General features: G+C 48.4%; 3 protein-coding genes and 1 long non-coding RNA gene across 6 annotated transcripts; 2 read left to right on the forward strand and 2 right to left on the reverse strand.

Annotated features, from left to right (window-relative positions):
- Window positions 1–20,756: 20,756 nt before the first annotated feature.
- Window positions 20,757–26,472, forward strand: LOC127345649 (calcium-transporting ATPase 1, plasma membrane-type). Its single transcript, XM_051372135.2, has 7 exons — window positions 20,757–20,995; window positions 22,846–22,900; window positions 23,003–24,951; window positions 25,037–25,195; window positions 25,273–25,444; window positions 25,533–25,825; window positions 25,914–26,472. The coding sequence occupies exons 1-7, from the start codon at window positions 20,801–20,803 to the stop codon at window positions 26,220–26,222; spliced, it is 3,132 nt and encodes a 1,043-aa protein (XP_051228095.1). The 5' UTR covers window positions 20,757–20,800; the 3' UTR covers window positions 26,223–26,472.
- A 7,061-nt stretch (window positions 26,473–33,533) lies between these two features.
- LOC127340359 (uncharacterized) lies at window positions 33,534–37,547 on the reverse strand. The gene is made up of 5 exons (XM_051366119.2): window positions 37,177–37,547; window positions 36,978–37,050; window positions 36,504–36,899; window positions 36,094–36,212; window positions 33,534–33,602 (listed from the first exon to the last, which is right to left on the reverse strand). The coding sequence occupies exons 1-5, from the start codon at window positions 37,513–37,515 to the stop codon at window positions 33,534–33,536; spliced, it is 996 nt and encodes a 331-aa protein (XP_051222079.2). The 5' UTR covers window positions 37,516–37,547.
- A 249-nt stretch (window positions 37,548–37,796) lies between these two features.
- On the reverse strand, window positions 37,797–39,821 carry LOC139838267 (uncharacterized). The gene is made up of 2 exons (XM_071827661.1): window positions 38,253–39,821; window positions 37,797–38,174 (listed from the first exon to the last, which is right to left on the reverse strand). The coding sequence occupies exons 1-2, from the start codon at window positions 39,129–39,131 to the stop codon at window positions 37,797–37,799; spliced, it is 1,257 nt and encodes a 418-aa protein (XP_071683762.1). The 5' UTR covers window positions 39,132–39,821.
- A 360-nt stretch (window positions 39,822–40,181) lies between these two features.
- Window positions 40,182–44,115, forward strand: LOC127345650 (uncharacterized). 3 transcript variants are annotated; one of them, XR_007878791.1, is made up of 5 exons: window positions 40,182–40,618; window positions 40,703–40,841; window positions 41,551–41,660; window positions 41,825–42,019; window positions 43,520–44,115. It is a non-coding gene; the product is annotated as an uncharacterized lncRNA (long non-coding RNA). The 3 variants fall into 3 exon arrangements; XR_007878790.1 differs by lacking the exon at window positions 43,520–44,115 and adding an exon at window positions 43,261–43,513 and having other exon boundaries at window positions 41,825–43,156; XR_007878792.1 differs by lacking the exon at window positions 43,520–44,115 and adding an exon at window positions 43,275–43,513.
- Window positions 44,116–71,519: the final 27,404 nt, after the last annotated feature.

Genomic DNA, 71,519 nt, shown 5'->3' on the forward strand with positions numbered 1-71,519 from the left:
TCCGGTAAGAATATTAAACCGGTATCTCGATGGCTCAAACCATCCGGTTTGGCATGCCTTTGGCATACCGGGGGTTATCCCCCCAACATTAGTCCCCGAAGCTGGTATAGTCTGGCGGATTCTATCCTACAGACCATGCCAGGTTTTCATCTTTTTAGGATACCGGTTTAAGTTCTCCGGCCTAAACTTGGATCCGGCACCTTTGCCCCTTTTTTGTCTCTCTCTCTCTGCAAGGCATCTCCCGGCATCTCCTTTCTCCGGTTTCATTCGCATTTACTCTTTCCTCGGCGAAGTCGAGAATATTTTGGGTCCCGCGCCTGTCAGTGACATGTGCACTGTTAACTGTCGCGCCAGTGTCAGTTGTCACTTCGCTTCGACTCCCGCGCAGTCATTAAATGCCCCACTGCGGATCCCACTAGCCGTTTTGGATCCCGTGTGCGCTCCCGTGTGGCCTCCTATTTTCTCGCGTGTACCTCCTCGCCACGTGGTGGCCCATGGTGCGAACCGCTGCGGGCCGCGAGGCGAACCGCCGTGGCCCAGCGGTTCTTGGCCCACGTCCTAACTCCTTTATAAGCACAACTGCCTCTTCTTCTTCCTCTTCTTCGCATTCCCCAACCTTCGCGCACAGTGCTCCTCGCCTCTGCGCCTTCACCGCTCTCCGTCCGCCGTCGCTCGCTCGAGCTCCGTCGCCCGGCGAACTTACGCCGTGCTTCCGCCGGACCTCGTCGTGCGGGAATCTTTCGCAGCATCCTCTTCGAGCGCGCCACATTCTTGCTTCTTCGTGAGCTTCTCCGCCTCGCCGTCGACGGTGCTCGTTGGCGACCGCAGGTCCGCTCCACCACCGGCGAACACCTTCCTCAGCGACTGCGCCGCTCCAGGTTGGTACCAATTTACTTTGCTTGCCATCTGCTTGCTTTTCAGATCTTGGGTCTACGGTGTTCTTATTTCCTCTTTTTCTTTGGTTTTCTTCTTACTCGTAGATCTTCACGCGGGGTTCAAGTGTGGGATTTCTGTTTTTCTGCCTGCCGATCCAATGTCTGGCAAGGAATCTTCCTCCGCATCTTCTTCTTCTTTTTCCGTTAAGCGCCGTAGACAATCTCCCGACGAATCCACGGCCTCAGATCCAATGGACACCGATTCCGGCAACCAGCAGGAATCCGGTAGCCGCCAAGAGTCCGGTGGCCATCTAGAATCCGGTAGCTTTAGCCAAACTTCCGGTAGCCAAGAGGCGAGTAGCTCCGGCCAAGCCTCTAGTAGCTCTAGCCAATCATCCGGCGTGGAGCCTTCCCCAATCACCCGTGGGGCCTGGATGGGCTCCAATGTTACTGAATATGAGATCGACTGGTTGTACCGGTCCTGCAGGATTCCAGAAGGAGTAGTCTGCCGGATTCCCGGTGACGAAATCGAACCGGATCCCAAGCCCGGTGAACATGTTGTTTTTCTTGCTCACTTTGAGCGTGGCTTCGGCCTTCCTGCCTCCCCTTTTTTCCGGGAGTTTTTAGATTTCTATAAACTCCAACCTCACCACCTTCCTGGCAACGCCATCTTCTACCTTTCTTGCTATGCCACCTTCATGGAGGCCTACATCGGCATTCGTCCCACTCGTGAGACGTTTGCCCGTTTCTTTTGTCTACGGATCAACTCTGTCCAGGGCAAGGAAATCCCTAAGCCCAAGCCGCCTGTGGAGTGCGGATCTTGCATCGTTGGCTCCCGTCAAGGGAGCGCTTTTCTTAAGTTTGCCGGCCTCGAGTCTTGCCGCGCCTGGCAAGGAACCTTTTTCTATGTGAAGAACGACGGCCGCGCCGATCTTATCGATCTTCCTCCGTTCCAAGCGGGGCCTCCTAGCAGAACCAACTGGAGCTACAACCCGAAGACAGATCATGCCGAAACCAACCGGGTGGTACGCTTCTTGGCATCTTTGAAGAAAGAGACCAACATCTGCTCGGACGACATCATCCGCACCTTTATTTCACGCCGGGTGCTTCCTCTGAAGCGCCGTGCGCATAGGATGAGCGAGATGTATGGCCCTGGCGATCCTACCAAGATCACAGGCTGTCCCCTTAGCAAGAAGGATGTTGTTCGCAAGGCTAAGCAGATTTGCCAAACTGCTATGCCGTTTGATTGGGGATGGGGCCTCCTTCCTCTCAGCACTACTAACCCTCCTACCCAAGAAGTAAGAGGTTATGCAATTGGGATTGTTTTTGCCGGTAACCCTCTGCTTTTGCTAACTTTCCTTTTTTCGTGTTTCAGGCCAAGGACCGCTTCCCCCTCATCCAAGCAGAGCGACGTGGGATTCCGGTGAAGCGCGCCCTTGACTCCTTCGACCCAGATCCCTACATTTTCTGGAAAGATCTAAAGATGGGCAAGACTCCGGCTGCGCGCCTTGGCCGGTCTCCACCGAAGCCAACCGGGTCCTCCGATGACCTGGCCATGCTCGAGGTATTTTCTTTTCTGGTTTCTTATACCTTTCCGTTATTGCCTTCTTACGAATTTCTTCTTAGCTATTTTTGACCCATAGATCCATGAGCGCGTGCCGCCCTTGAACGCCGAGGCCGGCATCGAGTTTGTGGACAACCTCTTGGCCCAGGGCCAAAAGAACAAACAACCGGCATCTGATGCCAGTTCCAGCCAGGCCCCTCCCTCCAAGCGCTTCCGGACCGAGCCCTTGGGGGAGAAGGAAGTGGGCATGCGTCGCTACAAGCGAAAGCAGATGCCGACTGCTTCCGGGTAAGTTTTTCATTTTCTTGCTTGCCTCTTTTTGCCAAGTTCGTTTTCCGGTTGCTTTTCTCCAACTATCTTTCTTTCTTTTTCTCAGCCCCGCGCTCAAGCTTGGCTCAAGGCCATCGGGCTCTGAAGGTTCCGCAAGGACTTCAACCCCTCCTCCTCACTCAAGCCCGGCACCATCTAGTGCCGGCAACACCTCTGCCTCCCTCTCGGGGGGCACAACAAATTCGGGGCGTGCGGCCCCTTCACCATCAGATCACCGCACGGAGGAGGATCTTTCCTTTCTCCAAGAGAACCAAGACACCGGCGCCAGTAACATCGGCGCCGAAGAAGAAGAAGCTGCCGGGCGGGCGGAGCCTCCGGCTCCTCCCGTCCTTGAAAAGACGATGACTTCCGCGCCGGAATCTTCCGCGCCGGAAGGCTCTGAATCGGGTGACGCGCCTAGCGCTCCCCCTTCTCCATGAACCCTTCTCATGCCACCTCCAGATGCTCCTCGCACCAAGCCATCCAAGGCTGCTCCAACTGTGCCGCCGCCCAAGACCTCCAGGCTGATCAAGGGGAAGGCGACAGCCTCCAGCGCCCCTTCCGGCGGCCAGCAGCCCCTGGTGCTGCACGTCGCCAAGGCCGCCAAGGATACCGCCACGAAGGCCACCGGCCTCCTTGGCCGTGTTACTGAATTCCAGCGCCAAGGTCGGGACTTGGGGCATCTTCTGCCCTACGCCCAAAAGTGGAACGCCGCGGACATGACTCCGGCGACCCGCGGCCTGGGCAAGGACAGGCTGCCGGCACCTGACCCTGTCGGGGACCGGTCTTCCGAGGAGCACTTCATGCGGCTTCGCAGCGCCGTGAAGGAGCTCGACAGCGCGTGGTACGATTCCACGAACAACTTGATGGTACGTTCTACTAACTTTCTTCAATCTTTACCGGTTTCCTTGCTTCCGGCTTGCTCTATCTTTTCTTTAGTTTATGCCGGTTTCTCTCTTGTCCATCTTCCCAGTCCCCGAGTTTTGTGGTGAGAGCGCAGCTCTTAGCGCAAAACTTAACTTAAAAACTTAGCGTGAAACCGGCACTGCCAGTCCCCGAGTTTCGGGTCAAACACCTTCTTCTTAGCGTACAACTTATCTCAGAAACGCGCAAAACCGGCACTGCCAGTCCCCGAGTTTCGGGTTAAGAACTTTGTTCTTAGCGCAAAACTTAACTCATTTCTTTTTCTTGAACAGCTCATGGCTGACGCTCGGAAGGCTCTCTTTGAGGAGATTCTATGGGAGCATCGGGAGCTCGCTGAGGCACACGATAAGTGCCAAGGTAAGTTTTTGTTCTACCGGCATCTTTCTTACCGGAAAGCTTTTTCCCTTCTGACATTTATAATTTCTGTTTAACAGTGATCCCGGAAGCTTCCATCGATGCTCTCAAGGAGCAGCTCGCCGCCGCCCAACGTACAATTCTTTCCCTTCTCTTGTTAACTTGATTTTCTTTTCACCTTGACCAGCACAATTTTGTTAACATCTTCTTTTCCGGGTTGCAGAGGAGAAGGATCAGCTCATTCAGCGGCATCGGGAAGAGCTGAGCGCCCAGAAAACCAGCTACCAGGAGCTCAAGTCCCAGCTCCTCCAGCTGGGGTTTGATCATGCCAAGGCCCTCAAAACCGCTGAAGCTGACGCAGCGGCCAAGATGGACGAGGCTCTGGAGGACGCCAGCAATGCCACCGTGGTACTGCGGGCTGAGCTGGAGGAGCTGGCCAAGGCCCGGAAGGGTGCTGAGGAGAAAGCTGCGCGGCTGGAGGAGGAGCACAGGGAGTGCAACCAGTTGATCCTGCAAACTGACACCCTTGCCTACCGTAAGTCTTTTTCTTTTACATACTTGATTACTGCATACTAGCCTTTTTTCTTCCGACCCCATTTTCTTTTCATTATCTTTCCTTCCGGTCTCTTTTTCTTCCGGTCTCTTTTTCTTTCCTGTCTCTTTTTCTTCCAGTCTCTTTTTCTTCCGGATTCTTTTTCTTAGCCTTTTTCTTCCTTCGCGCAAGCCTCTTTCCGGACTCATAGAAGTACGCTGTCAAGAAGGTTGACGCGCGCCGCACCACCCAAGGCCAAGCGAATCTTACCGTGCCATGGACGCCCAACGACCATCTGGTCGCGCTTAACGCGCGGGTGTCTCATATGCGCGCCATAGATCGCAATCTATCTGACATTCCTGATGTAGCTACCCAGCTCTTCAGGACCCTGTGGCCTGGCGAGGAGGTGCCGGATACCTTCTCCCTCATCAGCGATCGTCTCAAGGGCGCCGGCAGGAGGATCCGCGAGTGGCAGTGCTCCGCTGCCCGCGCTGGAGCAGATTCTGCCCTCCGCGTCGCTTGCTCTTGGTACCCGGAGCTTAACCTGGATGCCCTCACCGGAGTGCGCGAAGGCGCGGAAACCGATGCGGACCCGATTCTCACCGCTAAGCGGCAGGATCGCGCGTACCGTATCGCGGAGTACGCCGATATGCGCACCTTCATCGCTGCTCCCTCAGGTGTCAAGGACTATCTTGATGAGGAGGAGGATGAAGCCGAGGAGGAGCCTCTGGACGATGCTGGTGCTGGCGATGCCCCTCCTGAAGCTCCTGCTGCCTGATTGCCTGCCTTGAGATTTACCTCTGCTATGTTACTCAGTCCTGCGTGTCTTTTAAAACAATGTTCTGTTAAATTCTGCCCCGGTATGCCGGGGCTTATGATGTAAAACTTTAAGTCTGCTTTTGGTTGCCACACAACATTTTATGCCAGTAAGTTATACCGGTAGCTAATTATCTTAAGTTTGCCTTAGCACTTTTGCTTCTGGTTTTGCTTTTATCTTGCACCGCAAAGATTTCTAAATTGTTTCCGCATCCAATTCGATGCACACTTGGTTCTTTTGCCTTGGCTCTGCCTGCCTTCTCTGGGCATTCTTTGGCGTATGAGCACAAGGTTCTTTCACCAAACAAGCATTTTCTTGAACTTAGAAACAACTTCGAAATTTTGCAAAAAACCGGTTTAACCGGGGTTAGTTAGATTTTCCGGATTGTTCTTTCCTGCTCTCCCTCTCCGCAGTTCATGTGCTTATCTCCTACCGGTTTATCTTGCTTGCCATGAAGCCGGGTTGCGGACAGCAGCAGAGTCGAAGACTCCGGTAGGATTTAGCACACTACTAAACCGGAAAGAAAAAACGTTCAATAAGCAACCGGTAAACTGAAAAAATAAACAAGTTACATGCAACCTTACTGGGGTAGTCCCCGAGATTCATTCAAGGTTCCGGCATCTTTTATTCATAGCATGTAAGGTACGAAAAGGAACTTCTTACATCACAACTTCAAGAGTAGAAAGGACGCAACAGAGCTATGTTCCATGGACGTTTGCTCTCCTCTCCAGATCTGTCCGCCTTTCCTTTTTTCCATTCCTGTGCATCGATCAAGTAATATGCGTCATTGTGAAGCACCTTGCTTACAATGAAGGGACCTTCCCATGGTGGCAAAAGCTTATGCCGGCCTTCAGTGCGCTGCACTAGGCGAAGTACGAGATCTCCTTCCCGGAAAACTCTCGGGTTAACCTTCCGGCTATGATAGCGTATGAGGTTTTGCTGGTAAATGGCTGTTCTTGCCAAAGCTAGCTCTCTTGCTTCTTCTAGCAAGTCCACATCATTTTCTCTGGCCTCTTTAACCTCTTGCTCAGTATAGAGCTGTACCCTTGGTGAATCATGAATGATGTCAGTCGGTATGACCGCTTCTGCTCCATAAACCACGAAGAAAGGAGTGTATCCGGTAGACCGGTTTGGAGTTGTTCTTATACTCCACAGTACTGACGGTAGCTCATCGAGCCAACATCCCGGTGACTTTTCCACTGCATCAATGAGTCTAGGTTTGATACCGGAAAGTACCAAAGCATTCATCCTTTCCACTTGGCCGTTGCCTTGTGGGTGTGCCACTGAGCACAAATCCAACCGGATGTTTTTGTCTTCACAAAATCTTTTGAACTCACCTTGAGCAAAATTGGTTCCATTGTCAGTAATGATGCTGTGCGGGTATCCATACCGTAAAATGACATCTTTTAAGAATTTCACCGCTGTGTGCCCATCACATTTTGCGATAGGTTTCACTTCTAGCCACTTGGTGAATTTATCCACCATAACCAAGATGTGAGTCATGCTGCTTCTTGCAGTTTTGAATGGGCCCACCATATCGAGGCACCAAACGGCAAACGGCCATGTTAATGGTATTGTCTTCAAACCGGATGCTGGGGTATGATTTTGCTTGGCGTACCTCTGGCACCCGTTGCATTTTCTTACCAAATCCTCAGCGTTTTCCAAAGCAGTGGGCCAATAAAACCCATGCCGGAATACTTTTGCTACTAGCGCCCTTGATGAGGCATGATGCCCACATTCTCCTTGGTGAATTTCCTCAAGCATTTCTTTCCCTTCTCCCGGTTCCACACATCTTTGAAGGACACCGGTAACGCTTCTCTTGTACACCTCACCATTGATGAACGTGTATGCTTTGGACCTTCTTTGTATTCTCCTTGACTCATTTTCGTCATCCGGCAATGTGCCGTTGATCAGGAATTCCTTAATAGGTTTAACCCACGACGGTATCTCTCGAACCAGAAACACCGGTGCATCTATCTCCATGCTATCTACCAGCATCATTTCTTCCGGTATGGGTACAGCAGTCCCCGAGCTTACCGGAGCAGTCCCCGAGTTTATCGGTGCAGTCCCCGGGTTTCCTTCATCAATTTCCATGGGTACTACATGTGACTCTGGTACAAAAATCGATTCCGATTCCGGGCTTGGTTTGATCGATGGTGCTCTTAGGTGAGCTAGAGCTATTCCGGGAGGAATCTCTTGCCTGGATGAGCCCAGCTTAGACAAAGCATCCGCGGCTTCATTTTCTGCGCGCGGCACATGGTGAAACTCACACCCTTCGAAGAACCCGGCAATCTTTTGCACGTGAAACCGGTACGAGGCCATGTTGGCATCTTTTGCATCCCAATCCCCGGAACACTGCTGTACCACAAGATCTGAGTCTCCATAGCAAATGATCCGGTGTGCACCGATTTCTTTTGCGACCTTAAGCCCGTGGATCAAAGCTTCGTATTCAGCAACATTATTTGATGCCCTGAAGTGTACTTGTAAAACGTACTGGAGGTGATCTCCTTTTGGCGAGGTAAGCACCACACCGGCACCTAGACCCTCTTTGAGTTTGGACCCATCAAAATGCATTTTCCAGTATTCTATCCTCTGATCTGGCGGTTTGTATTGCATTTCCGCCCAGTCAACGAGGAAATCAGCCAAAGCTTGTGACTTTATGGCATCTCTTCTTTCATATACCGGCACGTATGGCGATATCTGGATTGCCCACTTTGCAATCCGGCCGCTTGCGTCTTTTTTGCACATGATATCGGAGATTGGTGCTTCACTCACCACTTTCATAGGATGTTCTTCAAAATAATGCTTGAGCTTTGTGGCGGCCATGTACACGCCATAAGTCATTTTTTGGAAATGAGGGTAGTTTTGTTTTGAGAAGGAGAGCACCTCGCTCAGGTAGTATACCGGCCTCTGGACGGTTTTTCCTTCCTCTTCTCTTTCAACTACAACTACTACGCTCACAACCCGGTTTGTTGCCGCTATGTATAATAGCATAGGCTCTCTTTCTAGAGGTGAAGCCAGTATAGGTGCTGTGGCTAGCATTGTTTTTAGCTCTTTAAACGCTGCGTCTGCCTGAGGGGTCCAGACGAACGTGTCAGATTTCTTCATGAGAGCATATAGCGGTAGGGCTTTTTCTCCCAATCTGCTTATGAACCGGCTTAGCGATGCCAAGCTACCGGTAAATTTTTGCACATCTTTTAGCTCTCGTGGGACAGTCATTCTTTCTATTGCCCGGATCTTTACCGGATTGACTTCAATGCCCCGGCTTGATACCAGGAAACCGAGCAACTTGCCGGCAGGGACACCAAAGGTGCATTTTGCCGGATTGAGTTTCATCCGGAACCGTCTTAGGTTGTCGAATGTTTGCCGGATGTCATCGATTAAGGTGTTCTTTACCTTAGTTTTTATCACAATGTCATCTACATAGACTTGCACATTCTTTCCGATTTGATCAAACAAGCACTTTTGCATACAGCGCTGGTACGTTGCACCAGCGTTGCGCAAACCAAAAGGCATAGTAACATAGCAATAAGCCCCGTGCGGGGTAATGAACGCAGTTTTTATTTGATCTTCCTTTTTCAAAGGAATTTGATGGAAACCGGAATACGCATCCAGAAAGGACAACAACTCACACCCAGCAGTTGAATCAATCACTTGATCGATCCGTGGCAGAGGAAAAGGGTCTCTTGGGCAAGCCTTGTTTAGGTTGGTGTAGTCGATGCACATGCGCCACACCTTTGGAGCTTTTGCCTCCAAGTTCTCATCTTTTTTCTTTTCAACCATTACCGGATTGGCCAGCCACTCTGTGTGCGTGACCTCCACAATGAACCCGGCAACGAGCAGTTTTGTCACCTCCGCAAGGGTTGTCGCACCGGCTTGGCGTCCTTGCGGACATTTAAAGAGTGCTCAGCCAGCTCCCTCGGAACACCTACCAAGTCATCAGTTGACCAGGCAAAGATATTCCGATTCTCACGGAGGAAGCTGACGAGCGCGCTTTCCTATGCTTGATCGAGTCCGGCACCGATGCGAACAGTGCGCTCCGGGTAAGCTGGATCCAGCACAATGTCCTTTGTTTCGTTTGTCGGCTTGAATGCCGGCGAGCCCAAGTTTCCACTCATTGCCGCTAAGCTCAACTGTGAGGACTGAGCCAGCGCAACCGCTGTTTGCATCCTCTTCTTTTCCTCCGCGATCACCAGCGATTCCGCTAAGTTTGATCCGGCAGATGCAGTTTCCAGTGAGACTTTGTAATTCCCTACCACAGTCAAGGGTCCACGAGGTGCCGGCATCTTCATCTTGAGGTAAGCCGTGTGAGTGGTAGCCATGAAAGCTGCCAATGCTGGTCTTCCCAACAGCGCATGGTAAGGACTGTCTAGATCCACCACCTCAAACTCAACATTTTCAACCCGGCAATTGTCACGTCCCCCAAATGCTACGTCCACCCGAACTTTTCCTATCGGGGCACAGGACAAACCCGGAACGATTCCGTGGAACGTCGTACGCGTGGGCTGAAGCATGTTTTCTGTTATCCCCAACGTATGCATGGTGTGCTTGTACATGATGTTGATGCTGCTGCCGTTATCTATCAGCACCTTGCTGAACTTTACTCGAGTCTGTGGCCCTTTCATGATTGGGTCCACAACAAGAGCGTACCCACCCGGATTCGGCATGATCTTGGGGTGATCTTTAAATGACCAGGTAATTTCCTGATCCGACCACAGCATGTACTTCGGTACTGCCGGCATTACGGCATTGACCTCCATGGAGCGGCGGTGTACACTTTGCCTGTCTGTTGGCTCAGTGACAAAGACAACACAGCACATATCTGGACCCTCGTAAACATTCCGGCCTAAAGGTGCCGGTGGAGGTGGTTGATCATTATTTTGTTCCACCCGGTTAACTTGCTGGTACTGCTGCCGGTTTGGCTGCACCGGTAAGGCGTTTGCCCCGGTAAGCGGTGGTGGTGGCGGTAGCTGTTGTTGCCGCGGCATGTCTTGTGGTGGTTGTGCATCTTTCACCGTTCCTTTTTGCATCAAGTACTTGGTCCAGGTACAATCTTTCGTTAGGTGGTTTGACGGGTGTGCCGGATTCGGTGTGTGCCACCGGCATGGTTGGTTCATGGCAGCTTCCATGGTGTATTTCGCGGGTTCTTGCCAGTTCCTTTTCTGGACCCAGGGTTTCTTTTCTACCCATTGTTTCTTAGGACCCGCCCACGGCTGCGATCCGGTTCTTTGCCTCTGACTACCGCTGGCCTCAGAGTTTTCCTGCACAGCAGCAACTTGCTGCGGACCGTACCTTCGATCCGGAAAATCTTCTCTTCTTTTGTTGTTCCGGTTATCCCGGTGTTGCTCTTGGCGCAGCTGTTCCGGCTCAGGTTGCACTGCCGGCTGCATTGGGTCTCCCAACGCATAGCTGTCCGCCACACGTATCATCTCCGCCAACGTTGTCGGCATGTTCCGCTGCAACTTTTGCCACAACGGTGAACCTCTTCTGCACCCACTGCTAAACCAAGCAATGGCCTGCGCCTCGATTACCCCTTCACAAGAGTTCCTTGTAGTGTTCCACCGGGCCAGATAATCCCGGTCTATTTCGTTCGCGCGCTGTATGCACAGAGCGAGTTGCTGTAGCCTGTTTGGCCTTTGATAGGTGCTGCTAAAATTGCTCACAAAAGCCTCCTCAAAATCCAGCCAGCCATTTATGCTTCCTGCCGGCAAGTTGTTTAGCCAGATTCTTGCCAGTCCAACCAAAAACGATGGTATGATCCTCACGGCCCAACGCCGATTTCCTCCTCCCGCTACGGTTCCTCCACCGCCTGCGACGTATACCGCGGTCACGTAATCAGCGAGCCAGTCTTCCGGCTTTGTAGTGCCATCGTATGTTTTTGTGTCACGGGGCAACATAAAGTTGCGCACTGGTGGTTTTTCCTTCATGATCCTTGGGCCAAAGCACTTTGGGCCTGGGGGACCTTCCTCCTCGATCATTTCTGACAAGTATACTCTATCCAGACGGTGCCTCGCATCCCGTTCCGGTAAGTATCTCTCTCCCAGGCGTTCTCCCAATGGGTTCCGGTATGCTGCCGGTCTTGCAGAATCAGCTTCATCATAGCATTCCGGTACCGCGGCCCTTGCCTGCCGGTATTGATGGCGTGTATTTCACACGTTCGTTGGGCAACCCCAAGAGGAAGGTATGATGCGCACAGCAGCAAGTTTTCCCTCAGAAAGAAACCAAGGTTTATCGAACCAGGAGGAGCCAAGAAGCACGTTGAAGGTTGATGGCGGCGGGATGTAGTGCGGCGCAACACCAGAGATTCCGGCGCCAACGTGGAACCTGCACAACACAACCAAAGTACTTTGCCCCAACGAAACAGTGAGGTTGTCAATCTCACCGGCTTGCTGTAACAAAGGATTAACCGTATTGTGTGGAAGATGATTGTTTGCAGAAAACAGTAGAACAAAGATTGCAAGAGATTGTATTTCAGTAAAGAGAATTGGACCGGGGTCCACAGTTCACTAGAGGTGTCTCTCCCATAAGACGAACAGCATGTTGGGTGAACAAATTACAGTTGGGCAATTGACAAATAAAGAGAGCATGACCATGCACATACATATCATGATGAGTATAGTGAGATTTAATTGGGCATTACGACAAAGTACATAGACCATCATCCAACTGCATCTATGCCTAAAAAGTCCACCTTCAGGTTATCATCCGAACCCCCTCCAGTATTAAGTTGCTAACAACAGACAATTGCATTAAGTATTGCGCGTAATGTAACTAGTGACTACATCCTTGAACATAGCACTAATGTTTTATCCCTAGTGGCAACAGCACATCCATAACCTTAGTGGTTCTTGTCACTCCTCCAGATTCACAGAGGCATGAACCCACTATCGAGCATAAATACTCCCTCTTGGAGTTACTAGCATCAACTTGGCCAGAGCATCTACTAATAACGGAGAGCATGCAAGATCATAAACAACACATAAGCATAGCTTTGATAATCAACATAACAAGTATTCTCTATTCATCGGATCCCAACAAACGCAACATATAGAATTACAGATAGATGATCTTGATCATGTTAGGCAGCTCACAAGATCCGACAATGATAGCACAATGGGGAGAAGACAACCATCTAGCTACTGCTATGGACCCATAGTCCAGGGGTAGACTACTCACACATCACACGGAGGCGACCATGGCGGCGTAGAGTCCTCCGGGGATGATTCCCCTCTCCGGCAGGGTGCCGGAGGCGATCTCCTGGATCCCGAGATGGGATCGGCGGCGGCGGCGTCTCTGGAAGGTTTTCCGTATCGTGGTTCTCGTGCGGGGGTTTTCGTCACGGAGACTTTTATAGGCGAAAGGGCAGGTCAAGAGGCGGCACGGGGGCCCCACACCACAGGGGCCGCGCGGCCAAGGGGGGGCCGCGCCGCCCTAGGGTGTGGCCCCTCCGTGGCCTCTCTTCGTCTCTCCTTCGGACTTCTGGAAGCTTCGTGAGAAAATAGGCCCCTGGGCTTTGATTTCGTCCAATTCCGAGAATATTTCCTTACTAGGATTTCTGCCACCGAAAACAGCAGAAAACAAAGCGGCACTTCGGCATCTTGTTAATAGGTTAGTTCCAGAAAATGCACGAATATGACATAAAGTGTGCATAAAACATGTAGATAACATCAATAATGTGGCATGGAACATAAGAAATTATCGATACGTCGGAGACGTATCAGCATCCCCAAGCTTAGTTCTGCTCGTCCCGAGCAGGTAAAACGATAACACAGATAATTTCTGGAGTGACATGCCATCATAATCTTGATCATACTATTTGTAAAGCATATGTAGTGAATGCAGCGATCAAAACAATGTATATGACATGAGTAAACAAGTGAATCATAAAGCAAAGACTTTTCATGAATAGCACTTCAAGACAAGCATCAATAAGTCTTGCATAAGAGTTAACTCATAAAGCAATAATTCAAAGTAAAGGTATTGAAGCAACACAAAAGAAGATTAAGTTTCAGCGGTTGCTTTCAACTTGTAACATGTATATCTCATGGATATTGTCAACATAGAGTAATATAATAAGTGCAATAAGCAAGTATGTAGGAATCAATGCATAGTTCACACAAGTGTTTGCTTCTTGAGATGGAAAGAAATAGGTGAACTGACTCAACATTGAAAGTAAAAGAATGGTCCTCCATAGAGGAAAAAGCATCGATTGCTATATTTGTGCTAGAGCTTTGATTTTGAAAACATGAAACAATTTTGTCAACGGTAGTAATAAAGCATATGTATCATGTAAATTATATCTTATAAGTTGCAAGCCTCATGCATAGTGTACTAATAGTGCCCGCACCTTGTCCTAATTAGCTTGGACTACCGGATCATCACAATGCATTGTTTTTACCAAGTGTCACAAAGGGGTACCTCTATGCCACCTGTACAAAGGTCTAAGGAGAAAGCTCGCATTGGATTTCTCGCTATTGATTATTCTTCAACTTAGACATCCATACCGGGACAACATAGACAACAGATAATGGACTCCTCTTTTATGCATAAGCATATAACAACAATTAATAATTTTCTCATTTGAGATTTGAGGATTGTTGTCCAAAACTGAAACTTCCACCATGGAGCATGGCTTTAGTTAGCGGCCCAATGTTCTTCTCTAACATATGCATGCTTAACCATATGGTGGTAGATCTCTCTTACTTCAGACAAGACGAACATGCATAGCAACTCACATAATATTCAACAAAGAGTAGTTGATGGCGTCCCCAGTAAACATGGTTATCGCACAACAAGCAACTTAATAAGAGATAAAGTGCATAATTACATATTCAATACCACAATAGTTTAAAGCTATTTGTCCCATGAGCTATATATTGCAAAGGTGAATGATGGAATTTTAAAGGTAGCACTCAAGCAATTTACTTTGGAATGGCGGAAAATACCATGTAGTAGGTAGGTATGGTGGACACAAATGGCATAGTGGTTGGCTCAAGTATTTTGGATGCATGAGAAGTATTCCCTCTCGATACAAGGTTTAGGCTAGCAAGGCTTATTTGAAACAAACACAAGGATGAACCGGTGCAGCAAAACTCACATAAAAGACATATTGAAAACATTATAAGACTCTACACCGTCTTCCTTGTTGTTCAAACTCAATACTAGAAATTATCTAGACCTTAGAGAAACCAAATATGCAAACCAAATTTTAGCATGCTCTATGTATTTCTTCATTAATGGGTGCAAAGCATATGATGCAAGAGCTTAATCATGAGCACAACAATTGCCAAGTATCACATTACCCAAGACATTTATAGCCATTACTACATGTATCATTTTCCAATTCCAACCATATAACAATTTAACGAAGGAGAAACTTCGCCATGAATACTATGAGTAGAAACCAAGGACATACTTGTCCATATGCTACAGCGGAGCGTGTCTCTCTCCCATAAAGTGAATGCTAGGATCCATTTTATTCAAACAAAACAAAAAAAACAAAAACAAACCGACGCTCCAAGAAAAAGCACATAAGATGTGATGGAATAAAAATATAGTTTCAGGGGAGGAACCTGATAATGTTGTCGATGAAGAAGGGGATGCCTTGGGCATCCCCAAGCTTAGACGCTTGAGTCTTCTTGATATATGCAGGGGTGAACCACCGGGTGCATCCCCAAGCTTAGAGCTTTCACTCTCCTTGATCATGTTGCATCATACTCCTCTCTTGATCCTTGAAAACTTCCTCCACACCAAACTCGAAACAACTCATTAGAGGGTTAGTGCACATTATAAATTGACATATTCAGAGGTGACACAATCATTCTTAACACTTCTGGACATTGCATAATGCTACTGGACATTAGTGGATCAAAGAAATTCATCCAACATAGCGAAAGAGGCAATGCGAAATAAAAGGCAGAATCTGTCAAAACAGAACAGTTCGTATTGACGAATTTTAAAATGGCACCAGACTTGCTCAAATGAAAATGCTCAAATTGAATGAAAGTTGCGTACATATCTGAGGATCATGCACGTAAATTGGCTTAATTTTCTGAGTTACCTACAGGGAGGTGGACCCAGATTCGTGACAGCAAAGAAATCTGGAACTGTGCAGTAATCCAAATCTAGTACTTACTTTTCTATCAACGGCTTAACTTGGCACAACAAAACACAAAACTAAGATAAGGAGAGGTTGCTACAGTAGTAAACAACTTCCAAGACACAAAATAAAAACAAAGTACTGTAGTAAAATAACACATGGGTTATCTCCCAAGAAGTTCTTTCTTTATAGCCATTAAGATGGGCACAGCAGTTTTAATGATGCACTCGCAAGAAATAGTATTTGGAGCAAAAGAGAGCATCAAGAGGCAAATTCAAAACACATTTAAGTCTAAAATGCTTCCTATGCATAGGAATCTTGTAAATAAACAAGTTCATGAAGAGCAAAGTAACAAGCATAGGAAGATAAAACAAGTGTAGCTTCAAAAATTTCAGCACATAGAGAGGTGTTTGAGTAACATGAAAATTTCTACAACCATATTTTCCTCTCTCATAATAATTTTCAGTAGCATCATGAGCAAACTCAACAATGTAACTATCACATAAAGCATTCTTATCATGAGTCTCATGCATAAAATTATTACTCTCCACGTAAGCATAATCAATTTTATTAGTTGTAGTGGGAGCAAATTCAACAAAGTGGCTATCATCATATATAGGAGGCATATTGTAATCATAAAAGAAAATTTTCTCCTCAATGCTTGGGGGACTAAAAAGATCATGCTCATCAGAGCCAGCTTCCCCAAGCTTAGAATTTTCCATAGCATTTGCAACAATGGTGTTCAAAGCATCCATAGTAATAACATTCCCATTAGCATGCATATAAAGTTCCATGGGTTTTTTAATTCTCTCTTCAAACACATCATGTCCTAATTCAAGATAAAGTTCATAAAGATCTCTCATATTTTTGTTGTTTTCCATTATGCTTAACTAGTGAAATAAAAACATGCATGATATTAAGTAAAGTAAAACAAGTAACTAATTTTTTTTTTTTGTGTTTTTGATATAGATAACAAGATAGCAAATAAAGTAAAACTAGCAACTAATTTTTTTTGTATTTTGATTTAGTGCAGCAAACAAAGTAGTAAATAAAACTAAGCAAGACAAAAACAAAGTAAAAAGATTGAGAAGTGGAGACTCCCCTTGCAGCGTGTCTTGATCTCCCCGGCAACGGCGCCAGAAAATATGCTTGATGGCATGTATTTCACACGTTCGTTGGGCAACCCCAAGAGGAAGGTATGATGCGCACAGCAGCAAGTTTTCCCTCAGAAAGAAACCAAGGTTTATCGAACCAGGAGGAGCCAAGAAGCACGTTGAAGGTTGATGGCGGCGGGATGTAGTGCGGCGCAACACCAGAGATTCCGGCGCCAACGTGGAACCTGCACAACACAACCAAAGTACTTTGCCCCAACAAAACAGTGAGGTTGTCAATCTCACCGGCTTGCTGTAACAAAGGATTAACCGTATTGTGTGGAAGATGATTATTTGCAGAAAACAGTAGAACAGTATTGCAGTAGATTGTATTTCAGTAAAGAGAATTGGACCGGGGTCCACAGTTCACTAGAGGTGTCTCTCCCATAAGACGAACAACATGTTGGGTGAACAAATTACAGTTGGGCAATTGACAAATAAAGAGAGCATGACCATGCACATACATATCATGATGAGTATAGTGAGATTTAATTGGGCATTACGACAAAGTACATAGACCGTCATCCAACTGCATCTATGCCTAAAAAGTCCACCTTCAGGTTATCATCCGAACCCCCTCCAGTATTAAGTTGCTAACAACAGACAATTGCATTAAGTATTGCGCGTAATGTAACTAGTGACTACATCCTTGAACATAGCACTAATGTTTTATCCCTAGTGGCAACAGCACATCCATAACCTTAGTGGTTCTTGTCACTCCTCCAGATTCACAGAGGCATGAACCCACTATCGAGCATAAATACTCCCTCTTGGAGTTACTAGCATCAACTTGGCCAGAGCATCTACTAATAACGGAGAGCATGCAAGATCATAAACAACACATAAGCATAGCTTTGATAATCAACATAACAAGTATTCTCTATTCATCGGATCCCAACAAACGCAACATATAGAATTACAGATAGATGATCTTGATCATGTTAGGCAGCTCACAAGATCCGACAATGATAGCACAATGGGGAGAAGACAACCATCTAGCTACTGCTATGGACCCATAGTCCAGGGGTAGACTACTCACACATCACATCGGAGGCGACCATGGCAGCGTAGAGTCCTCCGGGGGATGATTCCCCTCTCCGGCAGGGTGCCGGAGGCGATCTCCTGGATCCCCCGAGATGGGATCGGCGGCGGCGGCGTCTCTGGAAGGTTTTCCGTATTGTGGTTCTCGGTACTGGGGTTTTCGTCACGGAGACTTTTTATAGGCGAAAGGGCAGGTCAAGAGGCGGCACGGGGGCCCCACACCACAGGGCCGCGCGGCCAAGGGGGGGGCCGCGCCGCCCTAGGGTGTGGCCCCTCCGTGGCCTCTCTTCGTCTCTCCTTCGGACTTCTGGAAGCTTCGTGAGAAAATAGGCCCCTGGGCTTTGATTTCGTCCAATTCCGAGAATATTTCCTTACTAGGATTTCTGAAACCAAAAACAGCAGAAAACAAAGAATCGGCACTTCGGCATCTTGTTAATAGGTTAGTTCCAGAAAATGCACGAATATGACATAAAGTGTGCATAAAACATGTAGATAACATCAATAATGTGGCATGGAACATAAGAAATTATCGATACGTCGGAGACGTATCAGGTATCTCGGGGGATCTATTTCCTCCTCATCGTACGCTGCCCTTGCAGCTCGATAATTTTGCCCGGTTTCTTGTCTACCGGCATGATTGTTTCCGGCATAGCCCTCCTTAGCGTAGCCTCCGTTTGCCGCTTGGCCTTTTCTGCCGGCACCATATTGCCCGGCTTGTTGCTTTCCGGCAAGAACCGGATCATACACAGTCATCTGCTGTGCGTTCACTTCTTTTTCTCTTCTTCTGTCCGGATGTGGGGACGATGCCTGCCCATGGGACTTGCTTCCGGCATTCTTTGTTGAACGCACGGATTTCGAGGCCGCGGTCTTGTTCAGCTTAGCCAGCTGCTCAGCATTTTGCTGCTCAATAGTTTCTAGCAGCTCTCTAACACGCTCTTGCTGTTTCGCCAAAGCATCTCCGGAAAGCGACTCGCACAATTCTACTGCAGCTTTAGCAGCTTTTATGGTTTTATCCGGGCTACTGTATTTGGGTTTTTCCACAACGCTAATAGATGCAGAGGTACTTTTGCCGGCAAGAACTTCTTTGCGCAAATCTTGATCTAGGTTTCGAGCTTTTAGCCGGTTTTCCGGCATCCTAGCGGCATGCGCGCTAACAGAAGCAAAGCCATGGGCAGCGTTGTACTCACGTAGGGTTAGGTTCAGCTCGCGCTGCGCCCGAATGATGTCCTTGCCGCTCTCGAGCACCTTTTGGCGCTGCGCCTCCAGCTCTGCCTGAGCCACCGCCGGATCGATGTTCTGCGCGATGGGGGTGGCGAGGACGTTCATCGCCGCTTGGAGCGGTGTTTCTGGTGGCGCGGATGATGCTCCCGCTGCGCCTGCGTCGCGCTCCAGCGGTGGCTTGGCCGCACGGGTCGAAGCCGCACGACCAGCACCTTCACCCACAGCTTCTTTTCCTGCACCAATCACACCGGTCATCATTACCTCGACGCTGCCTGCGGCGCGGCCAGCGCAGAGCCATCTTGGCGGGTCCGGTGCCACCAGCACCGGCGAGAGGCGCTGGCGCACAGGGACGGTGCCGAAGTAGACGCGGTGGCTGCCAAACTCGATGACGCGGCCGTTCTTGGGGAAGACGCCGCCGTTGGCGAAGCAGCCTGCGTTGTTGTTGATGAAATCCATGGCGTAGATGCGCTGCACGAGCGCGGACACCGTACGCTCGCCGGCGACCTCGAGGATGCCCGCCCGAATGTGAACTCCTTCAAGCGCCGCTTCATGCCCCACGGTGGGCGCCAACTGTCGTCGTGGTGAACAGACAGATGCCATAGGATGGCTTAGATTGGGGCCGAATGGACGCTAGAGGATTCGGGGGAGGGTTTGCGATTAGATGGGAAGAACTTCCGGATGGTTTCCTCAAGAACTTGGCCAGGGCCAGAGGTTGAAGAAGAAAGACACAAGGAAGAACCCTTTACTAGATCGCTGGCTTCATTGATTTCAACATGATTACAAGTGCATGAACACAAGTTCTATCGTCTAATCTCCTCTGTATACGCGCTATCTCTTCGTACCTCTCCCGTAAGGATGGCTGCCCCCTCTCCTTATATAGGGGAGAGGGTGGCTTACAGAACAAGAAACCCTAATGGCATCTTTGACTGGACAAACTACTTTATAAAGCTACTTTACAAAGCTACTTTAATCATAGATGACACCGGGGTCCTCTTTAATCAGGGAGGCTGACGTCCTCCGGCTTCTTTCTTCGTCATCTTCTTCTTTATCGTCAGCCCTTGTCTTCTTGCTCCGAAGGGAATCTTTGACCAGCCCTGCCGACAGGCCCTTCTCTCCGGTAGCTTCTTTACCGGGTTCCGGCATACCCCTTTGGGGATACCGGCCTAGCTTCACTTAGCCCAAACTCCTACCTTTGTTTCCGGTAAGAATATTAAACCGGTATCTCGATGGCTCAAACCATCCGGTTTGGCATGCCTTTGGCATACCGGGGGTTATCCCCCCAACAGGAGCCAACACGATGAGGTGCACGCGAATGGAGGGGTGACGCCAGGATGCAGGGCACGGGGTGCCCACATTCCAGTCGACGATCTAGCTGGAGCATCGGTGCTTGCGAAGAGGACGAGAGGAAGGCGAACAAAAGAGTTCCTCTAAAGAGTGCTAGGTCTCTTAGAGAGTTGGGCTTCTTTCGGAGGCCACTATTATAAATTTTACTCTTCTAAAGATTTTGAGGGATCGGCTAGGTTCAGGTTAACCCCTAAAACAAAAAATCTAATGCTCTATAACAGTGTTTAAGGGATCGGCTAGAGATGTTTTAGGACGAAACAATATAGTAGCACATTGTTTCATTATTTTTGGTTGCTACAAAAAAGACGGTAAAAGAGTATCTCGGCTCCTGTCGATCAGCCATCCAACAGGATACCGGAAATAGCACGTGCATGAGGCTGACTATATTTAGCAGGTCCGTACGAGACCTCCACTCATTGTGGAAAGCACGGATCGCGGCCGAGCACCAGAACATGACTAAAATTCCATGAGACTTGCATTCAAACGACTACCTCCTCTCCGCGAGGGATAGACCGAGTTAGAGATAGAGAGTCAGGAGGAGGGTTCGATCGATCGAAGGATCGATCACCATGGCTTACCTAAAGAAGAAATCCATGGAGTTTCTGAAAACTTTCGATGTACCGTCGAAGAACCCGTCGGAGGATGCACAGCGGCGATGGCGGGAGGCCGTCGGCACCCTCGTCAAGAACCGCCGCCGCCGCTTCCGCATGGTCCCCGACCTCGACAAGCGCTCCCAGGCAGAGACCCAGCGCCGCAACATCCAGGTGATTTATCCGATCTTTTTGGTTCATCGATCGATCTCTCTGCGCGACATGTATTCTCATCTCGCCACGCGCCCTAATTAAGGGGTATTAGTCAATCTACTGCGCCTGCGTGCATGGCCATGGCTCGATTAATTTGATACAAGTACAATTGCGGGGGATTAATTCGTCTTTAATCTGCAATGCGTTAGGATTGCTAGTCAATTTTGCACAGTATTTACATTCAAAAGTCGGCCATGAAATTCTCTGGTCTGGTCAACTGAATTTGTTGGAAAACAGTAAACTGCAACGCAGATACTAGGACAGTTACATGTGCTGAAGTACACCGGCAAATCACATAAACATGCTTTAATAACGGTCCTTAATAAGAGATAAAAAAAAAGTTGAGAGATGACTCTCACTGAGAGGAGAAAGAGGAGAGCTTCGCTGTCTTCATGTAGTATAACGTATATGGAAGAATTGACCTCCCTTAATTAAATGTCAGGTTTCATGAAGTCGTGAACACCAACGAATGACTTCTTTTTGGGATCTAGTACTAGCACGAATAGATGCGCAACTTTTTTTTTGAAATCTGCTCCGGCACGTCAACACAAACAAAAAAAAAACTTAAGTGGGTAAGAATATATATGGAAGAAATCAATGGGTTTATCTGGTTTAAATACTTTACTAAAATCAATTGTAACAATACAAGTATTAGCGTTTTTTTAAAGAGGCAAAAGCTTTGCCTGAATGCCTGCTATGTTGATAGTGAAGGTAGCACCAGATTTACAAGTACTATTAGTCATCTGAGAATTAAGATAATTGTCTTTTCATGGAGAATTAGTCACTCCTTATTACTTACTCCCTCCCTTTTATAAAACATGGCATATGTTTTTAGTCAAAAGTCAATGTACTGTAACTTTAACCGATATAATATAGAAAATAATATGAACATATATACTACCAAATCAACTTTAGCACCACAAAATACATTTTCATAGTGTATTCGTTGAATAGTTTAGATGTTTATATTTATAACATACAATAGTGGTCAAACTTGTAACATGTTGACTTTTAACTAAAAATATACACCTTATTTTTATGAAAGTACTATCTATGTTTGTAAATATAAGACATTTTCCTAAATATAAGATATTTTGGGGTTCAAATTAAACAGAGGGAGTAATACACTATTTTGCCATGCCACTAACATGATAAACAACATGACATGGTTTTAAAAGACGACTTTTCATGAATCTATTAACCTTTTATGCTCTCTTTGGATTGTAGGAATTTCACGGGACTTTTGTATGATTCCAATACTTAGGATTTTCCTATGAATTGCCTTTGTATCAAATGAATGATGCTACTTAGATTTATGTGGATTGAATTCTTATGTTCCGATCCCATAGGATTTTTGAACATCTATTCCAATTTCATTTTTAAGACACAATCTTGTTTTGTGTGTTTTTCATGTATTTCATCTAAACGACTATTCCTACATTTTTCTGTGTTTTACAATCCTTTAGATTTCTCTGTTTTCTTATTCATTTGTTTTCCAATACTGTGAACCAAAGAGGCATTTGTACGTTACACGAGATGCACATATACACCATCCAAGTCCAAAGGAATTCAGATGACAAGTAAATTATCTTTTATTGTCACCTTATTTAAACATAAATTATGAACCAAATGGTACAAGCTGTTCCACTGAGTTTTAAAAATTATTTACTCCCTCCGGTTCATATTAATTGACTCTAATATGGATGTATCTAGACATATTTTAGTTCTAGATACATACATATTGAAGTCAATTAATATGAATCGGAGGGAGTAGAAAAACGTACCGACAATCTTTTGTTGCATTTCCACAGGAAAAGCTTCGGGTTGCACTGTACGTGCAGAAGGCCGCACTGCAGTTCATCGATGGTATGTACACTGTCTGAAAAAACATTCCATATTCCATAAGATTTATGACCAAACAATCGATGATAAGAAAATTTGCAATGCTCCTCCGTCCCCTCGCCGCAGCCGCCCGCCGGACGGAGCATCCGCTGCCGGAGCTGGCGCGACAGTGTGGCTTCTCCATCAGCGCCGAGGAGCTGGCCTCATTGGTGCGCGGCAAGGACTCCAAGAGCCTTCGCCTCCACAAGGGCGTGGACGGCCTCGCGCGCAAGGTTAACGTCTCCCTCGCCGACGGCATCAAGTCCGACGACGTGGGCCTCCGCACCGAGGTCTACGGCGCCAACCAATACGCCGAGAAGCCGCCGCGCACGTTCTGGATGTTCCTGTGGGACGCCTGCCAGGACATGACGCTCATGCTGCTGGCCTTCTGCGCCGTCGTCTCTGTCGCCATCGGCGTCGCCACCGAGGGGTTTCCCGGCGGCATGTACGATGGCGTCGGCATCATGCTCACCATCTTCCTCGTCGTCGCCATCACCGCCGCCAGCGACTACAAGCAGTCGCTCCAGTTCCGTGACCTTGACAGGGAGAAGAAGAAGATCGAGATTCAGGTGACGCGTGACAAGTTCCGGCAGAAAGTGTCCATCTACGACATCGTCGTGGGCGACATCGTGCATCTGTCCATCGGCGACCAGGTACCGGCGGATGGGTTGTTCGTTGACGGTTATTCCTTCGTGGTGGACGAGTCGAGCCTGTCCGGCGAGAGCGAGCCAGTGCACGTGTCGACGACGAACAGGTTCTTGCTGGGCGGGACCAAGGTGCAGGATGGGTCGGCCAGGATGCTGGTAACGGCTGTGGGGATGCGGACGGAGTGGGGGAACCTCATGGAGACGCTGAGCCAGGGCGGAGAGGACGAGACGCCGCTGCAGGTTAAGCTCAACGGTGTCGCCACCATCATCGGCAAGATCGGGCTCGCGTTCGCTGTGCTGACTTTCACCGTGCTCATGGCGCGGTTCTTGTACGGCAAGGCGGGTTCCCCCGGCGGTCTGCTGGAGTGGGGCATGGAGGACGCGCTGTCCGTGCTCAACTTCTTTGCGGTGGCAGTCACCATCATCGTCGTTGCCGTCCCGGAGGGCCTGCCGCTCGCCGTGACGCTCAGCCTTGCGTTCGCCATGAAGAAGCTCATGCAGGAGCGCGCGCTCGTGCGGCACCTCTCGGCGTGCGAGACCATGGGGTCGGCCAGCTGCATCTGCACCGACAAGACGGGCACGCTCACCACCAACCACATGGTCGTCGAGAAGGTCTGGGCTGCCGGCGGCGCCACCACGGTGAGCACCGCTAAGGGCTTCGAGGAGCTCACTTCGTCCGCACTGTCGGAGGGGTTCGCGAAGCTGCTGCTGGAGGGCGTCTTTCAGTGCTCCGGCTCGGAGGTTGTCCGCGGCAAGGACGGCACGACCACCGTCATGGGCACGCCCACCGAGACGGCCATCCTCGAGTTCGGGCTCGGGGTGGAGAAGCGCACCTGCATCGAGCACGCCGCCGCCGCGAAGCTCAGGGTGGAGCCGTTCAACTCGGTGAAGAAGACGATGGGCGTGGTCGTGACGTCCCCCAGCGCCGGCGGCCGCCCACGCGCGTACCTCAAGGGTGCGTCCGAGGTCGTCCTTCGCAAGTGCAGCAACGTCGTCGTCGACCGCCACGGCAGCATCGTGTCCCTGACGGAGAAGAACTACGGCAAGCAAGTGGCCGGCGCAATCGACACGTTTGCTTGCGAGGCGCTGCGCACGCTCTGCCTGGCGTACCAGGACGTGGGCGGCGAGGGCGAGCTCCCCGCCGACGGGTACACACTGATCGCGGTGTTCGGCATCAAGGACCCGCTGCGGCCGGGGGTGAGGGAGGCCGTGGCGACCTGCCACGCTGCTGGGATCAACGTTCGCATGGTCACCGGCGATAACATCAGCACGGCCAAAGCCATCGCGAGGGAGTGCGGTATCCTGACAGAGGAGGGCGTTGCCATCGAGGGGCCTGACTTCCGGCAGATGAGCCCCGACCAGATGAGGGCGATCATACCGAAAATCCAGGCACGTACTCATCAGTCTCCGCTTCTTCGGAATTTTGTAGCAGAGCGTTGGTGCCGATGGTGACATTCCATGGTGTGTCTTGCAGGTGATGGCACGGTCGCTGCCGCTGGACAAGCACACGCTGGTGACCAACCTGAGGGGTATGTTCAACGAGGTGGTGGCCGTCACCGGCGACGGCACCAACGACGCGCCGGCGCTGCACGAGGCGGACATTGGTCTTGCTATGGGCATTGCCGGAACAGAGGTTTGTGTTGTACCGTACCTCCATGCCATTTTCTGAAGAATTCGTTGTTGAGTTACAAACTGTTTGTGAGTTGTCAGGTTGCCAAGGAGAACGCCGATGTGATCATCATGGACGACAACTTCTCGACCATCATCAACGTCGCCAAATGGGGCCGCTCCGTCTACATCAACATCCAGAAGTTTGTGCAGTTCCAGCTCACCGTCAACGTGGTCGCCCTCATGGTCAACTTCGTCTCGGCAGCATTCACAGGTACACGAAGCTAGACTCCATTGATTTTACACAGACACAAATCCCTGCCATCTGTGCACTCTCTTGATTAAACCTTGCAATGTTTCAGGGAGCGCGCCATTGACGATCGTCCAGCTGCTGTGGGTGAACCTGATCATGGACACTCTCGGCGCTCTCGCACTGGCCACCGAGCCGCCGAGTGATGCAATGATGCGGAGGCCACCCGTGGGCAGGGGCGACAACTTCATCACAAAGGTCATGTGGAGGAACATTACCGGCCAGAGCATCTACCAGCTCCTTGTGCTCGGCATCCTCCTCTTCAGAGGGGACAGCCTTCTGCAGATGAACAACAACGACGACCTGCTCAACACCTTTGTGTTCAACACATTCGTCTTTTGCCAGGTACCCGATTTTCCTCATGCAGATCCTCTACGAACTATCAAAACACACATGTATAAAAAATATTCTGCTTCCATGATTTGTGTAACAGGTTTTCAATGAGGTGAACAGCCGGGAGATGGAGAAGATCAACGTCTTCAGCGGCATGTTCAGCAGCTGGGTCTTCTCGGCGGTGGTTACCGCCACCGTCGTGTTCCAGGTGATCCTCGTGGAGCTGCTGGGGACGTTCGCCGGCACCGTGCACCTCAGTGGCTGGCTGTGGCTCATGAGCGTACTGATCGGGTCCTTCAGTCTCGTCGTTGGCGCTCTCATCAAGTGCATCCCCATCAGTTCCGGCGACGCCTCGTCTGATCGACACGACGGATACCAGCCAATCCCCACCGGACCTGGTGCCGTGTGATTTTGAAAACATTTTGACCCCTTTTTTTTGTTAGGAAGAAGAAGAAGAAATTGTGATTTACAAACAAACCTTGCAGCTTGTTTTTTTTTTTTGAGTAGGTGGGTACCGGAACGGACTTATTATGATGAAGACCGTTCTGCGTGATTCGAGCATTTTTTGTCTTTGTTTCTGACTTTCTGTTACATTCTTTCTAGCAAAACAATGCTTCTGAAATTTCATAGTCAGATCAGTGTGAAATTTTAGGATTTCATCTGCACAAGGTTTTAAGCAAGTGGGGAGTTTCTCCTCTGAGAGCTAGACTAGACTGTTCTAGCGCGTGCCCCATTTATGTCCTACATATACATAAGTAGGACATGTTACAAGTTGGTCTCTATAAAGATTAATATTTACATTTCGCAACACACGCCCTCAAAATGGGGATAACATTGTAGAGCCCCATCTTGGCACAAAAAAAGATAATACAAACGCCTAGGCTACCCTTTGGCAAGAACATCAGCCAATTAATTTGATGAGCTCACGTAGGGCATGCATATTACTCCTTGATGTAGATTCTCCTGTATAAAATGGTGATCAATTTCAACATGTTTTGTTCGACAAGTTCGGAGTAGTCCAAGTTCACCAAAGAGAATGTGCAACAATAACACTTCAGATACACCATGTACCATTGCCCTAAACTATGCTTCAGCCGTGGAACCTACGACCACATGTTGTTTCTTACTAGGCCATGTGACCAAATTATCTCCAAAAAATGTAAAATAACCACATGATGTTACCTTTTGGATGTATAAAGTAGGCCGCGACCAGGACAACTCTTTAGGTATCAAATAATCCGAGTGACAACATCCATATAACGAGAACGAGGATCAAGAATAAATTGACTTACCACACTCACGACAAAAGCAATATATGGTCGGTTATCAGACATAACTACTATATTAAACGGGAACAAACTTCTTTTTTATGGGAATTTTGAAGAGGATTGAGAATTAACAAGGTTGTAACACGTGTTGTTCTTTTTCACTCTCGTGCTTCCGTGTGTGCAGTTCAGGGGATGTGTAGTTTTTTTGGGCAACTTCAGATTTATTTGCTACTGACACGTGCAGACTGCAGAGTTTCTTATGTTTTTGGTCCAGGTTCCTTCATGGTGGGCTGTTTTGGTGGTGTCTCTTGGCGTGAACATAGCTGGGACATGGCTTGAGCTGTGGTGGGGACATCTTGCGCTAGAAGTGTCAGAATTTGCACGTTCTGTCGGCCTCTTCTTTCCCCAACTCAATTTCTGCTCTCTGAAGAAAAAATCAATTCATCCATGGACCCGAATTATCTCCACCGCCTCCTCTGCCCGACCTCCTCCATATGGTTTTTTCTCTCCCACCTCGACCGCTTCTCCCTGCCTGAGCCACCATGCCCCGGCCTGTTCCTCGCCCTGATCTCCCCTGTCGAGTTTCCATGTGGCCGCCTCTCTCTCAGGAGTGGCTGACTGTCGGAGGGACCAACGGCCGTGGCCCGTGATGGGGATATGCCCATAGGGGGTGGGTCGCCAGTCCCAGTCGCCATGAAGATAGAGGCTTGGGTGGATCGCCAGTCGCCTAAGCGACTGGGCCCTAAGGCGACTGGGCCGTGATCCCAAGGAGGAGGTCCACACGGCTGGACAAGAAGATTACTTGCGAGAGGGATAGCGGATCCCGGATTAGTAGCAACTGATATGATTCGGAGTTATCTCCATGTAACCCTAGGCCGGGGGTGCTTATATAAACCCCCGAGCTTAAACCCTAGAGGACACCTTACTCGAGATCCAATCTCCCCCTGTAAGCTCTCGGCGTAGCCGCCGACTGAGCCCCCCCATTGTAATTCTCCACTGAGCAATAAAGATCTAGCAGGACGTAGGCCTTTTACTCTCCGGAGGGGCTGAACCTGGGTAAAACCCTTGCGTCTCTTGCACCTCGACCCGTAGATGGCAATGTTCCCTTCCCCTCGCATCAATGAAGTGCTACCCCCTGTAGCATCTGCCGTGGTTACATCCACGACAGTGGCGCCCACCGTGGGGCATGGGACATCAAGCCTTCGAGCTACGGCGAGGCCCTACTCGCCAGTTCGGCGGCCGGTTGCTTCCGGCAGGATGATCGCCACCGGCAATTTCTTCCACATCCAGCCAAGCACCTACCGGCCCGCCTCGTCACCTCTCACACACGCCTGGATGGTGCCGATCGGCTCCATCAACCTCTTCGTTGGGCTCGCCGGCGTCAGCGATCCCTCTCGAGCCTCGCCCCGCCGCTCACACGACCCCTTCGCGCCCGGGCAGCTCCTCACCGCTACTCGCCCGGTCACCGGCGAGGTATACGCGGAGGCTGAGGCGGCCCTGGGAGACGATGCCGAGTCGGCGGTCGTGGCACCGACCGCTAACTCCACCGTTGCCTCGGCAGCCACCGACTCCGCCGACACCATCCCGGCCATCAAATCCATCATCGCTGCGATCGACGCCGACTTCACCGACATCATCGCTACAACGTCGGTTGCGGGATCCACCGCTGCGTCCCCGATCGCCCGCTCCATCGCCACAGCATCGACCAAGGACTCTATCTCCCTGGTCTCCCACCCGAGCGACTTCGAAGGTGGCTTCGAGGACGACTCCATCCTCTCCCTCTTCGGCAGCGATTACGACTCGGACTGCGCCGAGGCCCCGCGTTACCGCTACCCGACCGCAGTCTTCATGGCAGGGGGTGAAGGAGAGATCCCAGTCCGACGCCTTCACCACTCCTCCCCGCAACCGCCACCGCGACCGAGATCGAGGCACACCGGGCGGCCCTCGAGGAGCAGAGGAAAAAGGAGCTCGCCGAAAGGCAGAAATTCCGCCTCGAGCAAGATGAAGTAAGGGCCGTGTCCCACTATCGTCAGCAGCGAAACCGCCGGCGCATGGAGCGCGCCCGCGCGAGCGACTTTCCCAGCGCACGCCTTAACTTCGACGACCCAGACGGAGAAATCCGGGTCGCCCGAGTCCAAAACCCTGACATCCCGGAAGGAAGTCGGGCTGCTGCAGATAGAGCAGCGCGCGGAGCACCACCGCCACCCCCACCACCACCACCCGAAGTTCCTCGGGCAGAGGTCGACGCCAACGGCCTACCACTGCACTCGTCTCCAGCCGACAACGTGGCAGCTGCGCAGGCCGTCCTCGCAAGAATCCCCGAAACGGGAGACGGCGCGATCCTCGTCCAGCACGCCAAGGCTTTGGTAGCCAAGGCATTGGAGCAGCAGCACGCCGCAGCCGACTCGCAGGGGCGACTCTATTCGCGCACATCCGCCAGTCGCGCGGCGTCGTCAGACGCGGCAAACCGCGCAATCGTCAACGCCAACAACGGCCCGCCGCCAGCACCGCGCGCGGCCCACTCGTCTAACAACCGAGTCGAGCCGCGCCCCGCTCCGGGGATGGTCGGCGCTAACGGGCAGCCAGTCGACGCCCGAACCCACATCGTCAACGACCAAGAATGGCGGGCGCGCAATCGATTGAACGACCGCCACGCCGATGAAGCCCCGCGCCGTAGCGCGTTCACCCGAATCGGCCCCGCTTGCTTCGGGCCGATGATTAGAGGCGAGCCGTACCCTGTGGGGTTCAAAGGACCCCGCGACATCGAGAAGTACGATACAAGCATTGACCCCACTGTCTGGATCGACTCGTACGCCATGGCAATGGGGATCCAGGGCCACTCCGAGTTACTCGCAGCGCGATACCTGCCCCTCATGATGGACGGCGTCAATCGCCATTGGTTCAACACCCTCACCGTCAACAGCATCGACTCCTGGGAAGAAGCCCGCGCCGCGTTCATCCAGCACTTCGCCAGCGCATACACCCGTGCCACAACCATAGAAGACCTAGATCGCTGCGTCCAAGGCCCGCGCGAGTCGACCCGCCGGTGGGTGCAGCGCTGGCAGGACATGTGGACGACCTCCAGCGGCATCGCACGGACACGGCACCCATCGCTTCCGACGCTGCTGCCGGTACGAACCACTAAGCGCCAAGCTCCGTCGCGTCAGCAGGGACAATATCTCAATCTCCGAGCTCTTCGACATCGCCACCCGCTACGCCGATGAAGACCCTACAGTCGACTCGGACGACGAGTACGGTCAACGACGCAATCGCCGCCCTGCGCACACGGAGCCTCGGCGTGGCGACTACCGTTTCGCCGGCCGGTCCAACAACGGCAAGCGCCGCGGAGAGGGAGGACACAACGAGCTAGTTGCTACCACCGATTACGAGCAGCGCGAGCCAAAATCGTTTCGGCGCGACACTCGTCCACCTCGGGAGGATCGGCCTCAGCCCAAGCGCTTCGACGCCCGCAGCCTCCTAGACGCACCATGCATCTATCACAGCAAGGAGGGCAAGCCCGCCAACCACACGACGGGAAATTGCTACTCCCAGAAGCAGATAGAAAGAGCTCGCCGCGCCAAGGAAAACGACGGCGGCAACCAGCACAAGGAGCGCGCCAAGGACCAAGACCAGCACAAGGGAGAGGGCTTCGGTCGCAGCGCCGGCTCGCTCCACACCTTCACCGGGGTCGGCGACAGGCGGGACAGGAAGGTCCTCGCAAGGGCAGTGGCGGTACACGCAGTCATACTTTCCGACGTACCCCGGTGGCTCAACTGGTCCGAGCAAAGCATCACCTGGAGCCGCGAAGATCACGCCCCCCGCATCGAGTACCCCGGGCGAGTGGCGCTAGTCGTCAGGCCCAAGGTCGCCGACTACTGGCTACCAAAAACCCTGATGGACGGGGGAAGCTCCATCAACATCATGTACTACGACACCTTCCAGCGGCTTGGCCTGCCGGACTCACGCCTTGAGAACACCAAGGTCACGTTCCACGGCATCGTCCCCGGGCGGAAGGCCTTCCCGATCGGCAAGGTGACGCTGCCAGTCACCTTCGGCACGCCCGTGAACTACCGTACCGAGCGGATAACGTTCGAGGTGGTGAACTTCAAAAGCTCTTACCATTGCGTACTCGGCCGACAAGCGTTCGCCCGCTTCATGGCGACCCCACACTACGCGTACAACATGATGAAGATGCCAGGGCCTCGAGGCGTCATCACCGTCCATGGCGACCCGGAGATGGCATTGGAATGTGAGGACGACAGCGCCAAGCTCGCCGACGCCGTCATCGCCGACGAACAAGACAACTCCGCCGAGCTCGCCAAGTACCCAGTCGACCGCAACGACCCCGCCATCCTGGAGAAGCCAACCGAGCTCGACTCGTCCGCAGCAACCTTCAAGGCCGCAGCAGGCACCCGCCAAGTAGATCTTGTAGAAAACGATCCAAGTAGGCAAGTTACCATTGGGACGGGCCTGTCCGCCCAATAGGAAAGCGCGCTCATCAAGTTCCTCCGTGAGAATCGAGATATCTTTGCATGGAAACCATCTGACATGCCAGGTGTCCCGAGAGAACTTGCTGAGCACAAATTACATGTCGATCCCACCGCGCGACCCGTTAGGCAGGCAATGCGCCCTGTGGGAGAAGAACGGCGACGCGCAATCGCCGAAGAAGTAAACCGGCTGCTCGCTGCCGGCTTCATCATAGAAATCAAGCACCCGAAATGGCTGGCAAACCCAGTCCTAGTGCTAAAGAAGAACAAGACGTGGCGAATGTGTATCGATTACACAAGCCTCAACAGCGCGTGCCCCAAGGACCCATTCGTCCTACCACGAATCGACCAGATTATCGACGCGGTCGCCGGGTCCGAGTCGCTATGCTTCCTTGATGCATACTCCGGGTACAATCAAATAAAGATGGCCAAGGAAGACCAAGAGAAGACTGCATTCATCACACCCCTAGGCGCCTACTGCTACACGTCCATGACCTTCGGCCTCAAGAACGCCGGAGCAACGTACCAGCGGTGCATGAACAGCTGCTTAGAAAGCCAGATCGGCCGCAACGTGCATGTCTACATCGACGATGTGGTGGTCAAATCGACTCGACAGACAGACCTCGTCAGCGACCTCGCCGAAACATTCGCCAACTTACGGCGGTACAAGATCAAGCTCAACCCTTTGAAGTGCACCTTCGGGGTTCCATCAGGACAGCTGCTAGGCTACGTCGTCTCCAAGCGAGGCATCGAACCTAACCCGGAGAAGACACTGGCGGTCATGCGCACCAAGCAGCCAGCATGCCTAGTCGACGCGCAGAACTCGCCGGTCGAGTCGCCGCCTCGCCGCTTCATACCCCGGCTCGGAGACAAGGCCATGCCACTATACCGCTTGCTCAAGAAGTCGGAATCATTCCGGTGGACAGACGAGGCGCAGCGGGCCCTAGAGGAACTCCAGCACGCCCTCTCGAATGCCCCTATCCTCGCGGCCCCGCTGCCAAAAGAAACCATGCTCCTATACGTCGCCGCGTCGAACCGCGCTATAAGTGCAGTCATGGTCGTCGAACGGAAGGAGGAAGGAAGGGAGCAACTGGTACAACGCCCGGTCTACTACATCAGCGAAGCCTTAATCGAATCCAAGCAACGGTATCCACACTCCCGGAAGCGGGGGTCCGCCGGCCTCTGGGCCCAGCGGCGACTGGCCCCTTACTTCCACGAGCACCCCATCAAGGTAGTCGCCTCAACACCACTCGCCGACATCATCCGCAACCGCGACGCAACTGGCCGGATCGCCAAGTGGGCAGTCGAGCTCGGCGTCCACAACATCACCTACGAGTCACGCCACGCCATCAAATCTCAAGCACTCGCCGACTTCCTCGCCGACTGGGAAGAGGCCCAGCAGCCAAGCTCCCCCGCGGACCTCAAACATTGGACGTTGCACTTCGACGGTTCTAAAAACCTCGAAGGAGCAGGCGCGGGAGTCGTCCTCACATCACCAAAGGGCGACACAGTGAAGTACGTCCTGCAACTCAGATTCGAGCCATGCACCAACAACATGGCCGAGTACGAGGCGCTCCTGCACGGCATGCGAGTCGCAAAAGAGATGGGCGCAACACGGCTGCGCTGCCTCGGCGATTCCGACCTAGTCGCCAGCCAAACTTCCGGCACCTGCGACGCCACAGACGCCAACATGATCGCATACAAACGCGCCGTCGACCAAGCCGGCGCTAGCTTCGCCGGTCACGTCGTCGAGTGGGTTGACAGGCGCAAGAACGAAGAAGCCGACGCGCTAGCCAGAATCGGGTCCAAGCGACTTCAACCTCCTCCGGGCGTCGTCCTGGACATCCTCAGCCACCCCTCGGTGCGCGCACCGCGCGAGCTGGACATTGCCGAGCCACCTGCTCCCGACTCCGCCTTAGTCGCACTCGCCGTCGACAGCACCGATTGGACCGAGCCATACATAAGCTACCTCGAGAGCTGTGCACCGCCGATGGATGAAACCAAAGCACGCGCCATCGTGCGCAGATGCAAGTCCTTCACCATCATCAACAATGAGCTATACAAGCGCAGTGTCTCGGGAGTGTTCCAACGATGCGTCACCACGGCGGAAGGGCGCAACATTCTGCGCGACATCCACGCAGGGGACTGCGGCCACCACGCAGGCGCGCGGTCAATCGTCGCCAAGGCCTTTCGTCACGGCTTCTACTGGCCAACAGCCCACGAAGACGCAATCGCCCTTGTCCGTTCATGCGCCGGGTGCCAAAAGCATGCAAGCTACCGCACATGCCAGGATCGGCATTGAAGACCATCCCCCTCACCTGGCCCTTCGCCGTATGGGGCATGGACATGGTGGGAAAATTCAAAACGGCCCCCGGCGGATATACTCACCTCCTGGTAGCGGTGGACAAGTTCACCAAATGGGTAGAAGCAAAGCCCATAAAGAAGTGCGACGGGAAGACGGCCACAAAGTTCCTACGCGAGCTCATCTATCGGTACGGCTACCCTCACAGTATCATAACCGACAACGGCACCAACTTCGCCAAAGGGGAGATGGCTGACTTTTGCGAAGAAAAGGGCATCCGACTCGATCTCGCCTCAGTCGCCCACCCCGAGTCGAACGGCCAAGCAGAAAGGGCAAACCAGAGCATCCTGCACGGACTCAAACCACGCCTGGTCGTGCCCCTAGAGCGCGCAGCCGGCTGCTGGGCAGAGGAGCTCTCTTCAGTACTATGGGGCATCCGCACAACGCCTAACAGGTCAACCGGCTTCACGCCTTTCTTCCTGGTATATGGCGCCGAAGCCGTCATGCCCACGGACATCGCCTACGACTCACCTCGGGTCGCCAATTACGCCGAAGAAGACAACGAGCGAGCTCGCCAAGATGACATCGATCTCCTCGACGAGGCCAGAGACCTCGCACTCTCCAGAACCGCCATTTACCAGCAGGACCTCCGTCGCTACCACAGTCGCCGCGTTCGGAGTCGCTCCTTCCAAGTCGGCGATCTGGTACTCCGGCTAATCCAGGACAAGAAAGGGATGCACAAGCTGTCCCCGCCCTGGGAAGGACCATTCGCCGTCAGCCGCGTACTCGGCAACGACTCCTACTACCTCATCGACGTCCGCAAGGACGACAAAGGCGAGCCGCTCACTAAAGAGGTGGAGCGCCCCTGGAACATCAACCTCCTCCGGCGGTTCTATACCTAAGGGAAAAATGTAATCCGAAAATTCAGAGGGTAATAAAAATCGCCGACCATTTTTTGATCTCAAGCTCCGACTACCTCTCCTTCACCCGCCAAATATCGTCATCTCTCATCCCGGGACATACCGGCTTAGTCGCCGCGACAAGCGACTAGGAACTGAGAGACCTCCGGTCGCCGCTGCTGGAAGAGAGAAGTCCACGATCGGCCAAGTAGCCGGGCTAACACGGGATGGCGGCGTGACCGAGGCGCAACACCAGGCCCGGTCACCCACCATCTCTCACGCCATCGGGTGAAAACGGCGACTGGAACCCACAGCAGGGCCGCACGCTCGGCCAGCCCCACGGGCCTCGGCGACCGCCTTGTGCTACGTTATAAAGCACACCAATGCCCTCCTCTACCTTAGGTTGGCGAATTGCGTGGCTAAGTACTTCGACTAGGGACCCCGCAAAACGGACCCGCGGCTCGCCAAGGAAAATACGCCCGCAATGATCCCCTTTGGAGTCGCCTAGCGACTGGCTCACCGAGCCACGACGAGTGGCGCGCTACATCCGAACAGCGCAAACTACACCACACCACTACTCCACCCATGAGGCTGCTATTCGTACTATAATGACTACGTACTGCGACTGGGGACGCCCAGCTCGAAAAGGAAAACAGTCAAGTCGATAGCCTTCATTGGGGTCGCAAGGCGACTGACCTGAAGGCCATGGATAGTCGGAACCAACTCCAATGCATCGCCGTCTCAAATAATGCAAAAGCAACCACCGAATCACATTTAAGCAAAAGTCATCATTCTATTTACAACTAACACCCGCTCGCGGGAAATCTAGCTACTTCTTACACAGGTACTCAGGAAACTACGAGGACGACCCCGGAGCCCCCTCTACGACAGGCTCGACGCCGTCATCGCCGTGACGAAATTTCGGCGTGTACACCACGACCGGATATGTAGACAGCGAGCCGGCGGCAGCAGCATGGAAGAGGCGCTCCGCGGGGTAGTCCACCGGGCCCGGCTCCTTCTCCGCGTCACCAGGAGCCGCTTGGCTGGGGATATGAGTCTCCAAGTCCGCGGTCGCCAGTACTCGGTCGGCGAAGGGGCGCACCGCATCCATCAGCCGCAGCACTTCGGCAACATCGAACTCCCCAGTCTCCGAGGGGAAGCCAGCGGTGACCTCCTCCACGTCGAACCCTTCAGAGTAATGCGCCAGCACCATGCTCAGAGCCATGGTAATGCCAACGCGGCAGGAAGAGCGACGAAGCCAGTCAACAACAGCCGGAATGTTGGACACGGCCTTGAAGACGGATGGCGTGTCCCGCGGAATCACCTCCCGCGGGCTCGTGCACCGGAGCGCGGCTAGTATCTCCACCGCGCAGGCGATGATACGCGCGGTCGCGGTCGACAGGCATTCCCGTGGAGTCGCCGTCTCCACGAAGTCGCACGTACCTGCAGTCAACAACACAAGGAAAAGGGAAAAATGAGAACTTCCCCTTCAACGCCGACTCGCCACGCTCGGGGACTGGCCCCCGAGGCCGACTCGCCACGCTCGGGGACTGGCCCCCGAGGCCGACTCGCCACGCTCGGGGACTGGCCCCCGAGACCGACTCGCCACGCTCAGGGACTGGCCCCCGAGGCCAACTCGCCACGCTCGGGGACTGACCCCCGAGGCCGACTCGCCGTGTTCAGATACTCAAACCCCCGGCAAATAAAACAAGAAGTGCGACAACAAGAACTTACCAAGAATCTGCCGCGACATCTCCCTGACGAAAGCCTCGAAGTTGGTCTTCTCGGCCTGCACCGCCAGGACGATGCCCTCGGACGCCTCCTTCTCCGCAGCAAGTTCTTTGGCGTGCTGCTGCTTCAAGGCCGCCACCTCCTCCCGCAGAGACGCGGCAGCCCCACGTGCAGAGTCCCGCGCATCAGTCGCGGCCTCCAGCTTCACCTTGTATTCGGTGATGACGTCCTCCAGCTCCCGGCCCTTCTGCTCCAGGACCTTCGTCAATTCCGCCACCTCCGCTTTCGCCCTTTTCCGGGCCTCTTCGGCCTGCTGCGCCCGGAACTCGGCTTCACGGTAGAAGGACTCCTTGACGAACCCTTCCCGAGCCTCGGCAAGAGCCTTTGCCTGCGCCTCTGCTACAAGAAAAGGAAACGGTGAGAACGAACGCCCGGGCCAGTGACACTGAATGAGGACGGCGAGTGGGCATGACTTACTGCCCAGGGCAATCAGCTTCCGGTTCTTCTGCGCCGCCTCCTCCACAAGCGCGGTCAGCCGCTTAATCTCCGCCTACGGAAACCAAACAAAAATGCCAAGGTCAACAAACAAAAAGCAATAGAGACTCGACTCGCCCTTTCAGACCAAGTCGACCCTCGGGACCGGGGCTGACCAGGCCACGTGTTCAGCGACACTTACCACATGCGCCTCGCCAAGCGCCGTGTGGAGCTCAGTGAAGGTCAATGAAGACGGCGGCGGATGACGCGACTCGGTCGCCCCGTCCGCTCGCATCACCGCCTCAGTCGACGGAACCTCGCCCGTCCGCGTGTCGGTGTCACTGGGCGGGGCGCGGTCCCTGGCGGCCTTGGACCGGCGCTCTTTCAGTGGCTCCGACAGGCCGCCCTCCTCGACGATGTCCTCTTCAACTTCGGGTGCCTTCTGCCCCTCGGTCGATCCAATGTCAGTCGACTCCTCCTCCACCACAGGCGGAGCAACGTCCGGACCCGTCGCCGCACTCGCCATGCCCCCGCGAGCCATGCTGGGTAGAGGACAAACGTTGGCGGTGGGCTCGACGTGGCTAGTGCTCTCCTTCTCCGCTTGACTCCCGGCGGCGGGCTCTTCTGGAGCCGACCCCGCACCCCCAAGGTCGGACGGCGCCGCCTTCCTCTCCGCGGCTTTCTTCTTTGCCTCGGCCGCCCTCGTGGCCGCCACCCCGGTCGCGGGCGGCTTCGCCAAGGTCTTCTTCTTGGACCTACAGAGAGGCGAGGTGAGTCGACACTCAGTCCAGTCGCAGGAAGGATAAATTCGACAAGAAATACCTACTTCACCGTGGGAATCGCTTTTACGCCCGGACCGGCCCGAGCTCCCGCATCGATCGCGTCCTTCAAGGGACGCTGAAGCCTCATGGACCCTTCCAGGAGAGTGGGGCGCAGTCGCTTTGATAGCGGCTCGGCCCCTTCCTTGGAGGGCTCCGCCTTGTCCTCCGGACGGGAGGTCGCCTCCTCTTCAGCCGCGCCCTGGGACGAGGACTCGGCACCCCTCTTCGACCCGCGCGGGAGTCTGATGAAGTCCCGCGCCTCCGAGTCCGACTCGGTGCGCTCCTCCTCCTCGTCGACCTCTTCCTCCTCGCCTTCGGTCATCTCCGGTGGTTCCTTTCCGGCGAGAGGAGGGAGGTGGTCCGCGATCTTCTGCCAACGCTGCAATCGAATCAAAGGAACAAGTCAGAAAGGAAGAAGCGCGGCTAAGCCGCGCGAAGTCGCCATGCGAAGCATTACCTGAGGCGCTGGGGTGTCTTCGGTGTAGGGCTGCAAGCCGTCCTCGAAGGAAGTAAAGGTGGCAGTGGTGATCTTAGCGAGCGCCTTCCGGTACTCGCCCTCGTCCCACTCGGTCGCCGTCGACCGGGTGCGGTCGTTCTGTCCCCGGTACTCCCACATGGGGTGAGCTCGGCACCGCAGGGGGATCAGCCGCCGGCCAAGCCAACAGTTGTACATGTCGACCGCCGTCAGGCCGTCATCTTTTAGCGCCTGGATCGCTTGGCGCATATCCTTCACCACCTTCTCCTGCTCGCGCGGCAGCGACCGGACATTGAGGCGCCGCGGGACGCTCGGCTCGGGACTGTATTGGGGAATGCATACCTCGCCCGGGGGAGTGTACTCCTTGGCGTAGAACCAGAAACGACGCCACAGCGACTGCGCCTTCTTGGGGAGCGCCATGTCGATGAAGCTTTCCCCGGACTTCACCTGGAAGGTGATCCCCCCGTTCGGGATGAGTGCTTCGCTGTTCTTGCTGGCCCGAGTCGCCCGCCCGTGGAAGATGGACACCCACAGCGGGAAGTAGGGCGGACAGCCCAAGTAGCATTCGCACAGCGCCACGAACAGAGAAATCTGCTGGACGCTGTGCGGCCCGAGGTCGGAAACCTTGATGCTGTAGAAGGCCAGCAACTGCCGGAGGAAATCGGAGGTGGGGAGAGCGAACCCGCGATCGAGGAAGCTCATGAAGATCACGAACTCCCCGGGCCGTGGGAGGGGCTCCGTCTCGTTCGCCGGCGGAACCCGCCATCGCTCCTGGTTGAACTCCGGGATGACTCCGGAGGCGACGTACGGGAGGAGAGACTCCCGCGTGACCTTCGACTTGCCCCAACCCTTCGCCGCCATGGATGCGTGTGGAGTGTGGAATGAAGATGAGATGAAGAGAAGATGGGGGATGAATGCGGAGGAGTGTTGAACCCTAATCCTAGGGGCGACCCTTTATACCGCCCGCACTCGCTCAGATTGAGGATGAGATCTGTTCGTTGAATTGTCCCGGAATCGCCGCCCCGCAATCAACGGTCGAGATCTGCGCCGTCACCGGCTGAATAGCCGTTAAACTAGCCGTTAGCGGTCACGTCGAGCCCAACGGTCAACAACATGCAGACGGTGTGCGCCTCGGTCAACGTGAAATCTAGCCGTTGGCCTCTCCACGTGTCTCTATGGTGACTACGCGTCGACTGGCAAACGGCGACTGGCTAGAGCCGACTGTCACACGCCGACTGACTGATCAAATTATGGCGACTGAGACTGCCACCGCACCCGCGACTTTATCTTTGGAAGCCCGGCGGCGACTCATCTTGATCCATCACCGCGCCTCTCCAAGACTTGTTCCAGATCCGCGCTTCTTCACCACCGCGCTTGGGGACTACTGATGGGGATATGCCCATAGGGGGTGGGTCGCCAGTCCCAGTCGCCATGAAGATAGAGGCTTGGGTGGATCGCCAGTCGCCTAAGCGACTGGGCCCTAAGGCGACTGGGCCGTGATCCCAAGGAGGAGGTCCACACGGCTGGACAAGAAGATTACTTGCGAGAGGGATAGCGGATCCCGGATTAGTAGCAACTGATATGATTCGGAGTTATCTCCATGTAACCCTAGGCCGGGGGTGCTTATATAAACCCCCGAGCTTAAACCCTAGAGGACACCTTACTCGAGATCCAATCTCCCCCTGTAAGCTCTCGGCGTAGCCGCCGACTGAGCCCCCCCATTGTAATTCTCCACTGAGCAATAAAGATCTAGCAGGACGTAGGCCTTTTACTCTCCGGAGGGGCTGAACCTGGGTAAAACCCTTGCGTCTCTTGCACCTCGACCCGTAGATGGCAATGTTCCCTTCCCCTCGCATCAATGAAGTGCTACCCCCTGTAGCATCTGCCGTGGTTACATCCACGACAGCCCGGGGCCGCTTCTCATCCGTACATCGCCGCCGCGCCGACGTGTTCTATCGTTCCTCCGCGTTGCAGTCCCTCTACTGGACGTTGGGTGCCAAGCCAGCAGTGTCGCCGCCTGCTTCGGATTTGGGAGCTCGGCACCGGCAGCTAGGCCTGCCGGCGGAGCACCGGCACGCTGATATGGCCAAGCGGGGATTTCCAGTGTCGGAGCGGCCCCCACCGGCCACTCGGTCGCCCGTACTGCCTACGCTCGCGCTCCAGGACTCCTTGGACACGTTGGTCTGCGCTCGCCGGTGAGGTAAAGCAGCGTCCTGCTCCGGCGGATAGAAGACGGGGGCAGCAGGCTTTATTTTGTCCTCTGGTCGGTTCTGCCTTGCAGCTCCGGATCGTTTCTGCTCTGTACATTGCATCTCCCATCCAGCAGTTCAGTTTGTGGATTGCATATGGTAATCCCCTTCTTTTTTTTTTCTTCCTATAATTTATTGCTGCTATTTTCGATTTTACTGATTTTTTCTTATGCGGTGATTCAGGTTCCTACCTTCGTTTCACCAGAAAAGAAGCAGTGGCATTCAATTAGCATGCTTGCAGAGCCTCAAAGTTGTGGAGTGAGATGATGGGTGGTGTACAAAGCACTCTGCGCAGGGCATACAGGTTATGATGAATTCAGAGGTATGAATAATTTCATCATGCACTATATTTCTTATAGCTTACGGGGATTGAACATGCAGACATGATGGAGCAAGTTTGACAATTCAATTTACATGTATAGGGGCGCCACACTGCCACATTGGTTATACAAACTGTTCGCAGAAATGAATTCCAAATTCAGACATTACCACATCCTGGACATCTAATAAAATTAAAATTATTCAGTGCAAAGAGTATCAGAATATAGTTTCTAAATGTCTCCATTAGATTTCCGTCAGCTCTCTCTGAATAGATGATAATTTTCAAAAACCACTCTTACATTTTGAATGACAATATTAAATTACAAAGTATTTGGTTGGAGCTACTTTGCTTTGCCCTCACCATTACAATAATTCATACAAGACCTTACTTTCAAAAAAAAAAAATTCATACAAGAGGATCTCTTTTGTGTTATTCATCTATGTGAATACTGATTCTTTGTTTTAGTTATCTCCTCATGAATAATATTTTTCGGCCTCAGATTTTGTAGTTTTCTGAAGGTTTTCAGACAAGTGGGCATATTTCCTAGCTCATTACCAAGTTTAGATCAAGTTTAGTTTCTGATGCAAAAGACAATAGACATACTTACAAATCTATCCTGTTTTCTTACTGCTTTGTTTTTCTGTGATGTTGAGTTCGCATCCATGCTCCGAGGGGTTTGATCTTTGTTGTGTTTCCACAAATCATGCAGGTTCGAGTGCCATTTGTGTCCCTCTTAGAAAGATCGAGGAGATGATAGTGGGTATTCAATCAGATTAGTTGGCATGCCATGTACTAGACTGAATGAACTATTGAGATCAGGTAAAATATTATGTGCTAAGCAGGCACAAAGCTATAGCATCCAGACTGAAAAATATTGTGCATGCCTGTTTAGAGAATTTCGTACTATATGTAATCAGTAATGTGAACGCGCCATCTGATTGGCTGGAACGTACATCTAATTTGTGGTAAAACCCACATGGCAGGTCAATGGGCTTCGGACATTACTTTGACTACTAGAAGATTTAGGATGGTTGATTGTTTTCTGCAAGGCTCATTCGGACATTACTATTATGTCTGAGAAATCAATTCTCAGTCATTACGTGTGGCAATGATGGTGAAAGTATGTTATGTAGCTCCTCCATTGGCTGCAAATGCTGGAGGTTTTTCAAACTGAGCAGGTATATGATCATAATTAAGTCAGAGCGGTGATCTTTTTTAAATGTAACATGGTGCTATGTACAGTCTAGATACTGTAGTTGATACTTGGGATATTCGAGACATATCTGTGAGAATTTTAAGGTGTTGCCAATAATGTCATTGTTCAATGCCTATTTATGGCTTTTGTGATACTATTTCACATATAGAAATATATTTATATTTTTTCTATAGTGTCGTCAGAATTGATTACACCGCTCTGTCAATACCTCTTAATACAACTTTTATAATTAAAGCATTTTTCTATCATTTTATATGAAAATGTTGTTAATAATTTTCGATTAAGAAAATAGATTGTATTTATGGTCTACATTGGTGTCCAGGTACCAGGTTACATATATTCTATTTCATTCAAAAACTTTCACAATATGATTTCATTTCATTCATAAATTCAAGAGTCTTAGGCCTTACATACAACCCTCTATAAGCGCTTAGAAACTAACGGATTTAATTCTCAAGAGTCTTAGCCCTTAGAACCTGGTCACTTAAATATGCTTTATTGGGCACATATATGCTACTGATGTTTGCATCCACAGTTTTCGAGAATTGCTCCCTAACTGAATAAGTAGCCATTTATGTACATAAACTACAACTTCAAGATATCTTGGTCTTTTAGATTGATACATGAATGCACTAGCTAGATAGTGCTGCGGAATTATATATGAGCTATGGAAGAAACAAGTTTATTATCCGATAGACTAATTTTTATAGGTGCATATGAATTTAGCCAGCATAGCACAATTCTCCCACTCTTCCTTACCACAAGCCCCTCTTTCAAGATACAGGGCTAAAAGACTTAGAATTCCTGACTGTCTATTTGATTCTAGCGGAATCATGAATGTCTGCTATCATTGTTGGATTGTTATGTTATGTCCCTAAAGAGGGCATGTTAAGGAATATTTGCATCATTTAGACAGGATCATTTTTGTCTTGTTCTTACTTACAATAAGCTCTGCTCAGAAATTTTGATTTTTTTCAGTCATTTAAATTCAGGGCCGAGTTATCGATCTAGCAGCCTGATTGTGCCAGTGAAAACGCTGCAACACTGGGTTATTGGCTTCTAGAAAATAGTTTGTAGTCAATATCAAGCACATGTAGCAGTAAGAAATCTCTTTTCATCAGTACTAGCTCACATAAAACTTAGCTTCCATGACAACCTCTTGAACTAATTTGCATCACGGCTGGGTTTGATTCTTCCTCACAGTCTTGGTCATGCAGCGTTGGCTGGCATCATTCAGAGGCTACCTGACGGATCCCACAATTTAATATCTCTTAAGGATTGCTTCGAGGGTTTTACAATTTTTCTTACATATATCTTACTGGTGAGACACTGCAAAAAAAAAGCATCACTATAACTGAATATCAATGCAATAGTCACCCCCTTGAATAGCAATGTCTCCTTATGTGTGCTATTTTTCATTTCAGTCACACCAATTTTATGATCAAAACATGAAAGCTTGCAGATAAAATAAATGGGTCGACCAAAACATCAGAAGACTCAAATCTTCCTACCTTAGAATGCACTTCCTGAAGGTTTTATGAAGGTCAACACCGATGCCTTTTCCGTTGATGAATCTGGGGTTGCTAGCGATGGAGTGGCCGGCTGGGATTACCTGAGAAGTGTCATTTCTCTGCAGCCTATCCGATGAGAGGTTGAACCAACGCTGAAGAAACTGAAGTTGAGTTACTACATGGCCTGCGTCTTAGGGTAAACTTTGGATGTAGGAGCATTGTGACAGAGTCTGACAGCCAGACAGTAATTAAGGCGATCAATTCAAAATTGTGTAACCGCTCTGCCTCATGCATCATTATTACCCAAACTCAGGTGTAGGGATTTTGTTTGCAGTAGCTTTGTGAAAGTAGGTAGAGGGCTGCAATAGTCTGTACCCCGTAAGTTGTCCGCCTTGGAGAGATATCCAGGTTTGTCTGGATCATGACTAGGTAGAGTGCCGAGAAGCGTGCGATCAAAGATTTGTAATTGATTGTAATACTCTGAATGACAGTAATATATAAGCACCTTTTCACCCTCAAAATAAGAACACCAACATAATTGAAAATCTATCGTGAGCTCCAGGCAGAAAAGCCTATCCTTATTAGAATCCTTTTTGCCTATCCTTACTAGAATCTTTCATTTCTAACGCTTAAATTATTTCTACCTTTGGAGGTGGATGGCATGTTTGGGCCATCACTGTATTGGCTGATACTAAAATATTGAATTCATAACTGATTGAGAAGGTTAGAGTTGATTGTCTTTTATTAGTTTCTTTGAACTTTCAGAAATCCAACACTTCCAAGTCATTGGGGTGGGATGTAGCGGCCACACCAAGGGCGAGTAAATCATTATCCTCTCTACAAAAGACGTGGATCTCCTAGGTCAGCATTGCTGCCTTTTGGAGAGAAAAAGAAAAGGCCGACAAAAATATCTAAACATAATAGTAGCATCCTGTTTTTTCGAGAGTACATCAAAGGTGTACCATATTTTTATAGAAGCCATATCATAAATCTGGGCCATCCACCTCTTTTATACAATAATACTGTTATCGTACAATTACATAAGAATCCACATTAGAATACACAGCCCAATCAGCTAACACCGGCTCTCAACTTCATTTCTAAAACATACACCAAGGTTAGCCAACAACCAAATGATAATACGTACAGAATCATATCTAATCACATAAAACTACTAACCAAGTATACAATTACCATACAAAAACAAAACGACAAAGTAGATGATTTTTTAAATCAGAACAGACACAATTTTGAATGGACACAAACATAAATTAGAACCTACATACATTTCCCACCACCAGAAATAACCATCAATTTACCACCATATGGCGCGGCGTGCCGCCGCGCCACTCATTGCTAGTATATATCAATTTACCAACTGATCTTTGGTAGAATTCTTTTTGAATCAGGGCTCACATAGGTTTTCTTCTTTGAGTAAATCTAATATGTACATTCTTTGGGTAAGATAAGGATATTTTGAGCTGATTTCAAACTCTTGAGCTAACTTCCTTTTGAAGAAAATAATCTCTTCACAATAATTTCACGTGAATACTATGTCATCCACATACACAATCAAAATGGCTATCTTGCTTCCATTACGCTTGTAGAATGATGTATGATCAACATTTCTTAAAATTTCCCACATATAGTGATGAAACCAAGCACATGGATGTAGCTTTAAGCCATACAATGATCTCCACAAGGGAATCATGTTACCTTCTAATCTGCATATATACTTTTTCTTGTAAATCATTGTGAAGGAAGACATTTTTAACATCAAGCTGGAAAAGATCCCACCCTAAATTAGTTGCACAAGAGATGAGCACTCTCACAGAGTACATATTTGTGACAGGTGCAAACGTCTTGTCATAACTGATCTCATATGTTTGTGTGTACCCTTTTGCTAGTAGTTGTGCTTTAGACCATTCGACCTTACCATCTAGGTCGTGAACATCCATTTGCAACCTATAGTCTGCGGGAGACAACCTAACAAGCTCCTAGGTTCTATTTTTTTCCTTCCAAATCTCTTATCACATCGAGCATAGCCGCTTTCTATTTCGGGTTCATTGCCATGTCCTAGTTTCTTTTTGTATAATAACATAATCAGAGAAGTAATGTATCTTCGGAACTGAGAGCTACAAAAAAATTGTAGTAGAGGAAATTAGCAATGTTGTTTTTGTATCCTACACAATCTTCAAGTGGCGGAATATTGGAATGGCTATTATGCTTACTCAAAGAAATAGGTAGATTATCTACTGAATTATCAGAAACAAGATCATTGGGTGAGTGATCAATACCTTGATGCACTAAATTAGGTAGAGATAAACTTGGAGCTAGAGAGTGTTGTGACATGGGATGCACAATGTCTAGAGAATTGGATGCCAAACCATCGGATGCTTCTGCCTCCTACAATATGAATCATTACACGAACTGTCATGAAAAGAATCATGAAAAATCCCCCTACCCACTTGTACTATCCTGGAGTTGAGGTGCACTTGGTACAATGGAAAACGTACATACTTGAGTTTGGTTCATTAAGAACGACTCTTCCACAGCTGTACATGTATTTCTCCCCTCTCGACCAATCCAACTGGAATTGGGCGATAAGATAATGGTGCTAGAATCATTGTCAAATCCATAAAATGGTTCATCTTCTCTAAATTTCACATCCATACTTACAAAAAACCAAAGCCTAGAGGGACACCAACAAATATAACCTTTTTTGATGTGGTGATTATCCAACAAAGGCACAACAAACAACTCATGTGTCAAGTTTTCAACAAAATTTCTATAAGAATGAACAAAGCAAACACAACCAAAAACTTTGGGTGGCACAATGTAAGGATTAGACCATTTAAACTCTATAGCATGGTTTTATATTGTAAAATATGAAGAGGCATACAAGTTATGAAATTGTTGTTTTGATTGCCTCCACCATAGGAACTTAGGTACATTCACTGTAAACATGAGAGAGTGACTAACCTCAAGTAAATTTCTATTTACACATGTAGTGTGGTGTATAATGCCTCTAGAAGATAGAGAACAATCAAAATCCTTGCTAACATATTTGGTGTCATTATTAGTAAGCATTTTCATATTTGCAACATATTGTGTCCTTATCAAAGCATAGAAATCCAAAAAAAGCTAGAGAAAACATCACTCTTTTGCTTTAGTAAAGACAAGTACAATGACTAAAATAATAACTAAACGTCGTACAAGAAACCCGAGATTGATGGGCTATCTCTAGGTCCCCAAACATCAGAATGAACAGCCTCAATAGCATATAATTTTTTTTTCGGTTACTCGGATAGGTGGTTCTTGTGTGCTTAGCGAGTTTGCATGCATGACACATATGACCTCCCGAGAACATGATACAGAAAGAGAGGGAAATATACGAGACATAACCTTGAAAGATATATGACCGAGCCTATGGTAATACAACAATAACTCGTATTTTGAGGAGGCACTAAAAAAAGGGCAAGAGCACCAGCTCCATTGTCCAGGCAGTACAGTCCATCACGCTCTATCCCGGTCCCAAAAAGTCTCCTGATCTTTAGGTCCTGGAATACACAAAAGGTAGGTCCAAACCAAGCTCCACAATTAAGAGATTTGGAAATGGAGCTGACGGAAGGAAGATTGTCAGGAAAGTTAGTAACATGAAGAACATACTCTAGAGTCTAGGAAGGTGTGAAATCAATTATCCATGGCCCAAAATTGGACTAAAAGATCCATCTGCTATAAGGCTTGTTGCAATGATCACAAAATAACGTAGAATTAGGTAAACCAAGCAACTCGTAGCAGTTGTCCTTTATATTGGCATGACCTCTTACAATGTTCACATACTCCTTTACCTCCGTTTGGTTGCCAAACTTGGAGAGGAAACAACTGGAGGCATTATACGAAGAGACATAGATACACGAGAATTAGTAGCTCTTGTTGTGGGAGTTTGATGTGTTAGTGGAATTTCTTCCTCAAGAATGCTAGAAATAGTCTCATCCAAGGTTGGCCTCTCAAGGGCTGCAAATATCATTTCACGTCGAAGGCTGAATTCTGAATTTAGAGCACTAAACAAAATCTGGACAAGCAATTGAAAGGATCGTATGCCGCACCTAGAGGGGGGGGGGGTGAATAGGTGCTAACCAATTTTTAGTTCTTTTTCAATTTAGGCTTGACACAAAGGTAAATTTTCTAGATATGCAACTAAGTGAATTTACCTATATGACAAGGCAAACAACTAAGCAAGATATAGCTACGCAATATAAGAGATAGAATAGGATAGAGGTAACCGAGAGTGGAGCACGCGATGACACAGAGATGATTCCCGTAGTTCCCTTCCTTTGCAAGAAGGTACGTCTATGTTTTGGAGGAGTGTGGTTGCTACGAAAGCCAAACCAACAGCCACGAAGGCTTCACTCAGATCTCCTGTGAGCAAAGCCACGAAGGCCTAGCCCACTTCCACTAAGGGATTTCCTCGAGGCGGAAACCGGGCCTTTACAAGGTTCTTGGGGCACACATCCACAACCAAATTTGAGGCTCCCAAATCTGTAACAATACAACAATCAACAACAACACATCAACAACAATCAACTAGGGAACCAAATAGGAACACTAGCAAGAGGGCCCTCAAAACAAATGAGGGGGAAATGTAAATCGCTTTGGTGAGGATGTAGATCGGTGTCTTCTTCTTCGAATCTCCAAAGATCAAGAGCTTTGGTTGGGGGAGGAAGGAGATCTTGCAAATCTTGTGTTCTTGAGGTGGCTCTAATGGAGGTGAGACTTGGCAGAATTTTGTGCAATGATTGAGCAAGGAGCAAGGTAGAAGAAAGGGGGTATAAATACCCCTCTCCAAAATCCAGCCGTTGGGGCTTCCGGGGGGCCGAATAATCCGGCCTAAGTTAGGGCCGGATAATCCGCCCCCCCCCCCTCCCCCCCCCTGAAAATCCGGCCTCTGGGACAAAACATGGTAAATATCCGGCCCCTGTCCAGAGCTGCTTTTCTTCTGGTCCTTAGCCGATTTCGAGGGGGCCGGATATTTTTGAAATATCCGGCCCGAATAATCCGGCCCTGGGACAAATCCGGGCAAATATCCGGGCAAATGTCCGGCCCCTGTCCAGAAGCATACTGAGCCACGATTCCTCAAGTCCTTAGCCGAAAAATGGGGGCCGGATATTTTGGAAATATCAGGCCCGGATTATCCGGCCTGGTGATTCTGTTCAGCTTCTTTTTGACACGACTAACCACATCCATCACACATATATATGCATCTATATATAAAACCTGTACCACTTAAACAAACATTAGTGTATCACATACATTGACATCAAACACACAAAACATAATATGAGAGATGTTCTTACAATCTCCCCCTTTTTGGTGTCTGATGACAATATACGGATTTGCAAGAGAATCACTATAGAGTCAAGCATGATGGCAAAACATAGAGGCACTCCCCCTACATGTGTGCATATAAGTAATTTGCATTTGAATAGAAATACACAACACATAGGTGCGAGGTGCCTCAACACAAGATGTATCCAACATGAGCTCTAACAAGAGACATAGACATATATGAAGTTGAGATAAGGTGCTAGAAATCATACCCATGTGTAGATATATAATACGGAGATATAGCATCACACATAATATAATAGCCTTGATCTCAACATATAGAAATCCGAAAACCATAACAATGTCTCACACCACATAGCACATAGTTTTAAACGGAACACAACCAAACCATGCAAATGCTTGGGCCCAAACCATGCAAATCCCTGAGAGAAGTCCTAATAGAACACTTCTCCCCCTTTGGCATCGAGACGGCAAAAAGGGGACAAGCGCGATGCTACTCGCCCCATGGGGATCACTCGGAGCCATCTTCGTCATCGGACTGGTACACCGCTTCCTCTTCTTCATCTTCAGTGTCAGGGGCATCCGGAGACCGGCGAGTGTAGTTGGCCCTTTGAATGCAATCATCAAGATCACTCCACGGAACCTGAGAAGAATGTCACCCACTGTAACCTGGGTGAACAGGGGGCTGAGGCGGGGGTCCTTGCTCACCACTGAGCTTATGCAGAATGATGGCCTGAGTATGCTTAATCTCAGAATGCTCTCGGCTGGCCGCATAGTTCTCCTTATGGATCTCAATATTCATGCAAATGATGTGACACCGAAACCAACTAAGCCTCGACACTTGCTTCTTCATGGCAGGGAGGTCAGCATGGCGACCAGGAGCAAAACCGCTAGAGCGAGCATCTCCCATAAAGGAGTCAGGAGCAGGTGCAGCAGAAGGAACTGGCTTGAGCTTGTAAGCCTTCTTGACAGTGTGCTTCTCCAATGGGAACCGGCTCAAGTCTTCACCATCCATGGCCACAGAGTTGTTGATGAGGAGCTGGATATATGGTGCATAAGGTATGGTGGTCCGGGAGACCATAGCATCATGAATCTCATTGAAGATGAAGTCCATGACATCAAGAGAGAAGTCACGTTCCTCATTACCATCACGAGCACACCTAAGGATGAGGTGCATAAGATCCACAAGGGCTCCCCGGAGTGCATCATTGTTACCACCACTTGGAGAAATGGTGGCCCGAAAGAACCTGAGCAACTGACCGTAGATGGGAAGCAGCCCCTTGGTAGTACCAACTGCTCCAACTGAGGTATAGAGATCAAACAGCACATTCTTATCTGTCTTCTGTGGTCCATGGAGGCGACGACCTCCTCCTTCAGGAAGTCCAAGAACAGAGGCAAACCGGCGCAAGGTTGCCCTACAGTGAGTGGAGCCAGCCATCCATTCCATAGTGCGGTCATCATCTTTCTTGATGGCCAAAGTGGCAAAGAATTGCTTAACCAACTCTGGACTATAGTCACATTGAATCTTCATCAAATCCTGCAAGCCCAATCTGCCAGGCACCCAGATGGCATCCTCAAAATGATTGTTGACTGCCAGAAGATCCACATCGATAGCTTGCATGGGTCGTAGTTTCTTCATGGGCTCATAAATATCCTTGTAGATGAACTCCTGCTCCATGCACCAGAATTTCCTGCCCTCGGTCTCTTCATCCCTTGGGAGGTCTTCATACCAGTTCTTCATGCGGATAGCTGCATAAGTGACAATGTCCATTGTCTTGTAGTTTTCCCTTGTAGCCTTGTTCTTCTGCCTAAAAGCGGAGGACTTGCGAGGAGCATTGGGTGCGAACTCATCACTTGAACGATCACGCCTTGGGCGTCTCCGAGCACCCCGAGAAACACCACCTGTGAACAGCAAAGGCGGATAGCAAAGAGAAGATAATGCTCATAAGTCATGTATGATACAGTAATGTACTCTAGAAACATACTATAAGTCGGTACAAGTCTAGACAAGATAGATTGAAAAAAAAAACTGCAGCGGCGATGAAGCTCCAGGCCGGATAATCCGGTGTCCCCGGGGGGCGGATAATCCGGTCTTCACGGGGGCCGGATAATCCGGCCCTGCGAATCTTGCAGACTTTGGAATCAAAAGCTTGTCTACGACCAGATCGGCCTCATAGCATGCAAGAGGAGTATACTACACATGATTTGGAACAACTAGACACCATCTCCACCAAGAAAATAGCACATACAAACCACAACACCTAGGGTTAGGGATTGTGAGTCATACTCGCATCCATTGGGGAAGCCGCTTGGAGGAGATGGTAGCTAGGGAGGAGAGGCACCCGATCCACCCAAAAACTCCGAGAGGGAGCGGACGGGGCGACTCCGGCGAGCAGGAGGAGCTCCGGCGGCTGAGGAGGAGGAAGAGGGCGCGTGGGGGGAACTGGTTGCTGTGGCAACTGTCCACCCCGCGGCCTCTCTAAGTCCCCCCTCAACCAGCCCAGGCCGGATAATCCAGCCCAAAGTAAGGGCGGATAATCCGGCCCGGTCGGATATTCCGGTGTGCCACTAGGCCGGATTATCCGGTTTTCTGGAAAATTCCAGAACACCGGAAATCCTGCCTTTCTTTAGTTGGTTATTTGCATGAGCCCATATGTGATGCAATAATGTACCACGTCACATATAAGATGCATATTTACCAATAAGATGGGGCAACCTAGATCATCCGACCGAGAATCCTCAAACTCCAAGTTTTTACCAAACATGACAAATGAGCAAGATGGAAATGGCTTATAGGAGAGTGTAGGCTTAGGTTTAGAGGGTACAAACTGATAATGGTACATGATCACTCAAGTTTGCAAGATATGAGCAAATAAGGCCAAACTAGAGTGATTTCCCATAAGAACATAGAGTTGTCAAATAAAAAGCGATAAGACCCAAATAACTCCAACTCTTCACAAAGAAGAGTGTGGTGGCCTAGGCCACCATATATGAGTGTTGTGGCATGGCACCGCGAAGATATATCTTGGGTCCAAGCCACTACTCATCATTGAAGCTCACATATCAACATATGATATAAAGAGAATGATTTCTTAATGTTGGCATTATGGGGGGGGGGGGGGGGGGTAGCTCAATAATTTAAACCGCACTCCCCCTATTTCCATGCCCACATCTAAACCAAATAAAGTTTTGAGACAAAGGTGTGTTTGCAAGATGGTCAAGCTATACTCCTTGAATCAATGATATTTAGCTCATTCCTCAAATAAGAGAACCTTGCTTCATCAAGAGGCTTCGTGAATATATCGGCAAGTCGATCTTTGGTAGGAACATAGATAAGCTCAATATCACCACGGGCAACATGATCCCTAATGAAATGATTCCGGATCTCAATATGCTTCGTTCTTGAATGTTGCACCGGATTATAGGCAATCTTGATGGAACTTTCATTGTCACATAATAGAGGCACTTTGTCACAAATGACACCGTATTCCTTTAAAGTTTGCCTCATCCATAAGAATTGAGTGCATCCACTTGCGGTGGCAACATATTCGGCTTCGGCGGTGGAGAGAGATATACAATTTTGCTTCTTAGAAGACCAACACACCAAGGACCTACCAAGGAATTGGCAAGCCCCGGAAGTTGATTTCCTATCATCCTTGTCTCCCGCCCAATCCGCATCGGTGTATCCATTGAGAATAAAACTTGAGCCTTTGGGGTACCAAATACCATATCTTGGGGTATCAACCAAATACCGAAAGATTCTTTTGAGAGCCATCATGTGGCTCTCCTTAGGAGAAGCTTGATACCTTGCACACACACCAACACTCAACACTATGTCTGGTCTAGATGCACAAAGGTAAAGCAAGGATCCAATCATGGAGCGATATACCTTTTGATCCACCTCTTTACCATTGGGATCAAGTGCAACATGACATTTAGTAACCATAGGAGTGGTGATGGCGTGTATTTCACACGTTCGTTGGGCAACCCCAAGAGGAAGGTATGATGCGCACAGCAGCAAGTTTTCCCTCAGAAAGAAACCAAGGTTTATCGAACCAGGAGGATCCAAGAAGCACGTTGAAGGTTGATGGCGGCGGGATGTAGTGCGGCGCAACACCAGGGATTCCGGCGCCAACGTGGAACCTGCACAACACAACCAAAGTACTTTGCCCCAACGAAACAGTGAGGTTGTCAATCTCACCGGCTTGCTGTAACAAAGAGTTAACCGTATTGTGTGGAAGATGATTGTTTGCAGAAAACAATAGAACAAGTATTGCAGTAGATTGTATTTCAGTAAAGAGAATTGGACCGGGGTCCACAGTTCACTAGAGGTGTCTCTCCCATAAGACGAACAGCATGTTGGGTGAACAAATTACAGTTGGGCAATTGACAAATAAAGAGGGCATGACCATGCACATACATATCATGATGAGTATAGCGAGATTTAATTGGGAATTACGACAAAGTACATAGACCGTCATCCAACTGCATCTATGCCTAAAAAGTCCACCTTCAGGTTATCATCCGAACCCCCTCCAGTATTAAGTTGCTAACAACAGACAATTGCATTAAGTATTGCGCGTAATGTAATCAGTGACTACATCCTTGAACATAGCACCAATGTTTTATCCCTAGTGGCAACAGCACATCCGTAACCTTAGTGGTTCTTGTCACTCCTCCAGATTCACGGAGACATGAACCCACTATCGAGCATAAATACTCCCTCTTGGAGTTACTAGCATCAACTTGGCCAGAGCATCTACTAATAACGGAGAGCATGCAAGATCATAAACAACACATAGCATAACTTTGATAATCAACATAACAAGTATTCTCTATTCATCGGATCCCAACAAACGCAACATATAGAATTACAGATAGATGATCTTGATCATGTTAGGCAGCTCACAAGATCCGACAATGAAGCACAATGGGGAGAAGACAACCATCTAGCTACTGCTATGGACCCATAGTCCAGGGGTAGACTACTCACACATCACACCGGAGGCGACCATGGCGGCGTAGAGTCCTCCGGGAGATGATTCCCCTCTCCGGCAGGGTGCCGGAGGCGATCTCCTGGATCCCCCGAGATGGGATCGGCGGCGGCGGCGTCTCTGGAAGGTTTTCCGTATCGTGGTTCTCGACCGGGGGTTTCGTCACGGAGACTTTTTATAGGCGGAAGGGCAGGTCAAGAGGCGGCACGGGGGCCCCACACCACAGGCCGGCGCGGCCAAGGGGGGGGGCCGCGCCGCCCTATGGTGTGGCCCCTCCGTGGCCCCTCTTCGTCTCTCCTTCGGACTTCTGGAAGCTTCGTGAGAAAATAGGCCCCTGGGCTTTGATTTCGTCCAATTCCGAGAATATTTCCTTACTAGGATTTCTGAAACCAAAAACAGCAGAAAACAACAACTGGCACTTCGGCATCTTGTTAATAGGTTAGTTCCAGAAAATGCACGAATATGACATAAAGTGTGCATAAAACATGTAGATAACATCAATAATGTGGCATGGAACATAAGAAATTATCGATACGTCGGAGACGTATCAGCATCCCCAAGCTTAGTTCTGCTCGTCCCGAGCAGGTAAAACGATAACATAGATAATTTCTGGAGTGACATGCCATCATAATCTTGATCATACTATTTGTAAAGCATATGTAGTGAATGCAGCGATCGAAACAATGTATATGACATGAGTAAACAAGTGAATCATATAGCAAAGACTTTTCATGAATAGCACTTCAAGACAAGCATCAATTAAGTCTTGCATAAGAGTTAACTCATAAAGCAATAATTCAAAGTAAAAGCATTGAAGCAACACAAAAGAAGATTAAGTTTCAGCGGTTGCTTTCAACTCATAACATGTATATCTCATGGATATTGTCAACATAGAGTAATATAATAAGTGCAATAAGCAAGTATGTAGGAATCAATGCACAGTTCACACAAGTGTTTGCTTCTTGAGGTGGAGAGAGATAGGTGAACTGACTCAACATTGAAAGTAAAAGAATGGTCCTCCATAGAGGAAAAGCATCGATTGCTATATTTGTGCTAGAGCTTTGATTTTGAAAACATGAAACAATTTTGTCAACGGTAGTAATAAAGCATATGCATCATGTAAATTATATCTTATAAGTTGCAAGCCTCATGCATAGTGTACTAATAGTGCCCGCACCTTGTCCTAATTAGCTTGGACTACCGGGTCATCACAATGCATTGTTTTTACCAAGTGTCACAAAGGGGTACCTCTATGCCGCCTGTACAAAGGTCTAAGGAGAAAGCTCGCATTGGATTTCTCGCTATTGATTATTCTTCAACTTAGACATCCATACCGGGACAACATAGACAACAGATAATGGACTCCTCTTTTATGCATAAGCATATAACAACAATTAATAATTTTCTCATTTGAGATTTGAGGATTGTTGTCCAAAACTGAAACTTCCACCATGGAGCATGGCTTTAGTTAGCGGCCCAATGTTCTTCTCTAACATATGCATGCTTAACCATATGGTGGTAGATCTCTCTTACTTCAGACAAGACGAACATGCATAGCAACTCACATGAAATTCAACAATGAAAAGTTGATGGCGTCCCCAGTGAACATGGTTATCGCACAACAAGCAACTTAATAAGAGATAAAGTGCATAATTACATATTCAATACCACAATAGTTTTTAAGCTATTTGTCCCATGAGCTATATATTGCAAAGGTGAATGATGGAATTTTAAAGGTAGCACTCAAGCAATTTACTTTGGAATGGCGGAAAAATACCATGTAGTATAGGTAGGTATGGTGGACACAAATGGCATAGTGTTGTTTGGCTCAAGGATTTTGGATGCATGAGAAGTATTCCCTCTCGATACAAGGTTTAGGCTAGCAAGGCTTATTTGAAACAAACACAAGGATGAACCGGTGCAGCAAAACTCACATAAAAGACATATTGAAAACATTATAAGACTCTACACCGTCTTCCTTGTTGTTCAAACTCAATACTAGAAATTATCTAGACCTTAGAGAAACCAAATATGCAAACCAAATTTTAGCATGCTCTATGTATTTCTTCATTAATGGGTGCAAAGCATATGATGCAAGAGCTTAATCATGAGCACAACAATTGCCAAGTATCACATTACCCAAGACATTTATAGCAATTACTACATGTATCATTTTCCAATTCCAACCATATAACAATTTAACGAAGAAGAAACTTCGCCATGAATACTATGAGTAGAAACCAAGGACATACTTGTCCATATGCTACAGCGGAGCGTGTCTCTCTCCCATAAAGTGAATGCTAGGATCCATTTTATTCAAACAAAACAAAAAAACAAAAACAAACCGACGCTCCAAGAAAAAGCACATAAGATGTGATGGAATAAAAATATAGTTTCAGGGGAGGAACCTGATAATGTTGTCGATGAAGAAGGGGATGCCTTGGGCATCCCCAAGCTTAGACGCTTGAGTCTTCTTGATATATGCAGGGGTGAACCACCGGGTGCATCCCCAAGCTTAGAGCTTTCACTCTCCTTGATCATGTTGCATCATACTCCTCTCTTGATCCTTGAAAACTTCCTCCACACCAAACTCGAAACAACTCATTAGAGGGTTAGTGCACAATATAAATTGACATATTCAGAGGTGACACAATCATTCTTAACACTTCTGGACATTGCATAATGCTACTGGGCATTAATGGATCAAAGAAATTCATCCAACATAGCGAAAGAGGCAATGCGAAATAAAAGGCAGAATCTGTCAAAACAGAACAGTTCGTATTGACGAATTTTAAAATGGCACCAGACTTGCTCAAATGAAAATGCTCAAATTGAATGAAAGTTGCGTACATATCTGAGGATCATGCACGTAAATTGGCTTAATTTTCTGAGCTACCTACAGGGAGGTGGACCCAGATTCGTGACAGCAAAGAAATCTGGAACTGTGCAGTAATCCAAATCTAGTACTTACTTTTCTATCAACGGCTTAACTTGGCACAACAAAACACAAAACTAAGATAAGGAGAGGTTGCTACAGTAGTAAACAACTTCCAAGACACAAAATAAAAACAAAGTACTGTAGGTAAAAACATGGGTTGTCTCCCATAAGCGCTTTTCTTTAACGCCTTTCAGCTAGGCGCAGAAAGTGTGTATCAAGTATTATCGAAGGGTGATGCATTCTCAGCGGGGTGTGGAGTTTTCTCAACTAGGCATAGTATATTGGATACATAAGTTTCAACATCTCCCTTTTCATTAGTCTTAGGCGTGCTACTCTCATCAAACAAATTTTCAGGAACTAGCCAAGCATAGTTATTTTCTAATGCATCATTCATAGCTAAGAGCTTACATGGTATTGGTGCTTTTATCTCCCCTCCATCATCAATATTATTAGTGTATCTTATTCTATCCATATCCATCCTTTCAAGGAGACTAACAAAATTAGTAGGAGAACCAAGCATATTAAATTTAGCAAACACCTTTCTAGCTTCTCTTGCTAGACCACCAAATTCTCTAAGAAGGGTTTCTAATACAAAATCTTTCTTTTCCCCCTCTTCCATATCACCAAGTGTGAAAAACATGTGTTGGATTATAGGATTAAGATTAACAAATTTAGTTTCCAACAGGCGAACTAAATGCGCAGCAGCAATTTCATAAGTAGGCGCAAGGTCTACCAAGTGTCTATCTTCAAAATTTTCAATAGTACTAACATGATTGAAAAATTCTTCTATATTATTTCTCCCAACTATAGACCCACGTCCTACCGGTATGTTTTTTGTGGTAAAATTAAAAGGAAACATGATGAATAAAGTAAATGCAAGTAAACTAATTTTTTTGTGTTTTAGATATAGCAAACAAGATAGCAAATAAAGTAAAACTAGCAACTAATTTTTTTGTATTTTGATTTAGTGCAGCAAACAAAGTAGTAAATAAAACTAAGCAAGACAAAAACAAAGTAAAGAGATTGAGAAGTGGAGACTCCCCTTGCAGCGTGTCTTGATCTCCCCGGCAACGGCGCCAGAAAAAGAGCTTGATGGCGTGTATTTCACACGTTCGTTGGGCAACCCCAAGAGGAAGGTATGATGCGCACAGCAGCAAGTTTTCCCTCAGAAAGAAACCAAGGTTTATCGAACCAGGAGGAGCCAAGAAGCACGTTGAAGGTTGATGGCGGCGGGATGTAGTGCGGCGCAACACCAGGGATTCCGGCGCCAACGTGGAACCTGCACAACACAACCAAAGTACTTTGCCCCAACGAAACAGTGAGGTTGTCAATCTCACCGGCTTGCTGTAACAAAGAGTTAACCGTATTGTGTGGAAGATGATTGTTTGCAGAAAACAGTAGAACAAGTATTGCAGTAGATTGTATTTCAGTAAAGAGAATTGGACCGGGGTCCACAGTTCACTAGAGGTGTCTCTCCCATAAGACGAACAGCATGTTGGGTGAACAAATTACAGTTGGGCAATTGACAAATAAAGAGGGCATGACCATGCACATACATATCATGATGAGTATAGTGAGATTTAATTGGGCATTACGACAAAGTACATAGACCGTCATCCAACTGCATCTATGCCTAAAAAGTCCACCTTCAGGTTATCATCCGAACCCCCTCCAGTATTAAGTTGCTAACAACAAACAATTGCATTAAGTATTGCGCGTAATGTAATCAGTGACTACATCCTTGAACATAGCACCAATGTTTTATCCCTAGTGGCAACAGCACATCCGTAACCTTAGTGGTTCTTGTCACTCCTCCAGATTCACGGAGACATGAACCCACTATCGAGCATAAATACTCCCTCTTGGAGTTACTAGCATCAACTTGGCCAGAGCATCTACTAATAACGGAGAGCATGCAAGATCATAAACAACACATAGCATAACTTTGATAATCAACATAACAAGTATTCTCTATTCATCCGGATCCCAACAAACGCAACATATAGAATTACAGATAGATGATCTTGATCATGTTAGGCAGCTCACAAGATCCGACAATGAAGCACAATGGGGAGAAGACAACCATCTAGCTACTGCTATGGACCCATAGTCCAGGGGTAGACTACTCACACATCACACCGGAGGCGACCATGGCGGCGTAGAGTCCTCCGGGAGATGATTCCCCTCTCCGGCAGGGTGCCGGAGGCGATCTCCTGGATCCCCCGAGATGGGATCGGCGGCGGCGGCGTCTCTGGAAGGTTTTCCGTATCGTGGTTCTCGGTACTGGGGGTTTCGTCACGGAGACTTTTTATAGGCGGAAGGGCAGGTCAAGAGGCGGCACGGGGGCCCCACACCACAGGCCGGCGCGGCCAAGGGGGGGCCGCGCCGCCCTATGGTGTGGCCCCTCCGTGGCCCCTCTTCGTCTCTCCTTCGAACTTCTGGAAGCTTCGTGAGAAAATAGGCCCATGGGCTTTGATTTCGTCCAATTCCGAGAATATTTCCTTACTAGGATTTCTGAAACCAAAAACAGCAGAAAACAAAGAATCGGCACTTCGGCATCTTGTTAATAGGTTAGTTCCAGAAAATGCACGAATATGACATAAAGTGTGCATAAAACATGTAGATAACATCAATAATGTGGCATGGAACATAAGAAATTATCGATACGTCGGAGACGTATCAAGTGGCTACACCCTTCAACTCGGTCATCTTGAACTTCTTGAGCATGTCTTGGAGATATTTTGCTTGGTTGATGAAGGTTCCTTCCCTCAATTGCTTGATCTCAAAACCAAGGAAGAACTTCATCTCTCCCATCATAGACATCTCAAACCTATCGATCATAAGCTTTGAGAATTCATCATTGAAAGCTTTGTTAGTAGAGCCAAAGATAATATCATCAACATATAATTGGCAAACGAAAAGCTCCCCATTGACCCTCTTAGTAAAAAGAGTGGGATCGATTAGCCAAACATCAAACCCACGGTCTACCAATAATTCTTTAAGGTGCTCATACCAAGCTCTAGGAGCTTGTTTGAGACCATAAAGAGCTTTGTCAAGCTTATAGACATGGTTAGGGAAGTTGAGATCCTCAAACCCCGGGGGTTGCTTAAAATAAACCTCTTCATGCAAAGGACCATTAAGAAATGCACTTTTCACATCCATTTGTTGTAACTTAAAGTTATGATGCGATGCATAAGCAAGAAGGATACAGATGGACTCAAGGCGAGCCACGGGAGCATAGGTTTCTCCAAAGTCAATTCCCTCAACTTGAGAGAACCCTTGAGCCACCAATCTTGCCTTGTTCCTCACAACATTTCCAAACTCATCTTGCTTGTTGTTGAAAATCCATTTAGTGCCTATAACATTGTGGCACCCCTTTGGCTTCTCTACTAAGGTCCATACTTTGTTGCGCTTGAAGTTATTGAGTTCTTCGTGCATAGCTTCCAACCAATCCGAATCTTCAAGGGCTTCAAATACTTTCTTGGGTTCCACAAGGGAGATATAAGCATGATGATTGCTAAAGTTAGCCAATTGCCTTCTTGTGGAAACCTTTGCCCTTACATCACCAAGAACCTTGTCATGAGTGTGTCCACGAAGTTCAAGGTTCCTATCTCTTCTTGCTAAACGACGGGCCTCGATCTCCTCCTTGATTCTTCTTGGCCTTGGAGGTATCACTTGATCAACTTGATCATTTGGGTCCCCGTCTTGACCTTCAACTTGAGCTTCCTCAATTTCTTGAGAATGCTCAACATCATGTACTTGATCTTGGACAATAGGAGGTGAAAGACATGAATTGAGTGGATCCTCATTGGAGCCATCATGAATGCTTGGTTGATCTTGTCCTTGATCTTGCACACAAGAGGGAGGGTCTTGTTCTTGTTCTTGGGTTGGTGCATCATTTGCTTCACTTGATGGGGTTTGTTGATGTTGAGAAGATGAGGGCTCCACCGTGGTAGAGCATAGTCCTTCCCGAGACGCCACACCGTGTCCCTCAATGGGGCGGAAAATCACACACCCATTCTTACTATGGCATCTTGAGGTATTTCATCACCTGCACATACATCAACTTGCCCCACTTGGGAGCCATCATTTTCTTCGAACTTCACACTACAAGATTCAATGATAATCCTGGAGGATACATCAAAGATTCTATAAGTGTGAGATTCGGCACCGTAACCAACAAATATACCCTCCAAAGCTTTAGGAGCAAATTTAGATAAACGAACTCCTTTGATTTTGTAGAAACACTTACACCCGAAAACCTTGAAGTATGAGATATTAGGCTTGTTCCCGGTGAGTATTTCATATGGAGTCTTGTTCAAGCCCTTGCGGAGATAGAGCCGGTTAGAGGAGTGGCAAGCGGTGGAGATGGCTTCGGCCCAAAAGTTATAGCGGGATTTATACTCCGCCATCATAGATCTTGCCATATCCATAAGAGTCCGGTTCTTCCTCTCCGAACACCATTTTGTTGAGGGGTGTAAGCAGCGGAATATTGATGTCGATTCCCCTCTTCACTAAGAAAATCATTGAGTGTGTAGTTCTTGAACTCGGAGCCGTTGTCACTTCTTATTGCCATAATGAGGAGGTTGTGTTGGCGTTGCACCTCGGTAGCAAAGTCAATGAATATTTGTTGAGTCTCATCTTTCTTCTTGAGAAAGTAGACCCAAGTGTATCTTGAGTAATCATCAACAATCACCAAGCAATGTTTCTTCGCACCAAGACTTGCATGAGCAACGGGACCAAAGAGATCCACATGAAGGAGCTCCAAGATCCTCTTGGAAGAGATGATGGTCTTGCTTGGATGCGGAGAGTCATGCATTTTGCCTTCAACACAAGCCCTACAAACACGATCTTTGGCAAAAGACACATTTTCCATTAGTCCCACAATATGGTTCCCCTTGTGAAGACTTTGCAAAGTTCTCATGTTGAAATGGGCTAGGCGGCGATGCCACAACCAACCCACATCCGCCTTTTCGAATAGGCACATCGCACTTGTCGTGGTGGTCCCCAAAAAGTCCACCACATACAAGTTGTGTTCGCGATACCCAACGAAAGCGACTTTTAGAGTCTTGCTCCACAAGAGGACCACAATATCATTATCAATAAAGATGGCGAAACCCATCTTGCCAAGGGCGGAAACGGAAAGCAAATTGTAACCAAGGGTTTTGACAAGCATGACATCCACAAGAGTAATGTTGTGTGCAACCACAACCTTGCCAAAACCCAATACCTCGGATGTAGAATTATCGCCAAAGGAGACGGTGATATCATTTATGTTGGGCCTCAACTCCTTGACGAGGTTCTTGCCGCCGGTCATATGACTTGTACATCCACTATCAAGTACCCATTTTGAACCTCCGGCGGCATAGTCCTACATGAGATCAATTCTTGGATTTAGGTACCCATTTCTCAATGGGTCCTCTTTTGTTAGCAACAAGGGTCTTTGGGACCCAAATAGACCAAGCAACATAACCATCATATGGACCAACATATTTAGCATAAACATCACCATAATAATCTTTAAAAAGAACATAGTGAGGGTTATCAATTCCCGCACCATCATCATTAATGGTTTTGCCCTTTCGGGTTTCACCATTAGTGGTGGCTTTCTCATGTGCGGGCTTGGCCTTTTTCTTGTTTGCCTTTTTAGCCTTGGCATTATAACCAAGTCCCTCCTTCCCATTGTTTGACCTTTGCTTACTCAAAAGATCATCCAAGGAAAGTTTACTTTGGGGAGAGGAGGCCTTAGCAAGTTCATCCTTCAACCTAGCATTTTCCTCAATAATATTTGCATGATCACATGAAGGAGTAGAGGTACTAGGTATGTCATATGAATCAAGCCTAATTTGAAGTTGCTCATAAGACTTGGAGAGGAGAGAGTATTCACTCTTCAAGGCTTTGTGAGCCTTGTCTAGTTCATCTAGATCATTCACAAGTTTCTCATGATCAACACCAAATTTGGCCTTTTCCTTTATAAGCACTTTAGTCTTAGCTCTAGCAAGATCTCTAGATTTAGTGAGCTTGTTAAGTTTATCTTCAGGTTCTTCAAGATTTTCTAGCTTCTCTTCAAGAGACGCTATGGTTTCTTGACATTCCTCAAGAGCATTTTTAAGAGCATGTATTTCTAAAGAGTCTTCACTCTCTATTTGGCACTTTTTCTCAAGAGTACCATTTAGTTGAGCTATACGAACCATGAGATTTGAAATATGCTTCTTAGTGTTACCTTGTAGGTTAAGAATGAAATCATCAAACTCTAGCATTTCTTGTTTCACTCTTAGACTAGCAAGATCAACCCCTAGATCATTTGAAATGTTAGGCGTAGAGGGGTTAGGAGATGATACCTCGGAAGATTTAGCCATGAGGCAACTTTCTTACTCCACATGAATGACCTCATTGGGAGATTCACTTGTTGATGAAGAGTTAGTGGAGAGGGAGGCAAGGGCAACCAATCCATTTGAGGTTGCATCTTCTTCATCATCAACATCATCATCTCCGGAGGTATACTCTTCTTGAGTTGATAGCACAATTGATGTGTCCAAGGTGGATCTTGCCATGAAGCAATGTGCATTCTTGAATTGAGGATTCTCATTGGGTGAATCAAATAGAGAGGAAGAGGGAATGTTAGTAGTGACAATGGCGGCCACTTCTCTTGAGCTTTCCTCTTCATCATCACTAGCACTTTCAACTTCATCGGAATAGTATTCTTCTTTAGTCACTAGCACAATCCTCGAGGGCCTTTTGCCCTTCTTGTTCTTGTTATAGAACTTCTTGTTGGGGGGCTTTGAATACTTGCCCTTTGAGTCTTTGCTCTTGTCCTTGGGGATGAGCCTTCCACCATGAGTCTCCCTATTCTCATAGGGGCATTCGGCAATGAAATGGCGCTTGTCATTACAATTGTAGCACGATCTTGTTCTTGGGCCCGAGCTTGTGGGACCCCTTGAGTTGTTTCTCTTGATGTTGTCTTCTTTGGCCTTGGATGGGTCAACCCAAAAGGTGTTTGCATGGAATGCCATGTGGTCATGGTAGTGGTGTTCCAAGTCTTCCGGATAGGACATGCTCCAAGATGCCCTATAATATTCTTGAGGAATCACTTCTTCCATGGAGTTGACCACCAAGCCAAGGTTGGACCCTTTTGACATCCCAAGAGCACGATTGCGAGAATCATGAGAGTTTTTCTCAAGCACCTTGAGAGCTTGCATCTCGTGCACGGCTTGTTGAGAGGTGAGAGAGGGATAGCATTCTCTACTGACAAGAGTCTTGACATCAATAGGTTCAAACGGCATCATGCAATCGATGTACTTTTCCTTGATCCAAGAGTCATCGATGTGAGTGGCACCAACATTCCGGAAAGCATCGGCAACGGTGAGAAGTCTTCCATACATGACTTCATGATCTTCATCCGGTAGCCTCATGAATCCTTCGGCTTTATTCCGAAGAGCATTATACTTGTTCCTTCTTGTGCTCTCACTTCCAATGCAACTAGCGGCCAAACCATCTCAAGCTTCCTTGGTGGTGGTGAAATGCCGAACACGAGACAACTCCTTTGTCCCCACACTAGTTTGAATCATGTGCAAGGCAGTGTTGTTGAGTTGACTATCAACCGCTTCTCTTCTAGTAAACTTGTCGGGGTTGTAAGGCTTGAAACCTTCCACGATGATTCTCCAAAGTTCATTGGAGGCACTGAGAACATGAGAGCTAAACTCAAATTGCCAAGTATCGAAATCATTAACGGAAAACTTACGTGGGTCGCCCCGAATGTTTATATGAGGATGGGGAACCGGTATATCGGGAGATAGAAAAGGTGGAGCTACTCGATTGTAGCTCTCACCTCCACTAGTTCCCCTAGGAGATGCAATGGGGGATGTGATAGTGTTTAAGTTATCACCATTCACGGGTTTGGTAGAGGAGGGTAATACCGAAGCATTTCCCTCTTCTAACGCATCCGTGACATTAACCTCTTTGGTGGGAGCCACGGGACGGGGCGGAGTCAAAAGCTCGGAAATCATCTTTCTCATGCTTTCCATTTGAGCTTCCATGGATGACCTCAACGAATTGATATCATCCATGGTGACCATCTTAGCGTCCCCTTCCATAGGTTCTTCGTTCGGCATACTCTTAGGCGGTTAAGCCCGAAATAAGAGCCGAGGCTCTGATACCAATTGAAAGGATCGTATGCCGCACCTAGAGGGGGGTGAATAGGTGCTAACCAATTTTTAGTTCTTTTTAAATTTAGGCTTGACACAAAGGTAAATTCTCTAGATATGCAACTAAGTGAATTTACCTATATGATAAGGCAAACAACTAAGCAAGATATAGCTACGCAATATAAGAGATATAATAGGATAGAGGTAACCGAGAGTGGAGCACGCGATGACACGGAGATGATTCCCGTAGTTCCCTTCCTTTGCAAGAAGGTACGTCTACGTTTGGAGGAGTGTGGTTGCTACGAAAGCCAAACCAACAGCCACGAAGGCTTCACTCAAATCTCCTGTGAGCAACGCCACGAAGGCCTAGCCCACTTCCACTAAGGGACTTCCTCAAGGCGGAAACCGGGCCTTTACAAGGTTCTTGGGGCACACATCCACAACCAAATTGGAGGCTCCCAAATATGTAACAATACAACAATCAACAACAACACATCAACAACAATCAACTAGGGAACCAAATAGGAACACTAGCAAGAGGGCCCTCAAAACAAATGAGGGGGAAATGTAAATCGCTTTGGTGAGGATGTAGATCGGTGTCTTCTCCTTAGAATCTCCAAAGATCAAGAGCTTTGGTTGGGGGAGGAAGGAGATCTTGCAAATCTTGTGTTCTTGAGGTGGCTCTAATGGAGGTGAGACTTGGCAGAATTTTGTGCAATGATTGAGCAAGGAGCAAGGTAGAAGAAGGGGGGTATAAATACCCCTCTCCAAAATCCAGCCGTTGGGGCTTCCGGGGGGGGGGCGGATAATCCGGCCTAAGTTAGGGTCGGATAATCCGCCCCCCAGGAAAATCCGGCCTCTGGGACAAAACATGGTAAATATCCTGCCAAATGTCCGGCCCCTGTCCAGAGCTGCTTTTCTTCTTGTCCTTAGCCGATTTCGAGGGGGGTGGATATTTTGGAAATATCCGGCCCGGATAATCCGGCCCTGGGAAAAATCCGGGCAAATATCCGGGCAAAGGTCCGGCCCCTGTCCAGAAGCATACTGAGCCACAATTTCTCAAGTCCTTAGCCGAAAAATGGGGGCCGGATATTTTGGAAATATCCGGCCCGGATTATCCGGCCTGGTGATTCTGTTCAGCTTCTTTTTGACACGACTAACCACATCCATCACACATATATATGTATCTATATATAGAACCTGTACCACTTAAGCAAACATTAGTGTATCACATACATTGACATCAAACACACAAAACATAATATGAGAGATGTTCTTACAGCAATGACTCAAACCACTCACCAAGAAGTGATAAATCTACTGGATCATGTTGCTTAGATGGGTGAAAGAACTCAAGGTCCCTATATAGCTTCTTTAGCAACCCCTGCATACTCAGTCACAGATTTTTTTTTAACTTGCTTGACATACCTCATCTCACAAAGTATTCTACACACTTTCATATTCTTAGACATTCCCGAGAATTCTTTTTCAATTTCCTTCCAAATATGAGCCACGGTGTGCAGGTTTTCAACTTATTCTCATACTAATGTATTAGTATGTTCTTCCCATTAAGAAAGTTCGATGTTGGTCTAGTTACTCCAGTGCAACATACCATGAATTAGTGATAGTAACTTAAGAATTGCAAATGGCCTTTCGACTCGTGCTCTTTCAGCCCCTTACTCGGTTGGGCTAGGTATTTTACTTGGGGCAACCATCAACCATCTATATATGCCCGTTGAATTTTGTTTTTGGCTTACCTACTTCATGGCAGGAAACATGAAACCGGTGATAACAACCCAAGAACTGTCAATGATCTTTCACCTCGTGCCTTTTCAACTCATTGCCACATCATGGCTATCCTATGATTTGTTAAAAAAATACACATACTCATATGCATTTTCTTGCTTAATTACCGTGAACACCAAGAAGTCCCATGCATTTGGGGAGGCTAACATTCTCTAAGACTAGTCATAGTGGGAGTAACAGAGATAATAACATAATACTACATGCAATATCAACTAAGTATTTTGATGACATGGAAAATCATTAATTGAAGAAACATAAGATTGTGGTAACTAGCTATATTACCTTCACATCACACATTCCATGAAAAATGGGTCCACAAAGTAATAAATATGGCCTTCTATATTACTACACCTATGATAATACCCACTACTAAGAAGTAATGTGTGGATGTTACTACTCCATGTTACTCCCTACTATGACTAATCTAAAGCAGCCAAATAACCGTTGCATTTTCCAGCGTTCGGATTGTTAATATGGTTTAGTGGGAGTTCACGCTTCACTGAAAACATTTCATTTCCACCTAATAATGTTCATGAATCTACGACAATGCATTTTGTTGCAACATACAAATATCTTACGGTGTCAAAGACTGCACTTGCGTTTTGTAGTGTTAGAAGTTTCCATTTGTAGTGGATGAAGTGGTGACAAGCCACTAGTAGAAAAAGGGGATTTAGTTCCGGTTGGTAACGGACATTAGTCCCGGTTGCGCAACCGGAACTAATTATGCGAGACTAAAGCCCCCCCTCCCCTTTAGTCACGGTTGCTTACGAACCGCGACTAAAGGCCCATCCACGTGGGCGGCAGTCGGCCGTCGGGGCGGAAGGACTTTTAATCGCGGTTGGCCAGACCAACCGGGACTAAAGGTCTCCGCAGGTTTAGGGTTTTAACCCTCCTAAATCCGGTTTCTTTTTGTTGTGTTTCATTTCTTTTATATTTTATTTTGTGTTTTTTTTTAAATTTCAAAGAAGTTTCAGTACACATATTCTACGCAACTATATACACGTTACACGTTGATGCATATGAATGTACAATTTCAAACAAGTTTGAAATTTCAAACAAGAAGAATTCAAGAGGAATATATAATATTCAATCTCGGCTGACCATATACAACTTGAAACAACCGGGGCATATACAATTTACAGCAGCAGAAGTTCTTAGTCCTTATAATAGTGTTCTCCTTTACGATGGAGGACTTCCCTCATCAAAAATCCTGCTAATTCCTCTTGAATTGGTTGGAAGCTAGCTTCTGGATTAAGCTTCTTCCGCAAGTCAATCCTCCGCAAGTTGATATCCTGAGCCCTCCGCTCAGAGGTGTGTCCCCGGATGTACTCACAAACATAGTATCCACATAGATTGGTCCCCGGTGGTTGAGTATCCACATTAGCTAACATTCTAAATGTTAGCTCATCTTTGAATTCACCGGTTTTGTCTTCTTTGAACCGTTTCCAAACCCTACAGGGGTAAAGAAATTAAATGAACAAGGGAGTTATTAGTTACTTGATATCAGGAAATGAACGAAAGAGGCCGATATAATGCCCAAATGATTGAAAATAATTACTTTTGCAGCATTAATCTTATACCGATCCAATGCTTTGGGTCCATATTCAGAGAGTCCATGACGCAAACTCTGGACTTGTTAAATTCAATTATTAGCAGAATCCAGTGGAACCTGCAGACACGTTACATGGACATTCATGCATAACACATCGATTAGACATAACAAAAGAGAATGTGCACAAGACAGAAACAATCACCCAAAATGATAAGGAAATATAATTTCACTTTTGAGTTCCTGCTTTGTAAGAAACTTGTACAGGTCTCTCTCCACGTCTTTGGGATATTTTTCTAACAAATATCCATTAATGATATGTGGATCAATGAACCCAACATCATGGATGTTCCTTCTTTTACATTCCTCAAGCTTCATTCTGCATAATAGCGTACACAAGAATATAGTTAGGACAATATAGTGCAGGCAATGAACGAGATGATGTACAGATTTAATTATAGAAATAAATCAATTACAGAACGTAGCAACTCATGATAGATTTTTCGAGCTCGCGTAGATTGAACAACTGGAACAATTCACTCATATGAACTTGTACACAGTACTATTTGAAGTGGTGCTCCTCTCTAACTTCCGTATAAATATATTCTTCGTCGGCATTATTTTTTATGAAATCCTTGTACCAGCATAGGAGATTTCGCATTTGTGTTGGTAGACTCGCTTCCTGTGCAGGCTCGACGAGAGGCCCATTTAGCACATATGTAAATGCTACCTCACTTATTAGCGCATCCTCAAGACGTAACAATGCACGAAGAGTCACACCAAACTCGACGCTTTTTCTTTGTCCGTCATTACAGTCATTCCCTATGCTCTAGTAGCTGATAGGATAGCGGGGTCCAATAGTTCCATGTCCTTATCCATATCGGCTTTGAAGGACGGCGTAGCGGAAGGACCGGCTTCCACTTTGATCGGGGGGATTGATTGTTTTTTCTGTTCCCTGAGCTGGGAAACTTGTTTCCCGCATTTTTTACTTGCTTATTTCTTCTCCTCCAAGGCTTTTTTATCCTTCTCCTCCAAGGCTTTCTTCTCCGCCATGGCTTCTTCCAATAATTCTACTTGCCTACGAAATTCACGTCCATAGTTGTCTGGCAGAATCTGCTGAATTTGGGATGGTGTCGTCAAAAAATCCTTAGCCCACTTCTTTTGTTTCTCAGTAAATACCGGCTTGGCCTCAGGCTCTTTTTTCGCCTTGACTTCCGCCTTCCATTTCTCATGGTGAGCAGCTGCGGCCGCGGCCGCGTCGGATTCCTCGACACTAAGTTCCCAAGGTCTCGGGAGAAGAGGCTTCAGTGATGGCATTGGTACCCTTGTGGTCTTAGGTACATAAGGCTCCGGGTTAATAGGCCAGGAGGGGGAGTCCTTCGTAACCCCTGCTTCTGCTTCTTCGCCGGAGGTGGACTGGGGGGGCGGCTGCTTACCCGCCGAAGGTGGATTGGGGGCGGCGTCGGCTGATGTGAAGGAGGTGTAGGTGGACCACCACCGGAGGGGGGGGGGGGGTGGACTTGTTGGGTGATTCCTCCGGGTCGGTGGCCTTGGCGCCTCGCCTGGAAACTTGATGTACTTCTTTTTTCCATAGAACGAACTGGCGCTTGACATCTCGAAGTCTCACATCCCCTTCGGGTGTAGCATAGTCAATCTCTAGGTCCTCGCACCCTTGGACTATGTCTTCCACCGTGACACGAGCATAGCCATCTGCAATGGGATTGTTGTGGTGGAGTGCTCCAGGTGTACAAGGTAAAGCGTTGCCGATCGCTACCTTCATGGAAATGTTCCCCATTGGATAATACCGCTCACATTCTTTTATCTCATGTACATCGTCCACGGGGTAGTGAGGCTCTGGTGCACGAATATCGATCGTCGGTGCATTAGCACCAGCCGGACCCAAGGGTGCATTAGCACTAGCCGGGGCCTTCGTGGAAGCCATGCTGCTGGCTTCCAACATCCGCTGCACGATCTTCATGCGGCCTTTCTGATCGTTTGTCTTTTACAATTTCCTGCACCATCTGCTTCAACTCAAATATTTCCACTTCCATCCTCCCCATACGATCAGCATCCCGTTCAGTCTTTCTCTTACGGCTTTTGTAAATGTACGGGTCATTGTCCTGGGGAAACCCTTCTTTCCACGGAATGGCGCCTTTGCCTCATACACGTCCTGGGTGTTCAGGATTCCCGAGGGCTATTGTTAGTGCGTCGTTCTCTCTGTTGAACTTGATCTTCCCCGCTTGAGCTTTGACCATTGCTTTAATAAGGGTGGGGCTGAGAGTAAACACTTTCTTCCAGTGAACACACCTCCCTGTCCCCGGGTCTAGCGATTCCCCATGCTCGTACCACCAGCTTTTGGCCCGTGGGTCCCAACCCTCTGTACCTAGAGGGATTCCTCGCTCCCTCAGGTCGTTCTCCATCTTCTCCCACTTAGGCTCTGAAGCACGGTATCCTCCTGGCCCCATAATATGATAGTACTCTTTCTTAGCTGCATTTGCCTTATTTTTTGCCGATATGGACTTGAAATGCTCCGATTTCTTTTGCTTCACAAATTCAGGCCAAACATCTTTCAGTTTCTCATACTATCCTGTGAAATCCGGAGTCTTCTTCTGCGGGACATAGTCACGGGCTAAATTTTTCTTGAAGTTCCGGAATGCTTCGGCCATCTTCTTAAGAGCGAACTCTTTGACTCGCCTCCTCCTCTCACGTCCACCCGGAAGTACGTTACCCTCTTCATCGAGTTTGTTGAATTCCGGAGGTAGAATGAAATGTCCCATAAGTTTTCTCCAACATTCCTTTTTCATTCTCTTGCTGACAAAACTGAAACCAACACGTGCCTTGATTGGCTCATTCCATTCTTGGAGGGTGATCGGGACGTTGTCTCTAACAACCACCCCGTATTGGTTGATAAACTTTGTATAGTATTTTTTGGGCTCCAACGGCCTGCCTTGTCCATCGACAACATCGATGGTCAATGTTTCTCCTTGTTTCATCGTCTGGGTTTTGCCACGCGGCTTTGTATTCGATTTTTTCGACGATCCAGAGGGCTAAAAAAAGAAAGAGAGTCGCGTTAATACATATTTATTCAAATCAGTAAATTTGTATATCACCAGAGGCTCAATGTATATATATACCTCACCGGAGGTGGTTGCTAATTATAATTCGAGATCG

The sequence above is a fragment of the Lolium perenne genome, chromosome 3 (assembly GCF_019359855.2).
Source record: "Lolium perenne isolate Kyuss_39 chromosome 3, Kyuss_2.0, whole genome shotgun sequence".
NCBI lineage: Eukaryota > Viridiplantae > Streptophyta > Magnoliopsida > Poales > Poaceae > Lolium > Lolium perenne.

Excerpts from the sequence above, each read along its gene's own strand:
- LOC127345649 (XM_051372135.2), top strand. The coding sequence starts at position 20,801 with ATGGCTTACCTAAAGAAGAAATCCATGGAGTTTCTGAAAACTTTCGAT. Across the intron at positions 22,901-23,002 it reads CGCACTGCAGTTCATCGATG|CCGCCCGCCGGACGGAGCAT; the intron begins GTATGTACACTG and ends CCCTCGCCGCAG. Across the intron at positions 24,952-25,036 it reads CGATCATACCGAAAATCCAG|GTGATGGCACGGTCGCTGCC; the intron begins GCACGTACTCAT and ends TGTGTCTTGCAG.
- LOC127340359 (XM_051366119.2), bottom strand. The coding sequence starts at position 37,515 with ATGGCTCGCGGGGGCATGGCGAGTGCGGCGACGGGTCCGGACGTTGCT. Across the intron at positions 36,900-36,977 it reads GAAGCTGATTGCCCTGGGCA|CAGAGGCGCAGGCAAAGGCT; the intron begins GTAAGTCATGCC and ends CTTTTCTTGTAG. Across the intron at positions 33,603-36,093 it reads GGTGCACGAGCCCGCGGGAG|GACTTGCATCTGCGCACGAT; the intron begins GTGATTCCGCGG and ends ATGATGGTGAAG.
- LOC139838267 (XM_071827661.1), bottom strand. The coding sequence starts at position 39,131 with ATGGCGGCGAAGGGTTGGGGCAAGTCGAAGGTCACGCGGGAGTCTCTC. Across the intron at positions 38,175-38,252 it reads AAGACACCCCAGCGCCTCAG|CGTTGGCAGAAGATCGCGGA; the intron begins GTAATGCTTCGC and ends ATTCGATTGCAG.